Source organism: Mytilus edulis, chromosome 8 (genome assembly GCF_963676685.1).
Source record: "Mytilus edulis chromosome 8, xbMytEdul2.2, whole genome shotgun sequence".
Taxonomy (NCBI): Eukaryota; Metazoa; Mollusca; class Bivalvia; order Mytilida; family Mytilidae; genus Mytilus; species Mytilus edulis.
In genome coordinates, this window is record NC_092351.1 from 2,628,847 (window position 1) to 2,700,935 (window position 72,089).

General features: G+C 32.5%; 1 protein-coding gene across 2 annotated transcripts; it reads right to left on the reverse strand.

Annotated features, from left to right (window-relative positions):
• Positions 1-15,391: 15,391 nt before the first annotated feature.
• LOC139484603 (histamine H3 receptor-like) lies at positions 15,392-54,615 on the reverse strand. 2 transcript variants are annotated; one of them, XM_071268388.1, is made up of 3 exons: positions 54,480-54,615; positions 20,972-21,057; positions 15,392-16,794 (listed from the first exon to the last, which is right to left on the reverse strand). In XM_071268388.1, exon 3 carries the CDS (start codon positions 16,782-16,784, stop codon positions 15,684-15,686), a length of 1,101 nt encoding a protein of 366 aa, XP_071124489.1. In that variant the 5' UTR covers positions 16,785-16,794; positions 20,972-21,057; positions 54,480-54,615; the 3' UTR covers positions 15,392-15,683. The 2 variants fall into 2 exon arrangements, with proteins under 2 accessions (XP_071124489.1, XP_071124490.1); XM_071268389.1 differs by lacking the exon at positions 54,480-54,615 and adding an exon at positions 26,698-26,772.
• Positions 54,616-72,089: the final 17,474 nt, after the last annotated feature.

A 72,089-nucleotide genomic window follows, 5' to 3' on the forward strand; every position in this document is an offset into this window, starting at 1 on the left:
TACTGTCTTTAATTTTCAGCATATCATCCGTTTCATCTGTTACACTTCCGTTAGGTGTATGTTTTATACGGTACTCGTCTGTTGATTGTACGTTCGACGTCCGTTATGTCCGGTACGTTACCTTTCTTGTACGTTGCATAACCTGTATGTCCGTTAGCCATTCGTTAACGCGTCAGTTTTATTTGGTCAGTACCAAAACGGATACAAATTTTGTCAATGGAAATCTCTTTTTTTTATCCGTTCAGCGTCTGTTCGAGCTATCCGGTAAGATGTAAACATGTTTTTCGTTGACAAAATTACAGATCAAGCTGAAATTTTGTACCGCTATATTGACTTTTGTAGAGTAAGGGATTTCAGACTTAATTATTGGTGAAAATCACAGTTACATGGACTTTTTGTCTAAACGACCTTAGCGTTTGCGCTTATTTTTTTATATTTGAGTCTACATATTGATCAAGGAAATTGTTCTTCAAACTAGTATTGGTCTTTATATCTATCACACTTGAATTGGTCTTGAGTGCTAGCCTCAAACTATACTAATTATATAAGTATTTGTCTTGAAGGCTGACCTCAGACCAGACTAAGTATTGGTCTTGAGGGCTGGCCTCAATCTATACTAATTATATAAGTATTTGTCTTGAGAGCTGGATACTATCTTAGTATATATGCAAGTACAATGTATAATTCAACATATGTTGTTGAAATTTCAGATTTTCAACTTTTTGAGAGGTCCAATACATCTAGCTTTGTAAATATTTAGATTCTAAATAGTTATTTGTATTCATTACAAAAAAGAAAAAGAGAATGCAGAGAATTTAATAGCATTTCTTAAGTATCTAAACCTTTTAGACAACTGAATGGTTGCACATGCGCAAGCTGCAAAACATGATTTGTGTTGCAAACTAGTGCGTGTCACTATGAAGTTAGAGTACGAATTTCTAATGGTAATTATAAGAGGGAAATATAACCAGCAACCACATCTCAAATTCAAAAATATATTAAATTCGATCTCCTTAACCAACGATTAATTCTTGCATTGTAAAACACACAATATGGTTGTGACTTTAAAAATAAAAAAGTCTTACAATTGTTTACTCTTATAAATTGTTACTTGGATGGAGAGTTGTCTCATTGACACTCATACCACATCTTCTTATATCTATAAACACCATACACATCATATAAACACCATAAGAGGTCAATTTATAATGTAACTCAGCGGAGCTGGAATCAAGTTGCCCAACTTTACAGCACATAAAATGTCACATTGCCACTGCGTAATCAAATTAAGAATGGCAAGATGCCACAAGATAGATGCCACAAGGTACATGTAGTTGCCACAAGATAGTTGTGATAGACTTGCTATGTATTGCATCAATGTTAAGCAAAATTTCCTTATTAAGAGAAAAACACTACGAAGAATTAAAACTTACAAGAAATTGTTAAATGTTTTCTTACAATCATTAGCAAATAATATTTTTGAATCAAATAGATTTGTTTTTAAACATATTAATCAAAAGATACATTTACCTTAGCATTATATATGTAGATTGAATTCCACAACAAGGTATACGATGAAGCAATGATCTGGTAAATGACAGGATTAGTTCATCAATACTTTGCCCTGGATTTCATAATAAACCTTTTACTTTCAATCCTCTTCACAGGATGCGATGGTATTTAATGTTATCCAAATGTAAACCTTCTCTGACAATCAGCCATTATTGTAAACTGCTAATTGAAAACTGAACTGCGAATCTATTCCACAACAATGATCCTTTGGATCTTTAATAGCATGCATATCGGGATCATCTTAGATAAAATGTAAACTAAGCATGATATAATTATATACAAGGTATTTTTTCACACAAAAAAGGGTCAACAGAATGGAAACTTAGTACCAATAGTTCATCGTTTCAGACCATTTGTAGCTGGAATAAATATACAGTAACTATAGGTATTACATAATTATATTCGGAATTAATGATCTGTTACATACTTATTTCTTCGTCGGATTTTGTTAAAACTAGTTATTGTCCTTTTCAAGAAAAGACACATCGCTTTAGATAGTGCAAAACAAAACAAAAAACACATAGGATTCATGTTTTGCTAAACCTAGCACCTAAAACTATATAAAAAAAGTACCAACTATTTACAAAATCATAATTTAGAAATATAATCAAATGTTCGATGTTGTTCCTTTAAAACAGTCACATGTCTGTTACATTATATTTCTCCTATATTCCAAGCCCTAATATTTGTCTCCTAAATTACATGCACGATTATGTTGGGCAGGGGTGTCTTCCTTTTTTACTGCCTAGTATATATACCTTTACATAGAAGGAGATCCCGTAATTATATACTTGTTTAAATCTAAGAATATATGTATTGCAGCTACAAATGTATATCAACTCTCAAAAGTTTTTTTCTGTTATATATTTTCTTTCAGCATAGTAAATACTTGTAACCACATACAGACTCTCATAAATGATTTTATACATTTTGTATTCACACATCTTCGTAACGAAAAAGAACCTTTTGGCGTGATTTTATTCAAAAGCTCAATATACCATTATACTGGTAGAATTACTTGCATATTATTGTTTCGATCCTGACAACACAAAACGTGTCATATTAATCTAGCAGTGAAGTTTTAAATTGAAATATAATTAAAACTTGATAGGATCATTGAACAGAGAACTAAAGTGTCAAATATAATCAAATAAAAATAATAATGAAACAGATTTTTTACATAAAAGTCAACAAACTGCACGTTGGTTTATTAAACAATATTAGTTGAAAGCAGTTTATGATTAATTTGTTGAAGCATATAACTTTATTAAACATTTCGTTTCTATAGTTTTGTTTTAGTACAGATTTGAATAAGTTTCAATAACATTTGACACCAGCTGAAGTTTTTTTTCAAGTAATAATAGAAACAAGTTTGTGTAACTGTGTGAATAATTTGGTTGAAGAGCATGAGGGTACTGAAGTAAAGAGGGGCAAAAGATACTAAAGGGACAGTCACACTCATTGATCGAAAATAAACTGACAACGCCAGGGCTAAAAATGAAAAAGACAAACAGACAAATGATAATACACAAGACACAACACAAAAAAACTAAAGACTAATCAACATGAATCCCACCAAAAACTGAGGGTGTCTGATCTTAGATGCTTCGGAACGGTAAGCAGATCCTGTTCCATATGTGACCCCCGTCGTGTTGCTTAGGTAGCACTCCACAGTTAGAAAATAAAATTAAAAATGAGCCACAAAATGTTTTATCATCTCCTATTCCTGGATTTCTAGTACATTAACCTAACTGTTTGTGTTGTACATGTGCATACGTATGTAATCAGTATATTCCATAGATTTGATTTTCAAAAGTTAAAAGAGTGAAAATTAATTCCTTTTATGTGTATCCATGGCAACATTCTGCATTTATTTACCATAAAATATTGCAAAAAGGGGGGTGGACATGTCACATATCCCCCCAAAATTTGGATCAAACTAGAATTTCAATGCCTTTGAGTGATACCTTTTTAGAAACTGCTTTCATAAATCTTCCTAATGATCAAATCAAAAATGGGTGTCTTTCGCCTCATTTTTTCGTAAAATCCAATCAAAAGTTCGTGCGATAAAAAGTTGAAAAAAAACATTACAATAATTGCCGGACCAATGTATGGTAGGGACATGCAAATACGGACTGTCATACAGAAAACAGCCTATATTACATACATTACATAATCTTGATGTTCATATAAACCCAATACAAAGGCTATTTTAATACTCAGCTATCCAAAAATGAATTTTATTGCACACTAGCTCTCATATTTTAAAAATCCACAGGGACCAAAATGCGAAACTACACACCTAACTGTGGAGTGCTACCTTATGTTATTACAAATCCGGTAAGTAAGTATAAGTAAGGGTGAGGGTAGGGTTGACGCCTTCAGACGAGTTAAACTCCGCCACATTCTGTCCCAAGTCATGATCCTGTAAGTCAGTGGTTTTCGTTTGTGGCTGTACATGTGTGAGTGACATATTTGTTTACCGTTTACCGTTGTTCATTATTGTGTCATTTTGGTCACTTCTGGAGAGTTGTCTCATGGCAATTACACCATATCTCCTTTTTTATTATACAGTTAGTAACGGGTTGCCCGGACGATAGATTTATTATGTCACAATTAAATGGTTATTTATCTCCAAATAGGTTTGTTTATATGATGAAGAAATGCCAATTCATGAAATACTATCTTCACACACAATCTTTAGATAACAAAACAATGATTGCAGGGAGTTGCTATTAAATTGGCTGTAGAATTTATTAATTACAACAGGCCATCCGATCTAAAACTGTAAACATACGTCTGATCAATATGATAAGCCTTATATCCTCTGGATCCTGGTACCGTCTTTGACAATCTTGACGATTCTAAAAGAACGTTAAAGTATACAATTTCTAGTTTGTGTTCAGGTAAATCTGTTGCTGTTAATAAACTTTCTGACATGTATGCCGAGCTTTATCAATTGTGACCATGCTAATAAAGCTTAGAATGAAAACAGAGAATGTGTCAAAGAGACAAAAACCCGACCAAACAGCCCAATATACCACCAATGGGTCTTCAAAGCCCGTGGAAATGCCGCACCCTGAGGTGGGCTTTGTGTCACTGCACACGGTACGTTGTAGGCGAATTTAAATATGTAGGAAGACAATAATTCAAAAACAGGATATTTTGATGGTACACTCCACTAATTTGTTTATGTAAGAGATGTAATCGTTAATATTGGCATTAAAAGAATATGGTCAACGTTTCTGAATTTGAGGAATTAATGAATTAATTTAAATATAAGGCTCCGTTTATAGACTTTGACCTTTAATTGTTAAACTTTTAATATACATTGTATATCGTGACTTGGATGAAGAGTTGTCTCATTCGAAGTTATGCCTCATCTTATTAACACAGTTCTACCAAAAGTTCTCTGTAACTGAAGATTATTTTGGTTGCAACATAATTGTTATATTTAATTCTAAATTAGTTTTTTTTTTATTAAGACAAAATCGTCGTTATAATTTTACATGGCTGTGTGATTTATCTCTCCGTCCTTTTCTTTTATTCTTATACAAATATATACATTATACTAGTTACCTTGTAGGTAGTAGATAGAAAGTTTAATTTATTATTAAGATGATGACACAATATTGACTGTTGTACCCCTATTTTTGACATTTTTACTCTTTGAGTATGTTTGTTTTGTTCATGCATCGTTGACAATGTAATGGAATTTGATGCGACTGTCATACAAGTGAGCGGTTTAGCTAGCTATAAAACCAGGTGCAATCAACCATTTTCTACATTAGAAAATGCCTGTACCAAGTCAGGAATATGACAGTTGTTATCCATTCGTTTGATGTGTTTGGACTTTTGATTTTGCCTTTTGATTTTTGATTTTCCTTTTTGAATTTTCCTCGGAGTTCAGTATTTTTGTGTTTTTACTTTTTAATAATTTTAGGTTCACATGTACGACTTCAAAAATAATGTCCTCTTATTGAACACGTCAGCGGTTGGGATTTTTTTGCCTGTTGGCGTGATTAAAAATTTAACACCGACTTATATTGAACATAAAACTGAGAATAGAAATTGGGAATGTGTCAAAGAGACAACAACCCGACCAAAGAACAGACAACATCCGAAGGCCACCAATGTATACATGTATTACGACGCTATTTTTTTTTTAAACAACAGCGCTCATGTGTGTTATGAACTGCCAGTTCAAGCTCCTGTTACTTTGAATTTTTCCGTACAAGATGATTTTTTAATACTCATAAGCCTAAAATGAACCATAGTTTATATAAATAGTTGTAGACCTAGTAAGGCATACTTGTTTATCTCGGCTTTTACTAAACGTTTTATAACAATTATGAATACTTTAATTGTCAAAATGTATAAGGTTCACAAAGATAAAAATGTGTCGTAGTTGTCCCTCTTAGTATACGATATTATTCATATAATGACGGTTTGTACTTGATAATATTTCTTGTAGTTCCATTTAATGCCTACGCTTAAAATATTTGTAACTTTTTGTTTGACAGAAAGGCTGACCCCGATGTGACCTGAATAGTTTATTGTGTATTGTTATGAAAGTCAGAAGTCAAAAGTCAAGTAATGATTTATTTCCAAACAAAGAGGATGACATTCTTGCCAGAATAACAACATTGTCAAGGTACGGAGAGGTTTCAGCGCTCAAAAAAGTGCCCGCTCCATTCGTTATGTGTCTGTCCAAAGTGCGAAGCATGTAGTTTAGAGGTTGTCGTTAGTTCTTGTCTGTCATATTCGTGTTTCTTTATGAAATATTATTTTTTAGAGAGAAAAGTTTACTTTGCAATGTGCGCTCGACGGACCTCTCAAATAGAGAAGAGTACTTAACCATTCTTCTTCTTCTCCTTTCATGTTGTTGCGTTTGCGTGATTGACAATAATCTATACAAATTCATAAAAATATTTATAATAATTTAAGTGTTTGTAAATACAGATTGTGATTAAAAATTTGCATTTAATGTACATGTTGAATTTGTTTATTTGAAGCTCGAGAGAACAACTGGTGTTAACCTACATTGTATCTCTAAAGCTGTCAACAGTGGTGATTTCAATAACAGTTTGTGGTAGTAATGTCCATTGGATGATTGTTCACGGGAATTATGACCATTTGAATGTGTCCTTGGAAGTTCGGATGTATCTGTATGTCTGAGTATGGTTTTGTCTTGTTCTGCTATCTGTTTGTTCAATAATATGCGATGGAAACTCAATGGCTACAATATAACTGTACATGTATTCCTTATAAAATTAAAATAAGTCTGATTTTTAAGGGTCTCTCAGCTATTGATTGCCGTTTCAACCGATTTAGCATGTTTGTGCGTGTATTATAATATTGGCATATTGCATTGGAAAAGAAGTTTAAATTTGTCTTGCAACAGGCAATTCAGGCTACGGATCTTTCAAGTATTCGTACGTTGCACGCGTTCTTTGTTAAGAGTGTTGAAATCTACATACATTGATCGGGCGTTTGATTTTGCATCGACCTAGGAACTGGACGTGACTCCCGTTATTATGCATCCAACAAAAACAATACGACGATCTTCTTATTTCTATGAGTGTTTTTTAATCTTAAAATGACTTTAGCTTTATGTACATTGAGCTCTGACTTTATAAACCTACATACTTTATCTATTAGATATAAGAAGATTTTGTATGAGTGCCAATGATACAACTCTCCATCCAAGTCACAAATTGTAAAACAAAATAATTGTAGGTCAAAATATGGTCTACAACACGGACCCTCGGCTCACATCGAACAGCAAGCTACGTATTAATAAAGGGCCCCTACAATTACTAGTGTAACCAAGCGACAACCATATGTTCATGCACGTTATTAGGTCAGTGTCGGAACAATATCAACCTTTATATATATGAACCTTACAGGGTTTACCAAGCACTTCAATACTTTCATGTCGAATACAACAATAAGTTGTTATTATTCTGGCAATTACCGGTTTTATATAATGCAGCTTAAAATTGTTACAATTATAATTATAGAAATAGAACTTATTATCCACTTCTGAACGAACAACAGATTATTAAGAAAAGTGATGAGACACGAAATCGACTTGTACGAAACCTTTCTTTGTTTCTATATTTGGTAGTTCCAGACAGCAGGGAGTGTTCTAGCTGAAGTATACATCCAATTATAACACACGCACCTGTCAACAATCTTATACAGCTAATATTAATCTAGGGTAAAATGACTGTGAATGTGACATACAATGCAGTGCTCTGCTCTATCACAAGTTACTGAAGAATAGACTTCTAAGAAATAAGATATAACATAAAATTGTATAATAAGGTGGATGCAGATATACAGTCGAGATAATCCTTCAACAAAAGGAAAATTCCATTAAATTAATTGATCGATTGTGTGGTACTAGTTGTGTATTAGAGTTCTTTGGTGTGCAAGTTAAGTTAAGAAAAATTCCTCGTTTCTGTTATAGTACGGCGGCTTTGTGAAAAATTGTGCACATCCTGCTACAAGCATGAAATTTGGCATAGACCTTCCTCAACTATTTTTCTTTCATTTCAGATAGGGAAGCATTTGAAAAAAATGTCTCACTTCCGGTAAAATCCAAAATGGCGGACATCATACTTAAATTAGCCCTATATCGAAGGCTAGGATGTGAAAAGGTATTATTAACATGCTTCTATCATAATATTTAGTACACACCTTTGTTTTGTACTACTTTTGGATATATGATATAGATAAGATGTCTTCAAAACACCTACTTCCGGAAAAATCCAACATGGCGGATATAGTACTAGAATAAGCTTATTTTTAGGGAGGGTAATTGAAATGTGTTTTAAAGTATTGCTACTATCATTATATTGTGCAGGAACCTTTCTTTGGTGTTTCTCATGGATACAATGTATAAGACATATGTCTTTGAAACACTTAATTCCGGTGATATCAAATATGACAGACATAGAAATATTGATAATTTTTCATTTTCATTTTTTTTTTTAGTCATTTTTCAAAATGTAAATAAAATGGTTTTTTTTTTAGCTGGTCATTAAACATTTGGCTTTACTTCATCCTCAAAACCACTAATTCTTTACAGCTATATATGTTTAAATACAAAATTAACACTTCCGTTAAAAACCAATATGGCGTAAATTACAAAGATGAGTCCTCAATCCATATCTTCGATGTAGAGTTTTGGATATATTGATTAAAACAAAATAAAATCACTAAAGTTCTTAAACATCTTTAGAATGACTTATTTATGGCCGTAAATACATGTTTATTCAAAATGGGAGAGCTCATTTTCCAAATTTACAAAGATTGTGGTATTGTTTCTTACATCTAAAATGTACAAGCTCCTGATAAGATGAAGAGGCCTCACAAAGAGTTGTCCAAAAGGGTTCCCATGGATCATATTTTCCCCTTCGCCATTCATAAGCGATGGACTAGTTAGCATAGTAACCAATACCAAGCTTGTTACTCATTCGTACCCGCCATGGTATATTGCACGTTTTACTTGCTGAAAAAGACTAGACCGAGACTCAATAAGTATTTCCTCTTCCAAAAACACATTTTTTCTTGCTTCGTTAACCCCATCTGATAAGTTTGTTCGATTTACAACAAAACCACGTATCGTTCTATCAATGACATTGTCAAATCCATATCTGGTGATGTTGGCTGATCAATCATCGTTCTAAATGATAGAGTCACATCTTTAAACACCATCCATGTCACTAACGCAGTTCCTTTTCCAGGAAACGTGTAATCTCTCAATGCCTAGTGTATTTTGAAGGTCATGGATAGATATATATCTGAAGCTTTTCCCAATTTTAAATGCAAGCCAAAGTTTGTCTGCCCTTATGTCACTGAAAAGCGAAACAGCAATGACAGCAACATCAGTATCGACTGTTCGAGTCATGACTCAGTTAAGTCTGTGTTTCATTGCATCAGACACATGCATCTTGATTCAAGTGTCAGCCTCTTCATGTGCACATATTGCTAAGCTTGAAACATCACCATGTGGTGGATAACACAGAACACCCTGAGCAAATGTTGATACAACTACCCATTCCTCAAAATCTATTGAGCAAGCTGTTCCGAATGAAAACTTAAAAGTTCTTTCTTATTGTCGTAATCTTGTTTTGACTCGTGTATTCCCTTTTCCCCTAAATGTAGCTGTTGCTTCTTATAACAAATGCTCAAGATATTCTATCTCATCTACCTCGAGATGTATTTCAAGTTTATCACCATGTTCACATTAAGGGGCTGACAGTAGAATCATGGTGCATGTGTCTGATGCAATGACACACGAACTAAAACGAGTCATGATTCGAATAGTCGTTACTGTTTCACTATTCCTTGACAGGGGTAGACGAACTATGGATTGTGTTTGGGAGGGCAAAAAGCTTTGGATAAATGATATATCAATGACCTTTCAAATTCACCTACAATGAGTGATTACACATACTTATTGTGATCCATGGCTTTACCAGTTGTGATATGATTCTCTGATTGCTTGAAAAGGAAAAAGACTGCGTGGTAGACATTGGTGGCATTTGAAGATGTGATTTTGACATAAAGAATGATGATTGATAAGCCTAAATCACCGAGGTTTAACTGTAAGATCCCACAAGCTTATCAGATGGGGTTAACATGGTTAGCGAATCAAGAAAATAACTATTTGCGCAAAAGGGAAGACTAATGGAGGGTATTCTTTCAACTTGGTCTAGTTTTTTCCAGCATGTAAAACGTGCAATATACTAAGGCAGGTGCGAAGGGACAAAGAGGATAACTTTTAAATTACTCTTTCTAATGCCTCATCATTTTGTCAGAAGCTTGTACATTGTGGATGTACTGGGGAATGCGGTTCAATGCCAAAAAAATGCTACATCCTAAGCATCAGAAAAAAAGCCATAAAATCTACAGTTTAAATTGACACATACTACAACAAGTCAAATATAACCCGTACATAGGCCTACAAATTTCGGAAGACCTCAAATGGACCACCCACATATTAAAGTGGCAAAGAAAGCAAATTCAACACTAGGCTTTCAAAGAAGAAACTTGAAATACTGCCCACAAGATTGCAAAAAGCAGCTTACATCTCGCTCGTTGATCAAAGATGGAATATGGATCCATAGTATGGGACCCCTACACGGTTACAAACATAAATAAGCTAGAAAGGATACAACGACAAGCGGCAAGATTTATCACCATAGATAACAAGTCAAGAGAGGACGGATGTGTCTCCAATATGCTTGCCCAACTGGAACTACAAGACCTCAAAACAATTGCAAGACGAACAAGCTAGAAGTTGATATTTATGTACAAAGTGGTTTAGGTGCTCATTCCCGCTATTGAACCAGAAGAATTTCTCAAAAAGGACGTCCTATGAGAAACATAACTGCCAAGAAGTTCAAAGAATACCACGCAACAAATATTGTGGAAAAGCAAGTAAAGAATCACTCTAAGTGTTTTGACATTCCACTCAGCAAAACACCACAATACTCAAACTCATTCTTTGTAAAGACAGAAATCGCGTCGAATCAGCTAGACGATACTGTAGTGCGTGCATCAAGCGTAGAGAACGTCAAATCTGCTCTAACGCTTCGTCAATAAATCGGTGGCGCTCTCTCACACCGTTATATTAAAGTCAGAATTGGCATAGACAACGTATGCATACATATACAGATACAGAGGATGTCGCGGTCGTTGTTAATGTGGAAAATCGGGTCTCCCGTGCACTGCTGTGTTTGCATGTGGTGGTGACTGTGAATAAACATATATTTTTAGCCAAATAGTAGTAATTTAGTAGTAATTTTAGTACTTCAGTAATTTCATTTTGTTTTAACCAATCTATCTCAGACTCATCTTTGAAATTTACACCATATTGGTTTTTTTACCGGAAGTGTGATTTAACAATTTACAATTGAATAAAATTAGGGGTTTTGAGGAGCTTAAAACCAATAGTTTAATGACAAGCAAAAAAAAACCCAACAAAAACATTTTCTTTACATTTTGAAAAATGTTGTATTTAAAATAGAAAATTGATAGGTCTATGTCCGCCATTTTGGATATTACCGGAAATGAGGTTTTTAAAGAGATGTCTTATACATTGTATCCACGAGAAGCACAAAAGAAAGGTTCCTGCCCAATGTAATGATAGTAGCAATACATTAAAACACATTTCAATTACCCTCCCTAAAAATAAGCTTATTCTAGTACTATATCCGCCATGTTGGATTTTACCGGAAGTAGGGTTTTTGAAGACATGCATCTTATCTATTTTATATATCCAACAGTAGTATATAAAAAAGGTTGGTACCAAATATTATGTTAGTAGCATGATAATAACACCTTTGTACATACTAGCCTTCGATATAGGGCTGATTTAAGTATGATGTCCGCCATTTTGGATTTTACCGGAAGTGTGACATTTTTTTCAAATGCCTCCCTATCTGAAATAAAAGAGTAATAGTTGCAGAAGGTCTATGCCAAATTTCATGCTTGTAGCAGGATGTGCACAATTCGTCTGAAATATGCTTGTAGCCGCCGGACTATTATGTCTAAACGGGAATTAAAGAAAACATTATTGAAATGACAAACTATTTAATAACTATATGTCTAAATTAGATAGAACTACTTCTCGAAATATCTTATGTTAAATTATTGATCAATGGTATTATTTCTAGAGGGTTGTTTAAACACAGCCTTCTGTATAGACTTAATTGTTTAACTAAGCTTTATAAATCTCAATAATTGACAAGACATATTGAACACAAATACTTAACTCCAAGGTAAATAGAATGGTGAGTTAAAACTGGTTTTATAGTTTTTAAAGTTGATTTTGTCAGTTTTTTTGTTTATATTATGTATTCTTATATGCTTCCTCGATAAAGTGCAAATTAAGAAAAATAAGTTTCAAGGGTAAACAAAATGAAAACAATACTTCAAAATTGTACCTTTGGACCAAACTGCATCAAGAATGCCAAAACCCAACACCCGATGTAGCAGGATGCACAAATACACTGTCACGTCTAAAATCATACTACTATAGGGAACATTATATCAAGAAGATAAAAAATGTGAAAAAGTGAACACATGTGTAGCACCTAGAATCTGTCACTCAAAACTATCCTGTATTGTTTGTGAAGAATTCACTGAGTATATATCTATTAAGCAACGGACCTTTCAGATGCTTTTTCTTTCGAAACAACAAGAGACGTTCTTTGGCAAACCAAGGTTCATTTATTTTATCCAGGCAATAAGAGGTTTACAAATTCCGAGAAGCAGCTGCAAACTCTTGAATATCTTATAAGTTGTGAAATAAACGTGTACTCCATACTCGAATGAAATTGGAGTATTGTTACTAATTACTAGTAGGCAAATCTATAATTTTGAAATTAAAATCTTCTAGTTTAAACAAGACGAGTGCCACATTGGAGCAGGATCTGCCCTTCATGAGCACATTAGATCACTCCTAGTTTTTGGTTGTATTCGTGTTGCTTAGTCTTTAGATTTCTATGTTGTGTCTAATGTACTATTATTTGTCTTGTGTGTCTTTTTCTTTTAGAGCCATTACGTTGTCAGTTTACTTTCGATCTATGCGCTTGACTGTCCCTCTGGTATCTTTCGCCACCCTTTTGTACCAGATTCTGGTACTGAGATTACTGCTGTTGTCAAATTCGAGGTAAATGTCTCAACATGAGGCGATGGTTTATTTAATAATATGTGTATATATGTTTACATACTTCTGAGAGTGGTTGGTGTGGCTGTTAAAACTATTTTCCTTTAGTTTAGTACTTGATAAAAATGTAACACTTGAAAAAAAAATCATTTTCAAATGGAATGATAGAAAACATTTTAATTTGATGACTAAAATATGACTTTTTTGTGTTTTCTTTTACTTAATACACCAAAGAGAATGAATGCAACCAAGTGATGCAAACCATACAAGATTAGTACATGATCTTCAACAGCAAAGTCGTATCAAGCTACATGGCCAGGAACATTTTCAATAATGTGCATGTCTCCATAATATATTGCTGTAAATTACTTAGGAGCTTTCTGTCCATATACAACAAATTGTGTGTTCCATGTGGAATTCATATCGCTGTTGCATTTTTTATGTGCAGTTTAACAATATGCAGTTCTTTTGTTTATATGACTTGTATATATGTTGAATGTTATAATATATTGAAATAATTAATCATAAAAAGAAATAAAGAAAAGAAACGGTGATGATGTCAAAGAGACGCCAACCTGACAAAAAAAACATCCAAAGGCCACTTATATGTCTTCAGAGCATCGAGAAAATCCCGAACCCGGAGGCAGACTTTACTTGTTTAAACATAACAGCTTGAAGTAAATCAAACATTTCCTATAAATAATGTGTGAGGTAAGTGCCATTGATATGCAATGTAGTAAAGCAACCATATGAATTTTAAAGTTATTTATGTTGTGTCGTTTTAACTTTCTTTGTATTTATGTCATTTTTATTTTTTATCACGATTTTTCAGTTTTATTGTCTTAGAACTGTAGGTTTAAATATTTTTTGATACATTCCGTCTCTCATTTAATCTATAAATGCTAAGAAAAAATATACTTGAAACATTCCTAACGTCTTCGCTTTATAATTGTCGTAAATAGCTGGATAGAAAACTCCACTTATGGTTTAATTCGTCAAGCGTAATCATGCTTTTCTTTTATCATGTTCATCTGGCAATATAACCGATGTTGTCAAGTTTAAGGATCATGACATTGTTTTGCCATGACAAATTCTCAATAACCTTCGACATTGACTTAAATGCGCAAGATAGATTAATAGACGGAATTTTATTTTATTTTTATTTTGTTGATTTCCCCGAGCTCTTGTGCATTACATAGAGAATAATACATGGCAAAATCCGTATCATATGTCGTATCATCCCGAGACACCAATATCAGCCCAAGGGCCTTTAGGCCCGAGGGATGATATTGGTCGAGGGTGATACGGCATGTGATACGAATTTTGCCATGCATTATATGCTTTATCATATATTTCAACAGGAGAGTATTATATTATATGAACTGTTTTCTGATCCATAGCACTGGGTTACCTTCAGTTCTACTTTTGTCTTGCTTCAAAGGCCTATGATTAATTACTGTAGCGTGGAAATCAATAAAATCCATCTGGTGTTAACTTCAGAGCCTGCTTAGTCATAAAAAAAAATCTCAATTTAAAATATACATTTCCCTGTAGAAATGTGTAGTATTCTTCATGTGAAATATTACGTAGAGGCCAAGCTCTATCCTCACCAGGAAGTACTATCTACTGATGAATTGTCATTTATTAGTTACCGGTGTTTTGGCTGTGATAGGGGTGTGATAAAGGGTATGCGATAAAGGGTAGGGGTGGTGATAAAGGGTATGCGATAAAGGGTGCGCATCAAAGTTGCGCGATATGGATTGAACAGCAGGCTATTTATCAAATATGCAAAACTACTGTATTTACTACTAAACATATGATAATTCTTTTTATTATGCATACGAATAAGAATAAAAGTTATTTTGTCTTTTTTTAATTGCACTTTTTAAAACAATAAAATCGGCAAAGGGTCTGCAAATAGGTTCCAATACATGTAGATTTACGTTGGAAGTATATTGTAACAGCCATTATTATGTATATCTTTGAGTCTGTGCTAAGTATATTGTATCGAGAATTTTATCACAGTGTTGTTAACAAAGCTAAAGAAGCTCGTCATATTAGAATACGAAATATTTTGAATTTGGTGGAATACTATGGTATCAGTAACTTTAATATTGAAAGATGACGTTTTACCTTGTTTATGCCTTAGTCTTTAATTGAAATACATGTAAATATTTTTTAAAAGGTTGTCATAAACTCTTTTTTAAAGAAATTTGTGTCCCAGAGTGTAAAATTATTTCTTTGGGTGATCAAAATTAATGATACATCTTCCTCGTGCAGATGTGCGTATTCGTTGATCCTCCGTTATGGCGAATATTTTATACAACACAACAAGTTTGTTGACGACAGTTAAACGATTAACTTCCTGTTTTATTCGTTTTAAAATGTTTGAGGTCATTTATACAAGTTTTATTACACCTATCATTTACAATTCGCTCTTCCTAAAAATGGGAAGTGATTTGAAACAGCAAAGGAAAAACTTAAAGTTCCGTCTATATCGTTTACTGTTGAAGGCATACAACAACGGATTCACAGCCGACTTCAGCCAAAGAAACCACGTTAAAGCTTCATAACTCAGCAATTCGATGTCTCCTTTCCGTACAGATTTGATAATTGTATAAATGGTATAAGGAGCCCACGTGACAAAAAACACTGCCATCAATAAACCTAACGATTTCATAGCTTTCTTCTCTCTACGCTTTCTATAATCAGTTTGACATTTCTTATCTTTCCTTTTGGAGTCTTTGCTTTTTACAGAATCCACCTTAGATTCACTGATTGATATCAAAGAAGATTTAGATTTCGTTGATTCGGATTTTGACTTGCTGCTACGTCTGAAACTCTTTCTAAATATTGATGTGATACGAAATTTTGTTCGTTTTCGTAGCTCAGTTATAATGGAAATATCAACAACCGAGAGTAGAATTAAAGGAATGAAAAATTCTAAGAATGCTGTTGTTGTTGTAAAAACAGAATGGTGTGCGAATTGTACATCGCACATTCCTGGTACATTAATGTCGTCCTTATCCTGCCAAATGTCCCAAAATATTATAGATGGTCCATAAACCAGAAAGGCTAATACCCACGATAACCCTATCACTATTGAACATTTTCTTTTTGTCTCGATCTGATTATACGACATACCACATCTTAGAAGCATCAGACGATCGTAACTTATAATAATCATCATGAACACGCCTTCTACACATACTGTAAAATCTATGACATAAAACGCTTTGCAGAGGTAGTAATCCAAAAAGAAAGAACTTGGTCCGATCTCGTAGACCATATAAATCGGTAGTACCACGAATCCAAGAATAAAATCTGCTACAGCTAAGTTTAATATATACGTGTTATACACTGAATGTAGTTTGTTGTCTCTTATGTAGGATAACACCGTTAAGAGGTTTCCAAGCACTGTGAACACTGTTATCAGACCGCCGACTGTACCAAATACGATATACACATAAATAGGAAAGGTCGGAAGGTTATCGTCGTCATCCGTACCAACAGTGGAATTATTCATGTTTACTGATCTGAAATATAATAATATGGGTTTTCAATGACTTTATATAAAATGTATATTGCTTGTACAATTTAAAAAGGGGGAAATCATCCTGCTGGTGATCTTTTAATATATTTTGTGTCTAACATGTAGTCATTGTCTTGATGTCTCATTGACACAGCACCGAAGTCTCCTTTGACTTACTGAACTACATTGTCAATCTGTTAAATATAAGCAGCGAAGCCGGTTTACAAATGTTGATCACAGTTATTTGTCTACGTTAATGTGTCACTGAAAGTGAGATTACTGTTTTATAAGCGTAAGTGTCATGTGTATTGCTATTAATCCAAAAATAGTTATTTGTTTGTGTATGTACATGCACTGTTGGATTGTTGTTATCTGATTATATATTGTTCTTTTAAAAAAGAGTTCACTTGTCTGTCTGATTTCGAGCGATGGTGTTTGATTGACCGAGTAGCTTTCTCCTTAATTTTTACGTTTACTTAAACCATCTTTTACTTGTCTGCTAACTATAAATGTATACATACATATCTTGTTTTCCTCTCCTTCTTCACACTAAGCATCCCTTAAATACGCCTTAACATAATTGTGTAAGCTAGCAATGAAAAAGTACGTTTATGTATGTTTGATATATATTTGTCAAGGTGATGTATTTTTCATGTTATACCCAGACTTGTTCATCCACTTTCCATTTAGAATGTAAAATTTAACGATTAGATTTATAATTTACGAGTTAACTTATATCTTTTGACAATCTACACCAGGTTTCCATTAAAATAACAGGAACTATGTCTGTCTGAATGAGATTATAAATGTATGTTTTGCGTAAGCATAAAGGAAGACGTTGCCACTAAACAGATTGTCACAGCGTTTACATGGAAGAAAGCTAGGATAGAAATTTATAATTTCGGAATTTATCGCAAATCTGATTCTAACTTTACGAAAGCTGCCTTAACCATGCATGCATCATGCTTTACAATAACCAATGGTCAATTGCATGAACACCCCTTTCATCACCTTAATTTTTGGAAGCTATGTTTCAGCTTTGACAATAATACATTTGTGTAAATTAGATAAACCCATTTTGGCTTATGCCGTCATGGTGTATTAATACAAATAAAATAATGTATGTGGTATATATATCGAAGAGACAAGAACCCAACGACCAAGAGAAAGCAAAACAGTTAGGTAACACATACAAGAGGCGGATTGTTTATGTCTTTTACAGACATTTTCACGAAAAAATGAGGACAAAAATACTTGTTTTTAAAAAAAGAGGTTTTATTTTAACATTAGACTTGTGTTTAATCGTTGTATATCTTTCATCAGCAGGAAAGAAAAAAAACTGTAATCAATAGAAGGAAATGTGGGGGTTTACTCCTTATTGTTGAGAGCCGTATGGGGATCTGTAGGTGCCAACGTCCTCGTCCTTTGGACTCAGACAACATTGCTTTATCTTTTATTCAATAAAAGAAGAAATATCAAGGGTTAGGAAACTATGTGAATAAATAATATAAATGGTATCAAAGATATATATATAAACAACACTACGATATCTTAAACCCCAGTCCCACTAGACCACGATCGCACCACGCTCGCCGCGATCTTAAATAAATTCGGATCGTGGTGAGGTTGTGGTATGAGCGGCATGCAAATGTAAATTTTCGTTGCTTTCACGATGCTACTACGCCCTCATTACGCTTCTACAATGATCCCGCTACGATTATACCATGTTCTCACAGCGCTTATTCTGCGACCTCACTACGCTTATCAATATCTTTCTACGCTCATCACGTTCTTACTACGACCAAACCACGAGTTATCCGACTGCAACACGATCTTGCCACGCTTCTACTGCGATTACATCACGTTCTTACCACGATTATATCAGATTATTACATGGCATTTTTCATATCGCATGTATTATCAGCCCTAGGTTCAATATCAGCCCAAGAGCCGCATGGCTCGAGGGCTGATATTGACCGAGGGCTGATAATACATGCGATATGAAAAATGACATGTTATGATCTTTTTATCATATGCTTCAACAATGGAGAAAAATAACAAATTCATATATTGATCCTTTTACGTGGTTCCCAAATAGAAGTTCAAAGATTGAAAAGTTCAAGGACGTCGGACCCAAATTTAGTACATTCGATATCAAATCTTTCTACCATATGCCTCAGCAGAGCAGAACACATTTTTAATATGGACGACTCGACCCCAAAAAAAACCAACAATATACATAATGAACACTGTTTGAAAAAGTCAACCTTTTCAAAGTAACTTTCTAAATTATGTTTGAAATTTATAAAGAATGCATTTATTTAATAATTTGGTTGTTTTTTTATTTTTATTAATTTACACAATATACTTTTCAGTATCAGACTTAGTAAATAATTGCTTTGTACACTATTTCGTAATGTTTTTCACTGAAAACGTAGCATTTGGGTGTATTTTCCGGAATTTGCCGAGTATCACCGGAATGCCATGTGATAACGTTACGGGAAGGCATGTGATAACAATCGAAGCATGTGATAAACTTTTCATATCAGCCCGCTAAGCACCAATTCGAAAAATATGGAATTTACGTTAATTTAATGCTATTATCATACAGTAAAAATCATATTTTATTTAGTCTAAGTATATGATAATACTACGTTCATACCGCAATCTTACTACGTTCTAATCAATAACGTCAACATCGTGTTCCATATCAATACAGTTCCATTCCTTCTATTTCTGATTAATACATAGATTCTCTGAAACAATACAGTCATGCCACCAGAATCTACTAGAACACGTGGGCGTAGTGGTAGGGGCTGATGCAGAGGCAGAGGGAGCTCTGATAGTAACGAATCCTGGTCAAGCATGTCGGACCGACCAATCCAACCTAAATAACAATCTATTGCCGGTCCATAAAGCTCAAATGACGATTTTAAGTGAACGATAGCAGAAATGACACAGAGGTGTCATAGATATAGGAAGATGTGGTATGAGTGCTAATGAAACAACTCTCCATCCTAGTAACACTTTATAAAAGTAAACCATTATAGGCCAAGGTACGGCCTTCAACACAGAGCCTTAGCTCACATTGAACAACAAGCACAAGCTATAAATGGCCGCCAAAATTACTAGTGTTAAACCATTCAAACGGGGAAACCAACGGTATAATCTATATAAAACGAGAAGCATGGTTGAGCCGCTAGGGAAAATGGACAAGAAATCCTAATTACATACAGACTAACAAAACCTGAAGAGATTTAATATCTTTTAAATGAAAATGTCAATGACAATGATGGTCGTAGTATGAACGTAGTCAGGTCGTAAGAAGAGCGTGATGAGGACGACAAGGGCGTGCTAGAATCGTACTATGGTAGTGAACAGCGTGGTATAGTCGTAGTGGGAGCGTAGTTGGGTCGTGGTGAGAACGTGATGGTCGTAGTGAGGTCGTACAGATCTGTAATAACGTCGCTGTGAGATCGTAGCGCAGTCTCTCCAAATAGAATCACGCTTTCGCTACGCTCTCGCTACGATGGAACAGCGACCTTTGCGATCTTACTACGATCTAAGTGCGCTCTCACTCACTTCTACTACGACCTGATTTCGCCACGACCGCACCACGATTGTTTTGAACATGTTCAAAGTTGGCCACGCTCATCACGATCTTGAAGACCTCACCATGACCGTGATACGACCTTCCTGCGATCTACACGATCGTACTACGATCATCAAAATTTGCATTTTTTCACAGATCGTAGTGCGATCGTGGCCTAGTGGGACTGCGGTATAAAGGACAGCTAAAACGAGTAACGAGTGTACCAACTTGAAGATAGTCAATATGCAGAGATACATTTCTATGATTGTTTAATATAAAATGGAAATACACAATATATGGTGATTGATTGATTTGTTATCTTTATTTCATACATTCATATGAAGATTTTGAAATTTAAATTATACGAAAATAAACAGATTTAAAATCCACCGGAACAGATTACTGTTTATTAACTTTAAAGTCTTCCAGATGCATAACTGTTGAAGGTAAAACATTCGACTAATTAGATAAACTCTACGTTCAGTGTCTGGTTTGTAAAGGCGAAGAACCGATTATTGCAACCAGAATTTTTTAACTTTAGATTATTTCTTTTAAAAAAATGTAAACATGATAACATAATCATACTTACAACTAAAAATCTCTTACTGTATCAATCCATAGAACGTCTCTGTGACTTCGCTGTTGTCTGACAGTAAATGTAGTTCTTCATATTTCCTAGAAAGAATTCAAATAAACATAATCATACGATGTTGGTAGTAAACACTTACATACTTTATATCAAAAGAATTGTTACCTTTTATTCCCAACCTTTAAACAAACATAAGTTGGACACCAATTAAGTTCTCTAGTATCTTGTATTATGGTATCTAATTAAAAACTATGAAACCCAATATTGTTATAGAAATATTTCAATAACAATGTTGACTACAAAAATAGAATACATTAAGCTATTCTATGGAGTCGGAAATATCTCAGACCATCTGGGACAAATATTATTGAAGACTTTAAAAGGATTATAATTTGCATAGAATATTTATTCTATTTTTCGTTTGCAATACATGTTTAATTTTCATTACGTGACTCGAAGTACATGTATTAAAGCCGCAATGTATATTAAGAACTTTATTGCAAATGCATGTGTATACGTACATGAATCAAATCTCGTCGCTTACATTGTATGTGATACCCATCATCGAATAACAGGAATCACAACGCATTTTCATTACATGTTTCCGGTATCGTCAGCATACTAGACTGTTCATCGCTACTTACATAGCACTTACACAAATTATAACAAAATATTCAAATATTGTTCATCATAAATTTAGACATTATAAAAAAACAACTTTCGAGTTCGATGCATTTCCGTCAAAAACTCTGGTTTTAGTGAACATCATTCGTGCATTAAGGGGCATGTTCACTCCCTTTCCAATGTTGAGCATGTGGTCGGAAAACTACATTGCTATATTGCACGAATTTTTCGGCAAATTAAATTCTCATAATTGACAGTCAGCACTGCTGTCAAGAGGGGATTGTGATTAAGTACTTACAAAACAAACCTTATTTCTAGTTTATGTTGTACAATGACGATCACTAAGACGCTTGATGAATGGTAATAGTGCAGGGATACAGGCGATCCCCTCTATCTGGTAAATGACGTAATAAAGGCGTGCATAATTGATGAGTTTTTTCCGGTGACGGATGAACTCGAAAGTGGTCTATACCATTACATTTCCGCGCATCTTTTGATTACATGTGTGCGTATTCTTTTAAAGGTAGACGCGGAATAATATCCGAGTGCTTCGTAAATTAGAAATAATAACAAAAATATAAACAATCGGTTACTGATAAAATTGAGATACATGTACTACAATGTAGTTCAGTGATAATGAACGCCATACTAATTTCCAAATTGTACACAAGAAACTAAAATTAAAATAATACAAGACTAACAAAGGCCAGAGGCTCCTGACTTGGGACAGGCGCAAAAATGCGGCGGGGTTAAACATGTTTGTGAGATCTCAATCCTCCCCCTACCTCTAGCCAATGTAGAAAAGTAAACGCATAACAATACGCACATTAAAATTCAGTTCAAGAGAAGTCCGAGTCTGATGTCAGAAGATGTAATATACACAAAGAAATGGTGTTACATATTTTCGGTTCGCTTTTTTATCCAAGTCTAAGTATACCATACATTTGTATTTTGTTACGTTCCACCTCAGATTTTGCTACTGTTACACTTGTCGATATTTAAACCATCGGAGACAATTACATCCCCTTTCCAGAATCCGGATCCGTCCCTGATAACTGCATTGCATTTTCATTAACATTAATTCAAGTAGCTTGTTAAGAATGAAGTTATTTGAGATCTCCTACTCTGTTTGTGAGTAATAAGATTGAAGTAATTTATGAATTGCATTGTCTGAATATTTAAAATGTAATTGAATAACAGAATCATTGATATATTACTACCAAGTTAACCTATTAGTCCATCAGCTGGTAGGGCAAAAATTCAGTTCTGTGTTACACCCCAGGGTACCGCATTTTTTTGGTATAAATTTAAAGAGTAATATCTGAAGAATATTTTAAGAGGTGTTAGACTTTTGAAAAAGTGTCCAAAAGGGGTTAAAAGGGGACTTATTTAAGGGTATATCAAACAATTTGCTTTGCAGGGTACAGAAAAATGTAAAAATAATCAAGTATTCAGTACTATACTGTTTATTAAATGGAACATATCATATCTTATTAAAACGCAGGCTAATTTTTAATTAATTTTTAAATCGTAGAGGACCAAGAATAAAAGGGGGAGGGTAATTTCAAAAAGTCAAGTTTTTGAATGAAAAGTGCCATACGTACTAATTTTCTTGACAAAATGGTATATGTTTTCACATTGAAACATAGAGCATAAAGTATATAAAGGCTGTTGAAAAAAAATTTAAAGGTAAGAAACACAAACATAAGCAACCAGAAATGCACGATTCTGTCACAAATTTATACATCATATTCATGAAATAAATCACATATTAAAACACACAAAACTGTCAGGGTTTCTAGATTTCTATTTTTTTTTAATTTAACAATCGAATCACCATATTTTAAGGTCACACAGAAGGTCAATCCATAGAATCATCATCAGTTTGGTCACATGCATCTACCGAATTATCATTATCATCATTTCCATCATCTTCGTCGTCATCGTTAGCAATTTAATTTTGATAATGCTTATATCTACAAGCTTTCGACCATAAACGTACAGCTATCTGTTCAGGATAAACCTTGTTGAACACATGCACATCTTTTTTTGCACAACCAGCTTTACATGAACAGCACATCAGAATTATCAAAGCATCTAACGCTGGTTGGTCTCGCAAATTGATACTGATCAAAGTGCTCTAAACAATCCAACCATATAGTTGTTTGGCAACAGACCAGTGTTGTGTTTAAGAGCAAATTTCCAAATCTTCGTCTGAAAGTTGGCTTGTTTAATGTGCTTTAACATTGCATCTTTTGCATTTCAAAACGTTCTGATCTTTATTCATCAATACTTTTAATTTCTTAGCCATATATAGACCAACCTATTCAAAGGTTTCAACAAGATGGAATATACCTTCTGAAAACTTCACATAACGTGTCAAAAAGCCGAATGCTTTGCTTTTTTTCTTGACCAGACAAAACACTTACTGAATCACAACCTGTATTGGCGTGAAATCCTGGCAGTTTTCTACAAACATTCTCACCAAATTTCGCACACATTGATTGCACATTTAATAATCTGCATTTGGAAGAGGTATCTGTCAAACTTACAATGTTAGAATTGATATGCAACTGTGAAAATAGTTAGCCAATACTTCTACATCAGTGTCAGAAGGTTTTTTTGACAAGGGAGTCGTAACCTTTGTCAGCTGCATGTTTTTGCATTAAGAAACATTTTTTTATCGGCTTCTTCCTGTTCGATTATAAGCTAAAACAATTCTACGCTATTTCATTTTCAACATATATTTTGTGGCACATACTTCCATGTGATACAAATAAATCAATACATTCAAGTGTAAATTATAAGATTGTTTACTCTTTGCAAAACCAAAGAATTCAACAAAAGCAACTTTGTTTCCCCCAACTAACAAACATTTCTTCCATTCCCAAGAACACGATTGTGATGGTTTAGAACTTATCAAAATGATGTGCCCTCCCAAGGACCTGCCGTTCTAATTTCTTTATGAATATTGTGGGATAATAATCAGTGACAAAAGCAATGCGGGACCACTTTTCGAAACTAAAAGGATGGTTTTTAAAATAATAATTGCCAAATCGAACAAAAGTGCTTGGTATCCTAGTAATGGTTTGAATAACTGCCAAGTCATCAAATATCCACATGCTTTCCTAAGGAATGAGCCTTTTCTAAAAGACCACACAGGACATATTTTAATTTTTCATTACATGTGTACCATCAAAGTTTGCAAGAGACATTGAAAGAGAACCTAATTCAAACTGGAGAACCTATCGCATAACCAACTATCTTGTCTGGGCTATGACAAGCAGTCGACATTTTTTTTATCTGTTCTCAATGTTTTGTTGTTCTTATCAGCCAATAACTGCTTGCCTTTTATTTTCTTTTTTTAAAATGTAAGCAATGATTTTAATTTCTTTTGAGTGTTTTGAAGATATCGGTTGACTTTTGAATAAGCCGTTCCGTAATGAAAATTTCTGAAGCAAATTTCCCCTTTTCATAGGCGTTTAGAAGAAGCAACATAACCCGTGAACAAGCCATATAACTACTCAGATGTTATAATGGTCGGAATTGGCCAGCTTTGCAGTGTCTGAAACAATTTCAACACATCAGTTTCGTCTCGCTTTATTCGAGTTTTTCTGAGTTCTTTCTGGGTGGATGTTTCAAGGTTAACCATCCCTACCAAATGTCGACATTTAAAGGATATTGAAGCTCTTTCATGTGCATAATTTTAGCAACCAACGTTTATCAGAATCTTTATTTAAACTGAAACCAACAAAACCATTTCTTTTTGTATCTCTAAGAAACCTAAGAAAGTAAAAAGTATTGCCAAATACCACAACTGACTATTTGACGTTCGTTCAAAGCGATGTTTGTCGATTGAATGACTTAACAATCTTAAGTCAATCACTACATAGCTAAAACACAAAATGTTATCAAGCACACCTTTATTGAGTTCGATAGAGTGCACATTTTCTGAACGCAAAAAAAAAAACCTTAATTTGTAATTTTTTCATAAATATTTCGTTACACATTCACTCTATAAAATAATTTGTCTCACAAAAACATCATAAACCGACAATTAAATGTTTGTTTTCAGTTGCAAATTGATAATGCTTATGAGTGAATACATTGTACATGTTGTATACTGAATCAAAGACGGTAATTTGATGATTTCCGGTATTTCACGAGTATTTGCACGTACATCTATTTTATTAAATAATTCATATTTTAAACGATATGTAAATACTGCAAATGATTTAAACATTGCATAATGATTAATTCTCAAGTTTAATTAACTAAAACGTGTAATTGTATAACGAATTTCTTTATGAAAGGAGAAAATATGCCTTAATTTGAACCCAAAAAATCGGATTGTTTGTAATGTAAAAACACATTTTTTTAAACAAAAAATCTTCCGAGTTACATTTAATATGATAGTTTTGTATCTGTTTTAGTTGTTTAAACCTATACTTTATTTTTTTTAATCGCTTTATATTAAAAATTTTAATTAAAAATTACTTAGTCGTGATTGCTAAATGAGGGGACCATTGGAAGGGACGTTTTTAATCCTCTTTTGGACACTTTTTTTTTTAGTCTAACACCTTGTATTTTATCAATAAGAAAGTAAAGTTGAATTCTATTCAAAAAAATCGCGGTACCCTGGGGTGTAACACAAACTCCTTAACTAGCGCGCTTTTGAGAACTAGCTGATGGACTATATTGATTCAGAAGTCACAATTCTCTAATATAATAAGCCTTATTGTCAACATGCTATGTAGATAAACCCATATGCTCCGATTACCTCATAATTTATTCTCAGGCTTAGTGATGAATTGAACGATTTTGAATTGAGCTAAGGTTTTACAACTTTTGTATTTCCTTGAAAATTGCAGATAACGTACTACAATGCGTTTGTTAACGTTTCAATGTGTTCTGTCGTTTGCACAAAACAGTTGCTGTTTTACATCTCTTTACCAGAAACACATTGATAATTTTTTTTTTAAATATTTCTTTGAAAATGTTAACCCTGTTTATGCTAGCCATCATTTTAGCATTATTTTACAGAAGCATGTGTTAAATTTAAAAGGAATATAAAAACGTTGCTAATAACTAGTTATACTCACAAGTTTGTTTCATACTAATTACTCTTCCCAATTAACATGACTTATTCTCTATTTCAACAATGTTAACCTTAAATCCTATAAATATTTAAAACAATTAACCATCCATGTCAGTAGCAAGGTTTGATCAGCTATGCAATAAGTTAATACACAATCATCCAGTGTTTACACATGGCCTCAGGTGCGTGATATCATTCCACTAGAATTAATACTTGAAAATCCAATATAAATCAAATCAGCTGGAATCAATGATAAATTGAGAAAACCATTGGACAAGTTAAAGGAATTATGTTTTAACTTTATATTTGATGTTTGAGAGAGGGTTAGAGCTATCAGTCTGTGGTAAATAAATCTACAGTATCACTGAAACAAGGTATTACCATGATAGCTGTCAGTGCTTTAACTGATTAGTACAAATAAAAAATATCAGAGCGACACCCAGTTTTGATTGTGAGAGTTTTTAAAAAGAGAAAATTGACGACTCGAATGAGATAAGGATTCAGTCATAGAGTTGTTTAAAACTTTAAAACCCAACACTGAAATAGAAGCTGCTACATGTTAATATTGTAGCCGACATCTCTTTGTGGTTGTTTGTTAAAAAATTCGTTTTCTATTTTTTTTGTTTTTTGTTTTACATTTATTCATAAGTTGTAATATCAATCTGGAATGTAATTGCTTTGATTTAACATGGGTTTTGGTTTCGGTTCGACCTTCACAGAAATTATTGAAAAATATGAAAGTGTGAGGGAGAAAACCAACGATCATTTTTGTTAATACCCTTTGATGCACCTTAACTCGCTATCATGTATCTGTTATATTTTAATGATTAGAAGACCTCATACAGATCACCACTTTGACGAACTTCCGGTTTGTCCAGAAGGATACTTAACAGATTGTAATTTTTCAGTATCTCGTTTGATCTCACATTTAATCAATATGATTTTATCAACTTTCCCCGACAATGTATACAACGTTTAACTATTAATACTGAGTACTATTTTAAGTTAATCAAAATATTATGTTACATACTTTAGTACTTTTTTAACTGATTTCCCGAAATGTCCCTGTAATGGCATACACAAAATCAGTTTAAATTAAGTATTTTTGAATTGTGAAATTCTGCTTTTTTAAACAAATTCGATCTTTACCGATTGGATACACAATACTATAAAAAAGTAGAATAAATTTGATGCATAAAAGTGTTCGGGAAAATATTTTACTCTATATAAAACTTTCTAATTATTATTTTTTTTCAATGGTGTTGTCTTTTGTCTGTTTTCTGCTTTTTTCACTATTACCTATGGTTTTCGAATGACCTTTTTTTATCTTTTTTTCTCTATATGAAACGTTTCAACAAGGAAGAAAAATTATCGGAGTATTATGAATTAAATGAAGGTATGAAAAGAAAACTCTTACAATATTTTCAAAACAGTATCTTTCCAACCACGAAACTGGTTGTGAGCATTGAGATCCTTTATTGAGTAAGACTTTTATATAACAGTGTTGTAATCGTATGTATCCAATGGTATTCAATATTATATACATTGTACCAAGTCTAATGCGGTATGGGCTTTACTCAGTGTTGAAGGCCATACGGTTACCTATGGTTGGTAATTTCTGTGTCATTTTTGTCTCTTGTGGAGAGTTGTCGCATTGGCAATCATACACATTTTCTTTTTTTATATAAACCTAACAAAATCCTTTAGTGATTCCTTGCCTAAGTGACTATTCCCATCTGACGAAGGAATTATTTCAAAACCAATAAATAACATATATTGTTAAATGTGTAAACATCATATTGTGAGAACACGTGGAAGACATATTTTGGAAGGAATACCTAACTATCAACATATACACTCTATCTAAACATTTACTTTATCCTGGTTACGTTTGTGATATCTCAGGTGTCTCGCGATTTGATATATCTGTGTTTCGAAATGAAAAGCTAACAAATAAAAAAAATAAAAAGCTAACAGAAAAATTACCAATGAAACGATTAAAGAAAAAAACCAAATGAAACGATTCAGAAATAAGAATCACATAAATAAAAGCTGACAACACCTGCACATTGGGAAAACATAAAAAAAAAAAAAAAACAGATGAGAAAACAGATCGAGGACCACGAATCGTCATAATTAAAGGCAACAGTAGTGTACCGCTATTCGGAATTCATCAATCGATTGAGAAAACAAATACGGGTGACAAAATTAAACTGAGGGAAACATCAAATATAAGAGAACGCAACACAATAGAAACACAACTCTAAAATGCAATACACACAGAAACGAACTATGATATAACAATGGCCATTTGCCTGACTTGGTACAGGACATTTAAAAAAAATGGTGGGTTTAAACTGATTTCGTAGCTATCCAAACCTCCCGCTTTAATGGCAAAGTGAAATATAACATTAAAAAGACAACATGTCATGTCAGGACTACAAACCAAATAAATATGAGTACATACAGGACAGAGACACACAAACATAATAGCCGGAGGATAAACACGTGTACTCCGGATGAATCCTGCTCGCTTAGTGTCTGTCATTCATTCTCTTACCATGTCCAATATCGCACATTCAAATTGAAAAAACAAAATTTTACAAGACACAGGATCTAACTGTAGAACCATCGCAGAAATGTAAGATCACCGGAATCTCATTTTGGCTTTTTATTATTGATTCTCGGAGCTAAGACAACATGTAACTTTTACAAAATGACAAAATATTAATCTGGTTAAAATTGTTTCATAAATTTCATAAAAATCCAAATTTAAATATTGTACCATTTCAGTAAGCTGCATATCTAAACTATATTCTTTTTAATGCGTATCCAAACTTAATTGTCTTAAGTTATTTATGCTTTACATAAAAAATATTATTGAATTAGAGTCACTAAATAATCAAACTCAAAACAAAGTAATTCTGAAAACATTTGAAGTCACTATTAAACCTCATACTATTTATTAATACTAAGAACTTTTAAATATTTGACCTTAAGTCGAAATTCCCAAATGTGGTCAGATATTTTTAAATTAGCCATCAATACAATTGACAAATAAATAATATCTTTATCAAATGTATATATTTTACCATTTGTTCTAGTGACAATGGACACTATTAGTAATTAGGCCTGTTATCATTAGAACTATTGGGGAAAATAAAACTAATTAGGGGAAAACGTGATCCACTAAACGAGACAATTAAGCGATAAATACTGTATCTGTAATCAATGCAATTTCAAGGAGATTTAAAAAAAACTTCAAATACAGCAGTAAAATACCAATACAGTTTTTGTGGTTTTGATATCGTACAGAAAGAGTTTCGTTTTTAAATACCAGCGTTAGCCTTCATGCCTTTCTAGTCTTCTGCAATAGAATTTACATAGCAAGAGTTTGACTTTGATCTTGACACTGTTTAAGATTCGTTGGTATTTAACAACTGTATTTCAATGTTTAGAAATAGACGTGAAAGTGAACGCAACATTCTTATTATCACAATTTGACGATTTCTAAGGTCCAGTTATTGAACTTTAACAGAGGTCATATCGTAAAAAAGCACACAAGTGTATTTTACTATACCGAACTCCAAGGTAAATTCGTATAGAAGGCGTCCATACAAACTAACAAAATAAACGTTAGACTATATCGACTACTAAAACACACGAAACCCAACTGTCATATTACTGACTCGGTACAGAAACTTGATGAGGAAAATGATTTTGTAACTAGCTAATTCATATTATGTTGATATCATTGAATCTAAATGTACAGAATGATACCTCTGTCTAATGGTAATAAACTGCTATAGGTTGTTTTATGGTTAAAATACATGCTAAACAATGGTGTCCAATGTTTTGGTGTCCAATGTTTTTCTATATCAGATTTGTATAGGAAAATATATGAACTTCAATTTGTTTAACAGATGACGAAAAGACATAAACAGTTTATGACATTTGTTTTGAAATATTTTTTGAAAATATTCATTTGTGAAGTGTTTAGTCAAACAAATAAACTTGTGATTACACATGTTTGATTAATGTATCATATTTGTTCTTTTTCAATCATTGTTTTGTACACGCATCAGGCTGTTTGTTTACTCGTATGAATATTGTTTTACATTTGTCTTTTCGGTGCTGTCTATGGTTGACTGTGTGGTATGGGTTTTGCTAATTGTTTATATACTTATATTACTTCTATAATTGTAAATTGTTTCTTGTGAGAAACGGCCAGTTAACATTTTGAAAATCACATTGACATTTTAAACCTTTACATTAAGTACAAAGAGTATTCAAGTTCATTTTGAGTCGGTACATATACCAACAAGTTAACTAACGCTCAAAATGGGACATCACGAAATAAATTATTGTATTATCAGCGCTATCTGCATCAAATTTAATCTACAATGAGAAAACTTATGTTATATTTGTTATTCTCATCGGATTGTGTCTAATTCTCAGTCCATTTCTGTGTGTGTGTTACATTTTGATGTTGTGTCGTTGTTCTCCTCTTATATTTAATGCGTTTCGCTCAGTTTTAGTTTGTTACGCATCGTTGACAATTCAATGAAATTTGATACGACTGTCATACAAATGAGAGGTTTAGCTAGCTATAAAACCAGGTTCAATCCACCATTTTCTACATACGAAAATGCCTGTACCAAGTCAGGAATATGACAGTTGTTATCCATTCGTTTGATGTGTTTGAACTTTTGAATTTGCCATTTGATTTGGGACTTTCCTTTTTGAATTTTTCTCGGAGTTCAGTACTTTTGTGTTTTTACTTTTTACCCCTATTTTGTTTTTTGTCCATAAATTTACGAGTTTTAAACAGCGGTATACTACTGTTGTCTTTATTTGACAGATCTCATTTGCATGTAATTATAAAACGACAGTTTTAACAAAATTAAGTTTTGATATAAATATTTACCAGATTCGAATTATACATTTTTCTGTTGTATAGTATAGGAGAAGGATATATAAAATTTTACTATTACAGAAAATTGTTTTCACTTGGTTCTTATATTACGAATAAACGTGTATTTCGGGACAGAGTACGATATATTACATGTATGTAGACCTCTGTCTGTATGTTGTCGTAAACTACTTGTATAATTATGTCTTTTGTGTTAGTTATTTAGGTGCGTTGCATTTTCATTTAAGCTGTTGCTCCCTCATCTCCTTTGGCCCTATATCGTTTGTTTTCCTATTAACGAAAAATATCTTAGGCTTGTAATATTTATTTGATTTCATTTGAAAAACATATTGGTGTTAGTATAATACACGCCTCATGGTTTCTTCAATTTCTATATGTTTTAAAACTAAAAAGACAAATGAAGACTCCCTGGATTACAATTTTTCTTACACTACTTTCCATATCAACTGGGGATGGATACAACAAGGCTGTCTGCTTTTTCCACAGAATAATGTATTAATGCCTTGCTGACAATACGTTTTTTTTATGTAACTCTTTCATGAAAATAAGAAAATGTGATATTAATGCCAATGAAACAATAATCCACTAGTTTGTGGATTTTTAAGTTATATAGACAACTATGGTGAATAATACATTAATAAACAAGAGATTTTGAGAACACATGAATGAGATTGTAAAATCTATAATTATCAAATTTCATTAAGACATTCAGGTCAATATATTACGGTTATGAATCCTGATTAAAAAAACAGAATACACAAAATGACAACTCAAAAATTAACGACTCAGGACTTATGTTGCAGTTTATGTTGGACTTATCTTATGAAAAGTGCATGACAAAAGTGAACGTCAAACACCATAGCTCTAAGGGAAATCTAAACATTGCAAAGAAAATAAGAATCTTGTGCTATTGTATGCATATAAAGCGGACAACCCTCATAAATAAATTGAACTATATATGGACTTTATCCGTCAATGCCTAAATGGAAGTAGGAGTTTTATGTTTATAGCAATTGTAAAGTATAGAATGAAAACAGGAAATGTTTCAAACAAAAAAAAAAACAATCCGACCATAAGGCGGAAAATTACACAAAGCCAACAAAGGGTCTTCAACACAGCGATATAATTCAGCACCCACGTCCGATGTTTGAATAGTAAATACAATATTATATATTTTTTAATTAGATGCACATTATATATTATGTACATAATTCAGAACTCAACCTGATTTGTCCCATTTGGAAGTTCCCTTAGACATGGTGAATCTACCAGACAATCAACAGGTAACAGCTGACTTAGACAAATGACAGGACGTATTTGATAATACATATCGTGCGTTGGTTATGCAAATGCATATTCCTTTGGAAAAATATTATGACTTTCCCATATTTATCCATTTCAAAAAAGTTTGAAATAAGGGGCGACATCAAAAGTTCAATGAAGGATAAAAAACTTAATTCATATAGTTTTTTCTCTGACCCCCCCCCCCCCCTAACCACCTCTCTTAACTTAATTTGGGTAAAAAGGATTGACCAATAAGGATAAATATAAAATTGATGTCAATTAAAAAAAACTTGCAGCAATTTTGACTCCCCACCCCCAAACTACTTGAATTAAGTTTTTTATCCTTCATTGATTTTTTGATGTCGTCCCTAACTCTCTGAATATATTACTAAACCTCCCCTGTGTTAGAAATCTTACCTTTTGCAGCTTTTTCAATCATCCGTTAACGTAAACCTCTCATCGTGTAAATCTCAAATAGGAAATAGATCTAATTTTCACTTATAGAGTTCACCAATTGATCTTCAAAAAGCGTAGATCATCATCAAACCATTCATAAATCCAATTACTGGACATTTGATAGACCAACAAATAAATAGGTTAATGAATATATTTACGTGTATTAATAAACAATGTTTTTAAGGCTGCCGATAAATTATAATTTAATAATTAGATCTTCGTTATATATAAAAAGAAGAAAACCCTGGCCATGTGCTACTTTTATGTAATTTCAAAACTGGTTGTGAAACAACATTGTCTAATTAAATCTACATTTTTGTCAGTTATCAAATTACTTCACTGATGATGATTCTCTCGTCATATCTTAAACACTATGTACACATACTGGTATTCGATTGTATGGAGTTTAACTTTGAACTTGTTTAGTGATATTCACAAACTTTTAAAGGTTGTCTTATTACACCAGAACTAACACTTGCGTCTGGAATGTAGTAAATGTTTTAACTTCTTTTATGATACAGGTTGTACATGCAACTTGAGCTATAATCTATATGTTAGAAATACTTCGATAGTTTCTTAAATCTATTTCTCTACTATTTGGAGAATCTGAAATCCTTTGCTTTCACTATAGTATGTCGCAAACAATTTTGTTTTCAAAATAGAAGATATCAATTTATATATGACAGTGTAAAAGAGGGACGAAAGATACCAAAGGGACAGTCAAACTCATAAATCTAAAACAAACTGACAACGCCATGGCTAAAAATGAAAAAGACAAACAGAAAAACAATAGTGCACATGACACAACATAGAAAACTAAAGAATAAACAACACGAACCCCACCAAAAACTAGGGGTGATCTCAGGTGCTCCGGAAGGGTAAGCAGATCCTGCTAAGAGTGAAAAAGACCACGATGAGTTTTGTTAATATCCTATGATGGACCTTTTATCGTCATCTTTTATCTGTTATATATTCCTGATTAGAAGTCCTCATACAGATTATCCTTTGCCGAAATTCCGGTTTATACAGCATGATACTTCAAAGATTGTAATTCATCAGTATTTCGTTTGATCTAACATTTAATCAATATCGACTTTCGTCAACACTGATTTAAATTGAGTATATTTGATAGTGAAATTCTGTTTTTAAAACTAATTTCATCTTAACCGATTTGATACTACAGAATACGATAAAAAAATGTTTGATGCATACAATTTTTCGGGAAAATAGTTTACTATTGATGTAACTTTCTAATTGATTGTTGTTCATCAATTGTTTTGTTTTGCTTTTGTTGTTGTCTGGTATTTTTTTTGTACTTTGTACTTACAGTTTTCGGATGGCCTTTTTTTTCTCTCTTAATTAAACGGTTCAACAAGGAAGAAATTATAAGAATATAATGAAAAAGTTGGATACGAAAAATAAAATTTAACAATATTGTCAAACAGTATTTTACCAACACGAAACTGGTTATGAGTATTGACGTACTTTAAAGTGGGATCTTTTAGTATAATAGTGTTGTAATCGTATAAGGCAATGGTATTCAATATTATAGAACATACCAAGACTTAACGTACCAAAATCCTAAAAGTATGCCTCGATTGAATGACTATTCCTATCTGACGAAGGAATTATTTCAACACCAATATATAACATATATTGTTAAATGAGTAAACATCACATTGTGAGAACACGTGGGAGACATACCTAATCATTAATAATACACTACATCTAAACATTTACATTATATGGTTAAGTTTGGTAACTTAGGTGTCACACAATTTGAATTATCTGTATCTCGTAATGAAAAACTAACAAATGAAAAGACGAAGAAAAAAACACGCATCCCATAAATAAAAACTGACAACACATTGGCAAAAAGAAAAAAAGACGAGAACATTACAAAAAAAGTTGATACAAATTCACAGATAAGATTCAGAAACACACGCCTTACCAAAACATTGAGATAAACACGTGTGTACCAGATATATTCGCTCTATTTGTGTCTCCCGACCTTGACTCATTTATTATGCGCCGGTGAGTTATATCTAGTGATATACGTCAATTAATAGTGGATCATTATATGGGCGTTTTTCAATAAAACTGTGAATTTTAGACCCCAAATAAAATGGAAAATCAACTTGTCTAAAATTTTATTTAAAGAGTTATTTTGAATGCCTCTTTTATAGACCTGTTTGTAAATAAAAAGTGCAATCTTAAATACTCTTTAGAATGATATTATTTTCATAATTTATGTACTGTTTCGTAGGCGACATTTGTCCACTACGAAACTGCTTCTAAACGCACATCTAATGGCATTTTTCTATTGACATTCCAGTTTGTTTTACTTAATATACTAGAAAGATCTATTTTTTCCCTGAATTGAGGAATTTTTTTTATCGATAAAGAATTGGACAGTTCTTTACATATGAAGGTACAACTCATGTTACGTAGTGGACATTTTGATGAGTTTCGTAGTTGACAATCCCGTTTTGTAGTGGACATAAAGTTTCGTAGTTAACATCAACCTTATTCTTTGTTGATAAGAAACATACTGAAAAGTACATGAAACTAACCATAGATATATTTTTTTGCACGAATATAATTGACAAAAGAGTATAAAACGACGGCATGGTAGTTGTATTGTCCACTAAGAAACGTTTTTTCTCCCATACTTGTTCCGTAGTTGACCGTTACGTAGTGGACAAATTCAGATGTTTTATAATTTTCCACAATCTCTATATTGCAATAGTAACGGTGATATTTTTTTCATAATTTTAAAACCAGATACTGAAGGAGTTCGATCCGTTTCGTAGGGGACATTAAAAAATACGGTATCACTCTACGTGAAAACGGACACTAAAAGTCATTAGGCCTGTTATCAATAAAACTATTGGATATAATAGAATTATTCAGCGGGAGATTTGATCCTCAAAACGAGATAAAAGTGCGATAGATATCTGTAATCAATTAGATTGTCATAATTACCCACCCATCAATTAAACATGGTATAATGTCCACGTATATGGAGTTATCACAAAGTTTACGATACAGTTGTAAAATACCAATACATTTTCTGTGGAACGTGTGTACTTTCTATGGAGCCCCTTCGATCTCATTCAGAAAGAGCTGTGTTATTTTTTAAGTGGAGTGGTCAATTTTAAATCGCTAGTAGATGGTTTAAGGCTTCAGCACTAGACAGAAACTAAACAATCAAAAAAGACTCACGAGACCATATCACTGTGTTTAAATCTAAACCCGTGTCTATACAGTATGCTAACCTCTTATTCGTTCTGTGTCAACTTATAACTGGCAATAACATTATACGAAACATTGTATCATACAAAACAATTCTTTGATATTTCAGAGGATAAAAATGCTCCTTAGGATTATTACTTAAGACTGCGAGTAAGAATGCACTCGTTATATACCGGGGTACTTAATTACTGCTATGTAACTGTAGCTTTAAAACTTTTACGGTTAATAATGTGTTCATTAATGTAGATAATGCTCTCGTCACAATAGACCACATTCGAGTTTGTCTGTCACCGGAAAAAGTCGTCAATTATGCACGCCCTTATTATGTTATTTACCAGATAGAGGGGATCCCCTGTTTCTTTGCACTATAAATGTTTATCAAACGACTTAGTGGTCGTCATTGTGCAGGATAAACTAGAAATAATATTTCTTCCGTAGGTACCTAATCACAACTCCCTTATGTCAGCAGTGCTGAATATCAATTATAAGAATTAAATTTGCTTAACAATTCGTGCAATATAGCATTATCATTTTTTTCACCCATCGCTAATCAAAGGAATGGAAGTGACGTCGCCCCGAAACGCACGAATGATATTCACAAATGCTAAAGGTTTTTGACGGATTTGCAACGAACTTGAAAGTTATTTATTAGCACAAATACAAGGCAGGTTATTGATTGAGACATTTTGACGATCAAATTCACAAATTACTTACAAATTAAGCACAATTTAAAAGAGCATTCAAGATAAGTTTATAGGTCGGTTTATATAACAACAAGCTAACTAACGCTAAGCAGAGCAATTAACCAGCACTTTCCCGCTTCCCAAATTGAAAAAAAAATGTATGAAGATTAATATCACAGCTTCAATAGTTATCAAAGGTACCAGGATTATAATTTAGTACGCCAGACGAGCGTTTCGTCTACATAAGACTCATTAGTGACGCTCATATCAAAATATTTATAAAGCCAAACTAGTACAAATTTGAGAGCATTGAGTATCCAAACTTCAAAAAAGTTGTGCCAAATACGGCTAAGGTAATCTATGCCTGCGATAAGAAAATCCTTAGTTTTCGAAAATTCAAAGTTCAAAATAGACATTTTCAACTTACCAATATAATGTATGAAGTAGTTATCCACTCATCGTATAAAACCAGTTCCAATTAAATCAGATTTGAAGAAAGTATCCTTTAGAATAACACTCAGTTATAAACAAATAATTTTTAACAATTATTCTTTTAAACTTAAACTTAAGAGTGTACACATATCGTTTTGCAGATTAGAAAAGCATTGGCGTACTATGTTAAAACATTTCAATATATATCTCATTACGCTAGTCTCATCCTTCGCCTTCCGTTAATTATGTATACTTATGTAAAGAGATGATAGTTTCAATGCAATGTCAATTGTTGATTTCTATAGATCAGCATGCAATCATAATAATTAGCCTTTTTGACATGACATGATGACATTTCTATCATTTATTGGATAGCTGGACGGTTTGTATAAATTTACTTCACGTTTAGTTGTTCATTTATCGGATATATAAGATGTTTAAGTTCAATTATAAAAAAGAAGATGTAGTATGATTTCCAATGAGACAGCTATCCACAAGAGACCGATGACACCGAAATGTACAGCTTTAGGTTACCATACAAGTCTATTCTCTCGATGTTTAAGGGTTTCTCAACATTTCATTCTTATGATTAGGTCAATACTTTTAAAAAATATTTTTATCACCACTGACTTCCACTACTGGAATCTGTTTTTTTAATATATTTCCCTTTTTGACAGTTTTCAGAATTAGCTTTTGTATTCCTCCTGCAACCTGTTGGTTTATTAAATTTTACATAATGATCTAAACAAAGTTCCAAATTGTCTCATCTTTGCTGATGTACTGACTATGATTATTTATATTTGTTTTTTTCCAAAAAAACAAATTACACAAAAACCCAAAGTAACAAGTTTTCAACTTATTAATACAAAAAAAATTAAAATAAAAGTTTAAGTATTTTAAGTCTCATTATATCTCAATTCTAATTATCAGACTTGTCTGAAGATGGTAAAATAACTGATTTCAAATAAAAAAGAATCATTTTTAATAAAAAGAAGAATAATTTCGGTTATTTTAAACAATGCGAAGAAAATTTCAGTATGATTTCTCTGACGTTCTTTTAATTTTATGAAAAAAAAACTATTCTAAACTATAAAAAGTACAAAAATACAACGGCGGTCAATAATTTTCAGTAAAATGAAGAAATATTTGCATTTTAGGCAACACGTACAAAACTTTAATATCTTTTTCCTTAAAGTAAGCATGTTTTATGAAAAACAGCCAATCCTGATGTACAAAAAGTACTGAAATCATATGACGGTTAATAATTTGTATCAAAATAAATCAATAACTGCATTCTTATTCCACAAAAATAAAAGTTTAAATATTTTAATTCTCATTATATCTCAATTTTTAATGAGAAGACTTGTCTCAAGAATGCAAGATGGTAGAAATAACTGATCTCAAATAAAATAGTATCATTTTTAATAAAAAGAAGAATAATTTTGGTTATTTTTAACAATGCGAATAAAATTTCAGTATGATTTCTCTAAAATTCTTTTAATTTTATGAAAAAACCTATTCTAAACTATAAATAGTACAAACATCCAATGGCAGTCAATAATTTTCAGTAAAATGAAGAAATGTTTGCATTTTAGGCAACGTGTACAAAAAATAATATCTTTATCCTTAAAGTAAGATTAATTTATGAAGAACAGCCAATCATGATGTACAAAAAGTACTAAATTCATATGACGGTTAATAATTTGTATCAAAATAAATCAATAGCTGCATTCTTCTTCCACAAAAATATAAGTTTAAGTATTTTAATTCTCATTATATCTCAATTCTGATTAGAAGACTTGTCTCAAGATGGTAAAAATAACTGATTTCAAATAAAATAGTTTCATTTTTGATAAAAAGAAGAATAATTTTGGTTATTCTAAACAATGCGAAGAAAATTTTAGTATGATTTTTCTGACATTCTTTTAATTTTATGAAAAAAAACTATACTGAACTATAAAAAGTACAAAAATCAAATGGCCGTCAAAAATTTTCAGTAAAATGAAGATATATTTGCATTTTAGGCAACGCATGCAAAAATTTGATATCTTTTTTCTTAAAGTAAGCATATTTTATGTAGAACAGCCAATCTTGATGTACAAAAAGTACTGAAATCATATGACGGTTAATAATTTGTATCAAAATAAATCAATAACTGCATTCTTATTCCACAAAAATAAAAGTTTAAGTATTTTAATTCTCAGTATATCTCAATTCTGATTAGAAGACTTGTCTCAAGATGGTAAAAATAATTGATTTCAAATAAAATAGTATCATTTTTGATAAAAAGAAGACAAATTTTGGTTATTTTAAACAATGCGAATAAAATGTTAGTATCATTTCTCTGACATCCTTTTACACATGTTTTAATTCTATGAAAAACAACCTATATTCTGAACTATTTACAGTACAAAAATCAAATGGTGGTCAATAATTTCCATTCAAAATGAAGAAAATGAACGATTGCATTCTGGTTTAATAAAATCAAATGTAAACACATACTTATCCTTCAATTATTAACATTTTATTCAAACTTAGTAAAAAAAAAAAGGCATTGATAACAACTGATTGCAATTAAAGTTACAAAACTTTCCAATATGAGAAGAAACATTTGCATTTTAGGCAGCGCACACAAAAATTCAATATCTTTTTACTTAAAGAAAACATATTTTATGAAGAAAAACCATCCTGATGAACAAAAAGTACTAAAATCATATGGTGGTTAATAATTTGTATCAAAATAAAGCAATAACTGCATTCTTATTCCACAAAAATGAAAGTTTAAGTATTTTAATTCTCATTGTATCTCAATTCTAATTGCAGACTTTTTTCAAGATGGTAAAAATAACTGATTTCAAATAAAATAGTATAATGTTTGATAAAAAGAAGATTTATTTTGGTAATTCTAAACAATGCGAACAATATTTTAATATTATTTCTTTGACATTCTTTGAATTTCATGAAAAAACAACCTATTCGAAATTATAAAAAGTTCAAAAATCCAATGATGGTCAATAATAACCATTTTCGTAGGAATAAGTTTATGTTAACAGCATCTTATTCTGTTATACTATTTTCAATTTTTTATTGCAACTAATTTTATTACAAATTAACGTGTAAATTAAGGTGTCTTCGTAGAGGTCCGCGTTCATGGATTGTAGACACTGTCGAGTTCGGTTAACATAAGAATTTTAAATATATACGTATCCGTCCGATCCGTGCATGAATTTAATTTACTGATCGATCGGGGACAGTTGTCAGGGTAACTCTCACATAGGTTATTTGACTTATCTGACGGATCCTATGGGTTACCTATCACTCATCAATCAGTCAAACATCCGTCACCGATCAGTCAAGTTCATATCAAACAGTAACGCCTAAGGTTGCAAGTACTGTATTAATGCTAAGTATATAAATGATTACAGCAAGAATTATACCTCTGTATTTATATAATGGTAATATACTTGAAATACGTTGCATACTGTTTTATGGGGGAAATACATGTTAAACAATTTTATCCCTTGTTTTTTTTCTATATCAGATTTGTATGGGAAAATATATGAACTTTAATTTTTTTTAACAGATGACGAAAAGACATAATCAGTATATGACATTTGTTTTTAAATATCATTTTACATTTGTGAAGTGGTTAGCCGAACTTAAGTTGTGATGATAACATGTTACTCATGTTTGATTAATGTATCATATTTATTTTTCATTCATTGCTTTGTACATGCATCAGGTCGTTAGTTTGATCGTATGCATATTGTTTTACGTTTGTCTTTTCGTTGCTCTTTATATTTGATTGTGTGGTATGGGTTTTGCTCAATGTTGAAGGCCGTCCGTTGACATATATAACTGTACGTTGTTTAGTGTAGAAACGGCTTGTTGACATTTTTAAAACCATATTGCCATTCTAAATCTTGAGATTAAGCACACAGATTATTTAAGGATGTTCGCTACTCTGTTAAAAAATAACAAGCTTTTTAAAAGACTATTATGAATTGATAGTATATAAATAAAGGAACTAAAAAAGTAGAAAAAAATGGAGGGTCCGTGTGCTCGTTTTCAAGATATAAGCCATTGAAAATTTGGCGGGAATTTATTCTCTCTAGTTTTTTCATATATTCAACATTGGCACCTTATTTGTTTCAAAAACTATGAAAAAATAACAAGAATTTTATAAAATTTTAAAATATGGCTTTTTAAACTTTATGTAATAAAATTATGAAAAGAAAAGTAGGGGTTAGTGGGCAAATTTTTTTAATGACAATACATGGATAAAACCAGAGAATTCCGAAAATCTGGCAAAAAATCAAAATGTGGAGGAGCAAACATCCTTAAGTTTAATTTTGAGTTGATACATATAACAACAATCCAACTAACATTGTGCAGAGTAATAAACCAACACTTACCCCTTTCCCAATATGATAAAATAGATGTATTAGATGCCATGAAAACAAAAATATCTATTATCAAATTACCCATAATGCAGTAGTCAACGAAATCGTTTTAAACACTTCTCCAATTAAATCAGATTTGAAGAAAATATTATTCAGAGTAATATTCAGTTACAAACAAAACAATGCTCTCAATGTAAAAGTATTTTCCGGCTTGTATTCGATATGACCGTATTGAACAAACCTTAACATTGGGTCAATTCTTTAAAGACATCTTTTGTTCTTTGTTCTTGTTAAACTGTTGTCAACTTTGTTGTATTAATCTCATTTTTAGAAAATTATTAGGATTTGATTTCGTATTCCTCTTTCAATGCGTTTGTTTGTAAAATTCTACATAATGTTATAAATAAAGTATTATTGATCCAAATTTCTCGGTTTGTTATTCACCAACCATATAAATTCTTTAAATCGTACAATAATAAACAAAATATGAGGTGTAAAAGAATGACAAATAAATAACACCGATTTCATACGATAAAAATAAAGAAACAATACGAAAGAGCAGAATGCAGTTTTCCAGCAATTTAAAGAAAATTGTTAGATTTAACTAAGACTCTCATTGAATAACACCTTCTTGTGATAAGATTTGGCACAAACCAAAATGTAACATCACGAAATGAATAATTCTATTGTCAGCGCTATATTTTTCAAGTTTAATCTACTCTGAAAAACTGTTTTTGACAGATCTAATTTGTATGTAATTGTATAAACGACAGCTTTAACGAAATTAAATTTTGATATGAATACTTAATATTTATCAGACTTGAATTCTACATTTTTCTGTTGATATTGTAATCATATTTTTAAAAATATGGTATTGGAGACTGATTTATGAAACTTTTGCTATTGCAGAAGATTTCTTCAACTTGGATCTTATATTACAATTGCGAGAGAACGCGTATGTTCTACTAGTATAATTATGTCTTTTTTGTTATTTATTTTGATGCGTTGCTGTCTCATTTAAGCTTTTTGCTGTGAATGTATTGATTTTGTTGACAAGGATGGATACCCCATATCTTTTGTTTTCCTATTATAGAAATATATCTCTTATTCTGTTAACGTTTACTTGATTTAAACGGTAGATACATATTGGTGTTAGTATAATAGTCGTCTCTTTGTTTCTACAATTTCTATATGTTATAATGCTAAAACGACAAATGAAGACTCCCTTGATTACAATATTTCTTACACTATTTTTCATCTTTACTTGAGATAGATACATTGAGATCTTGCATGTAACTTGAGGCATCAAAATATCTGATTTGTCTAAAGTAACAATATCTTGCATTTCACCTCAAGCATTAAGCTGTCAGCTTTATCCACATAATTATGTTTTAATGCCTTGTGCTGACAGTCTTAAGTAAGGATTGCTTCGAATTTTAATTGCATTTTGTGAAACTAAATGCTAATATTTCAACTTGATTCTGAAAATTCAATCAAACGGGCTAAAGATGCCACTTCATTTTAAACAAGTCTTTAACAGAGGCTATAGAATTAGAAGGATAGCGACAAAAGTGTAAATAATAACAGTTATGGCATTTAATAGTACACATTTATATTTATATTATGTAACTCTTCCATGAAATAAGGAATATGTATTAGAAAAATACATTAATAAAAATGAAAATGTTGAGAACACGTGAGTGAGATTGTAAAATCTATAATGGTCAAATCGCATAAATATATTCAGAGGTCAATATATTACGGTCATAAATCATATATAAAAAAAAAACAAATTAGACAATGTGATAATTATTAAAATTAACAACACAGGACGTATGGTGCAGTTTATGTTAGACTCATCTAAGAAAACGTGCAAGATAACAGTGAACGTCAAACACCAAACTCTTAGAGAAATCAAAACATTGCAAATATTATACGAATTTTATGCTATGGTATGCATACAAAGCGGACAACCCTTATAAATGAATTCAGCTATATTTATAATGCCTAAATGACAATAGGGGTTTAATGGTTTATAACGCTATTGTTAAGTTTAGAATGAAAACAGGAAAAGTTTCAACGAAAAATCAACCCGACCAAAGAAAAGAAAATAACACAAGGCCATCAAAGGATCTACAACATAATGAGATAATTCAGCACCCGCGTCTGATGTTTAAATTGTAAATGCAAGAGTATTTCGTTTTAAATTAGATGTTCAACTATATATATTATGTACAAAGTCCATAAACGTCCGTAGCTATTTTACCTGTGTATATTATGTACATAGTGTAATAATTCAACCTAATTTGTCCCATTTGGAAGTGCCTTTAAAAATGGTGAATCAACCAGACAATCAACAGCTAACTTAAACAAAAGACAAGACGTAGTTGACAAGACGTATTTGATAATACTTATCATGCGGTTGTTATGCAAATGAATATCGTTGGAAAAATTATGTGACCTTCTCATATTTATCCATATCAAAAAGGTTTGAAATAGGTGGTTAGTGCTCTGAACTACCTACAGTTGAGATTAATTCTAGCTTAACTTATAATCTGTTAGAAACTGCCAAAACACAATGTTCTCTTGACAATCGTAGAACTTTTACAGTTTAACTTTTAATTAGGATATTTTTTACTTATACACCCTACCAAGTTCATGACATAACAGAAAACTTCGCCTTATTAAATAATCATAATGAAAATCATAATGAAAAAGTTAAACAACATGTAGATGGAGATATTTTTACAGTTGTTTACATTGTATTTGTAAATAAGATATAATAACAATAAAGAAGTTGAAGTTCGAAAGGTACACTCGTCAAAAATTTATCAAAACACACCTGATGCTTTTAGATGTTTTAAATAGGGATAAATCCTAAGTATTTTAATTGAATATATAATGCCAATAACACTACCTACAGATACATTACATTTGAAGTGTTATAGTTTCTCAGTCAACTGAAATGTTTGAAGAATATAAATAAAGCAGCAAAACTGTTTGCTTTCAATTATCCGTTATATATACCTTTGATCGTTTCAATCGCAGACAGTTAATTTATCTCAATTTCACTTTCAGAGTTTACCAATTATTCTTTGAAAAAGCGAAGAACCACATCAACCCATTCATAAATTTAATTACTGGACATTGGATTGACGAACACATAAATAGGCTAATGAGTATATATACGTTAAGAAATAAACGATGTTTTAGGGCTGCCAGTAAGTTATAATTTAATAATTAAATCTTCGTGTTGTATAAAGAAAAATAGTTAACTGGCCATGTGTTACTTTTATGTAAATTCAAAACTAGTTGTAAAACAACATTGTCTAATTAAATGTACATTTTTGACAATTATCAAATTACTTGACTGATGATGATTCTTTCGTCATATCTTAAACACTGCGTATACATAACGGTAATCGATTGTCTGGGGCATACCTTTGAACTTGTATACATATACCCACACACTTTTAAAGATTTTGAGTTGTTGAACGTCGGTTGTCTGACAACATTTGGACTTATAAATTATGACTCGAATGTAGTACATGTTTTAAATACTTTTAAAATACAGTTTGTACATGCTACTTGAGCTACTTTCTATCATATCTGTTTAAAAAACGTCGATTGTTTCATAATTTTATTCATCTCTTTTCTGCATATTCTGAAATCATTCGTGTTCACTAAAAGATGTCAAAAACAATAAAATATGTTTTTCTTTCAAAATAAAAGACAACAATTTATATTTCCTTTGCTGAAGTAAGTTGACATCCTGTTTAAATCTGTACTGTGCTGGATTTGTATCTTGTGTTTAATTATTTCACACATAGTCAAAATATTGGGGATGTTTATTGGTAAATTAAGCCTTTGTTGTGTATTTTCGAATATAGGTATGTAGTTATATATAGTGTTAATAGTTGCTCGCTTTGGATTATTTATCTTTTTGGGGACTCTAATATTGGTGCTCTATTAAGTCTATTGATATGCGCGTTATTTTTTTTATTGATGATTCCGGTTTCCCTAAATATGCATGAACATTTTAAACCTGTGGTATTTTAAGTGGTCTAAATCTTAAAAATGATAACAAGAAACTGCTAGTCGAAACAAATCTAAATATTATGAACATGAATATCAAAATAAAGATAGAATGTTTTAGTTGTTTATTTGAAAATTATTTTAAACGATAAGAACGTTTACTATATTTCAAAAATTTACTATCGTAAGAAATCCATTTAAATCACATCAAAATACCTGATGATTTAAGCTGCTTAACTAAAAGTATTTTGATTAATTTAAGAATGCAACCTCGATACCTGTGCCATATATTACTTTTGTATTCTTCTTGATATTGATTAATTGAAGAATATCAATTCCGTAATAAATGTCTTAATTTTTGTAGTAAATCAATTAAATGTTGGAATAAATATCATTGATTCTTGCCACTTCAAAACGATAATTGAACGATAATAATCAAGGGATCTAGAAAAAGTAAAATTAATCATCAAGATATACATAAATCTAGCTCACTGGACACCTAATTGACCAATAAATAAATAAATAGGTTAACACATAGAAAAATTAAATAGGTTAAGACGCCTACTTAACTATGATGGCAAAAATAACTCTACACTTTACTTCAGAAAAAAAAACTAACAGGCCATGTGTTACGTTTATGTAACTTTTTTAAAGCAACATTAGGATCTCATTGCTACAATATGTACGGTTTTTCAATTATAGGATTAGTTTGCTAATGGTACCTCGAACTTTTGATGTTAAACACTGCATCGATTGTTTCGAATTCTATTTGAACTTGTAGATGAATGTTCAGTTGTTCAAACAGAAGCCATTTGAACAACATTATCATAGCTTATGAAGTGATTTCATATTGTGATTGATTTGAACATAATAGCGATTATTACTTCAATGTTAATACAACTACAAAAAATAACAATAACCCCAACCCTGTCTGGTTTTCATCGATTTTGACATTACTTTATGTGACTCAACACCGGATTTAACGTGCACGAACAACACAACGGGTACCACATTAGAAGCTGGAGCATCTTATCGAAACCAATAAGATCACTCACGGTGTTGGTTGGGTTATTGGTACCTTATGTTTTGTTTAAACGTGACATCTGTTTTGTGCTCATGTGAGTTTCGGCTCATGTGGTTTAGACGATTGAAACATATCCGTCGTCATCTGTGACACTGATATATCTTTGTTTGTAAGAACGGCTTTTGAAAATATTTCATAAAAAGCAGATAGACGTTAGATCCAGTATTTTATCTTTGATTCAAATTTAAAAGGAATTGGTTGAGCAATGACTTTCATCGTCTGCTTTATCTAGAGCTCAAACACAGTTATGTTTCTTCTTAATTCGATAATGAAGATGATGACCTGACGTTGTTTCGAAATTTGTCCTTCCTATTATCATCACCATGTATTAAATGATCTATTAAACAATTAATTCACAGATCTTCTCTTTCATTGAATGAAAATAACAATCTAGTGATCCCAAAAAGAAAAAAAATCACGAACAAACAAAAGCATATATTAGTGTAAAAATGTTAGTTAATGTGTTTCCCTCGGTTTTGTTTTATGACCCGGATTTGTTTTTGTCTATCGATTTATGAGTTTTGAACATCGGTATACTACTGTTGCCTTTATTTAATGAATTAACGAAAAGAAGGCATTTCAGAGGCTGTTTATTGTATGATTAATTATGAATAGCACTGTATATTATTTAAGAAAATCATATAAATAACAACACCGTTCCTTAAGGTAACCCCAAAACGGGAAAACGAATTGACAAATTCCAACGTTTAACTTGTAGTAAATCAACCAACAGAACGAATGGATCGGCCTAATACCCTCAGTTTTAACGTTTATACAGAAAATAACTCTTATACAATGCTTTGAAAAGGACAATAACACTTTATCGATATCTCAAAAATACTGAACTCCGATTAGAATTTTTGTTAAAAGTCCCTTATAAAATGACAGAATCAAATGCTAAAACACATTCAAAAGAATGGATAACAACTGTCACACTCCTCACTTGATACATGCATTATCTCGAGTAAAACAGTATGGGATTAAACCTGGTTTATAGCTAGCTTGACCTCTCACTTGTATCACGGTAAAACATACAAATATGATACCAAGAGCAAACACAAGAATGTTGTTAAAATCTTATGTTTTAATTATCTTTTTACAGCAATGTTGGCTACTGAAAGCTATCGTGTTTTAATCATCAGATTAGGTTGCTGATGGTACTGCTTGATGCTTTTGGTCTTTATAAACATCGTATATAGATTTGTGTGAGATATGCATTTACAATCTGAAAGGAAGTTCAGTTGTTTAGAGCATTACAGTAATTTCAAAGGAAAACTTTTGAGAAAATTGTTTTGCAAGTATTATCAGATTGTAATATATTAAAAAACGAAAACATCCATGACCAATTTTAAAGACATAATGTTTGATTTGAATTTGTTGATAATGTCCTTTTTTCATTATTTGTTTAACGTATAAATGACATATAAAAAAGAAGATGTGGTATGATTGCCAATGAGACAACTATCCACAAAAGACCAAAATGACACAGACATTAACAACTTTAGGTCACCGTACGGCCTTCAACAATAAGCAAAGCCCATACCGCAGAGTCAGCTATAAAAGGCCCCGATAAGACAATGTAAAACAATTCAAACGAGAAAACTAACGGCCTTATTTATGTAAAAAAATGAACAAAAAACAAATATGTAACACATAAACAAACGACAACCACTGAATATACAGGCTCCTGACTTGGGATAGGCACATACATAAATAATGTGGCGGGGTTAAACATGTTAGCGGGATCCCAACCCTCCCCCGAACCTGGGACAGTGGTATAACAGTACAACATAAGAACGAACTATAAAAATCAGTTGAAAAAGGCTTAACTCATCAGATGGACAAAAATATAAGTGGAGGTGGCCGGGTATTTATACATCCCGACACAAAACGACACAATGAACAGATCTGAGAGTAGTTATCTTACAGCTAGTTCAAAGCCACTAACTACTAATAAAAAAATCATGCATCCAAGACTAAACTATCAATCCGTACACATCCAACATTCAATGGATTTAGTGTAAAGACATCATAAACAACCAGAGAAAAACATGACCTTGTGCAATGTCAAGTTACAGGTATCGACAGATTGTTGATCCATGAATATGTATATATATAACATGCTAGTAAAATTAAGTTAGTTTTTAATCTACTGATAACAAAATCAATATTTATTCCAATAAAAACAATATTCAATGATCTTATTACAGTTTTAAATGGTAACCTTTTAGAATAAGTTTTTTTTAAAGGAGCGACAAGTTTACATGGATCATTTCTAAATTTCCGGGCACGGTTAACAATATTTCCGTAAAAATGAGGATGTGCTATCCCGTTTGAAATAAGTTTTCTACAGGTACATCCAAACTTCAAAACCAAATCTTTATATCTATGGAAAAATTCAGTAAAGGTTTTCAGTAATTTATGGTAACGATATCCCTGGTTTAATAATTTACCAGTAATACATAGGATGCGTTCGTTAAAATCAAAAACGTCACAACAGACACTGGCATAGCGAACAAGTTGTGAAATATAAACACCGTAAGATGGTGCCAAAGGAACATCACCATCTAAAAATGGAAAATTAACAATAGGGAACGAAAAATCGTCTCTTTTGTCGTAAATTTTAGTGTGGAGTTTCCCATTTAAAACCGAAATATCTAAATCCAGGAAAGGACAGTTATTACCGAAAAAATTGATTTATTTAAACTAAGTTCCTTGGGGTAAATTTCAGCAGTATATTGAGAAAATTCTTGATTATTTAACGAAAAAATATCATCAAGATAACGGTAAGTGTTGTTGAATTTATCAATTAAATGCAATTTTGACGGGTCTTTACTGAGTTTAATCATAAACTGTGATTCGTAACAGTACAAAAACAAGTCTGCTATTAAAGGGGCACAATAAGTGCCCATGGGGATACCTACAACCTGTCAATAAACTTTGTTGCCGAAACGTACAAACATATTATCAAGGAGAAAATTAACAGCTTCAATCATCTCATCACACCTCAGTAAGTATAGCTAGCATATTTATCTTTCTCATTAGAGAAGAAGGCTTTAAATAAGTCGCAGCAAATATATCTACATTCAGCTTTACCAAACGACCATTTAATTAAATAGGAAAACTTTTGTTTAATAAGATATTGTGGAAGTGTAGTATAAAGAGTAGAAAAATCAAAACCATTAACAGAATCAAAAGGACCATCAAAAGCCCGTAATTTATCTAAAACATCCAAAGAATGTTTTACACTCCAAAAATGCCTATGCACCGATCATCATTCAAAATCATCAGCTTTTTTCAAATTCATATGATATATTTGCATCACAAATGAAAAAAACCGAATGACATGTGATCCTATCATATAAGTAGCATGTATGGATAAGTTTAAAAACTGATATGTTTATCATGGATTATGTTGTAGAAGTTCTAATCCTGTTTTAAAAAAGGTCTCATTATTTCTATCAGCAGGAGTCCTTTTAAAATCAATGATTAATCTATGACATGAATCATGTTACATAATACAAATCTGGGTTCTAATCAAATGGAACATCGTCCATCATGGGATGAGACCGAGTTAAAAGTAATCTCTTGAGATCATGAAATCTATAAATCTTTCCCATATAATACAGGAATTTAGCTAACCTTTATTAACGTTCTAATATTATGCAATTTATTGTTGAAACAATTGATCAATTAATTGATTGGTGTTTTATGCCACATTCATCATTACTGTGCTATATTGCGACGGTCAGTTTGTATTTGTGGCGGACACAGGAATGTCCCAAGAGAAACTGCGAACTTCGGTAAGACAATTGATATTTCTAGTCAATTAAGATTCGAGTCAAGCTAATCATAGGATTCAAACTAACAACTTCGATTTTGACAGAGTAGTGAAACAGTAGACTACTTAGACCACCCGATCACCTAGAACACCCGATCACATAGACCCCTTTACTTAGACCACCCGATCACCTAGACCATCCGATCACCTAGACCATCCGATCACATATACCCCTTTACTAAGACCACCCGATCACCTAGACCACCCGATCACCTAGACCCAGTAGACTACTTAGACCACCCGATCACCTAGACACTACTTAGACCACCCGATCACCTAGACACTACTTAGACCACCCGATTACCTAGACACTAGTTAGACCACCCGATTACCTAGACACTACTTAGACTACCCGATCACCTAGACACTACTTAGACTACCCGATCACCTAGACACTACTTAGACTACCCGATCACCTAGACACTACTTAGACTACCCGATCACCTAGACACTACTTTGACCACCCGATCACCTAGACACTACTTAGACCACCCGATCACCTAGACACTACTTAGACTACCCGATCACCTAGACACTACTTAGATCACCCGATCACCTAGACACTACTTTGACCACCCGATCACCTAGACACTACTTAGACCACCCGATCACCTAGACACTACTTAGACTACCCGATCAACTAGACACTACTTAGACCACCCGATCACCTAGACACTACTTAGACCACCTGATCACCTAGACCCAGTAAACTACTTAGACCACCAGATCACCTAGACACTACTTAGACCACCAGATCACCTAGACACTACTTAGACCACCCGATCACCTAGACCCACTAGACTACTTACACCACCCGATCACCAAGACACTACTTAGACCACCCGATCACCTAGACCCAGTAAACTACTTAGACCACCAGATAACCTAGACCCAGTAAACTACTTAGACCAACAGATCACCTAGACACTACTTAGACCACCCGATCACCTAGACACTACTTAGACAACCCGATCACCTAGACACTACTTAGACCATCCGATCACCTAGACACTACTTAGTCTACCCGATCACCTAGACCACCCGATCACCTAGACCCAGTAGACTACTTAGACCACCCGATCACCTAGACCCAGTAGACTACTTATACCACCCGATCACCTAGACACTACTTAGACCATCCGATCACCTAGACCATCCGATCACATATACCCCTTTACTTAGACCACCCGATCACCTAGACCACCCGATCACCTAGACCCAGTAGACTACTTAGACCACCCGATCACCTAGACACTACTTAGACCACCCGATCACCTAGACACTACTTAGACCACCCGATCACCTAGACACTAGTTAGACCACCCGATCACCTAGACACTACTTAGACTACCCGATCACCTAGACACTACTTAGACTACCCGATCACCTAGACACTACTTAGACTACCCGATCACCTAGACACTACTTTGACCACCCGATCACCTAGACACTACTTAGACCACCCGATCACCTAGACACTACTTAGACTACATGATCACCTAGACACTACTTAGACCACCCGATCACCTAGACACTACTTTGACCACCCGATCACCTAGACACTACTTAGACCACCCGATCACCTAGACACTACTTAGACCACCCGATCAACTAGACACTACTTAGACCACCCGATCACCTAGACACTACTTAGACCACCTGATCACCTAGACCCAGTAAACTACTTAGACCACCAGATCACCTAGACACTACTTAGACCACCAGATCACCTAGACACTACTTAGACCACCCGATCACCTAGACCCACTAGACTACTTAGACCACCCGATCACCTAGACACTACTTAGACCACCCGATCACCTAGACCCAGTAAACTACTTAGACCACCAGATCACCTAGACCCAGTAAACTACTTAGACCAACAGATCACCTAGACACTACTTAGACCACCCGATCACCTAGACACTACTTAGACAACCCGATCACCTAGACACTACTTAGACCATCCGATCACCTAGACACTACTTAGTCTACCCGATCACCTAGACCACCCGATCACCTAGACCCAGTAGACTACTTAGACCACCCGATCACCTAGACCCAGTAGACTACTTATACCACCCGATCACCTAGACACTACTTAGACCACCTGATCACCTAGACACTACTTAGACCACCCGATCACCTAGACACTACTTAGACCACCCGATCACCTAGACACTACTTAGACCACCCGATCACTAGACCCAGTAGACTACTTAGACCACCCGATCACCTAGACCCAGTAGACTACTTAGACCACCCGATCACCTAGACCCAGTAGACTACTTAGACCACCCGATCACCTAGACCCAGTAGACTACTTAGTCCACCCGATCACCTAGACACTACTTAGACCACCCGATCACTTAGACACTAGTTAGACCACCCGATCACCTAGACACTACTTGGACCACCTGATCACCTAAACCCAGTAGACTACTTAGACCACCCGATCACCTAGACCCAGTAGACTACTTAGACCAACAGATCACCTAGACCCAGTAGACTACTTAGACCACCCGATCACCTAGACCCAGTAGACTACTTAGACCACCCGATCACCTAGACCCAGTAGACTACTTAGTCCACCCGATCACCTAGACACTACTTAGACCACCCGATCACTTAGACACTAGTTAGACCACCCGATCACCTAGACACTACTTGGACCACCTGATCACCTAAACCCAGTAGACTACTTAGACCACCCGATCACCTAGACCCAGTAGACTACTTAGACCAACAGATCACCTAGACCCAGTAGACTACTTAGACCACCCGATCACCTAGACACTACTTAGACCACCCGATCACCTAGACACTACTTAGACGACCCGATCACCTAGACACTACTTAGACCACCCAATCACCTAGACACTACCTAGACCCCTTCACAACTTCGAATAGCATTTGCTCTTGATTCTCACGTGAGGCAAAACCTGAAGTATGAGCTGCGTAGTATCTTAACATGAAGATCATTGGTTTATCGCTTAGATGATATGTTGATAATAACATTATATTTATTACTATTCAACAACGATATCAGGTAAAAGAGGAGGTAACTATATCTTAATTGACAAAAAAAATCTTACCTCACTCGTAGAAAAGAGAATCTTTATATTGAATATCTCATTCTAGGTATCAAATTATAATTTTATGAAAGAGAATTTTGAGAGAGACAAAAAAAACATTGCAATATTCATGACTTCAAAAGTTAGCATATATATTTTCTTTTAAAGAAGGTTTTCTTATTACTTGCTGCTGAAACTATCAGTGATATAAAACGATTTATTTATCAAAACAGAATCACGTTTGAAAAGATTAAAAAAGTAAATGTATCTGTACAGCAGCAATTTATCTAAAATAATGCAACCTACCTTTCATGAAATCCAGTAATGATTTACTAATTTCCCTGTTTCTAATCCGTTATATGCTGAATCTGTGTGAAGCATTTAGTTGCATTAAATACATTTTATAATTACGACTTCTAAGGTTTCCGTGACTGCTTTTAAGAATACTTTATTTAACGCTTGATATGTAATATCTAAAACAAAGCGATGATTGGAAAACATTAACTTAATCATGTGATACCTATAACATATATAGGTCATTACAATTGATTACGTAATTTTTCAATAACTGCATGCATATATTCATAAAATCAAATACATTATTACTATTTTGAATTAGTACTTCTGATTTCGTTAGCATTTTTCACCTGTCCGAAGCCTCTGGCTTTTTTCAGTATTGAATGCTTTTTAATTTTAGTTCATGTATATGTTTAAGAGTTAAGTATGTCGTCCATTATCACTGTACTAGTACACATTTTTGTTTAGGGGTCAGCTGAAGCACCTCTTCCGGTGCGGGATTATAACGATGTGTTTAAGACCCATAGGTGGCTTTCGGCCGTTTTCTTTCTGCTCTTTAGTTTAAACATAATTATTCATCATCAATACAAATATATAATCATACAAAATACACAATAATAATAGGATTCGGAAACAAGCAATATATAGCTTATATTAATCCGTTTCCTTGAAATACCAACTCCAGTTAACTATACATAAATATAGCATGCAATATAACAATGATATGGAACAAGAATAAATAATGGTAAGTAACTATATAACTGAAAAAGAGAGGAGAAAAAACACTTAATTTTAAAATAATGAAAATTAATACAACAAAAGAAGAAAAATAGTAAAAACAAAGAAAAAAGAAAACTACATTGAAATACTATACACATGTTTAGATGAAATGCAACTTGGTGAAAATAGAGAATAACAATTTATCTTGTAAATCTCTTGCACTTAAGTAAGAACTTTTGAACTTTTGCAAAAATATTTTTTTTTTTGTTTAAATTTAGAGCTTGTGATCCAAATAAAAGTAAATTCGTGTTAAATATGACTGGATAAATAATGTCATTACGCAATTCGTCATATTTTTTACAATGCAATACGAAATGAGCTGTAGACTCGATCAAACTTCACAAGCAGTTTGAAGATTCTACTAGATTTCGTTTGAACAGATGTTCATTTAGAGCACTACTATTCATCCTTAACCTGGCATGTACATGTAATACTTGACCCATTCTTGTACCATTGTATTGAAAATTAGGGCATTTATTATTTGGGTGTTTTATACGACTTTTAAAAATGCTTAAAGACGTAGAATTTCTCGTTTGGTATGTAACTTATTCCACAATTTAATAGACGAAGGAAGGAAATAATCGGAGTATATATTAGTTCTTGTACGAATTTCCGAAGTATTTTGAGTCTGACGAGTGAAATGGTTATGTAAATTAACTATTTGATTTGGTACCAATTTTTTTAAATATTTCTGCTTTTTGGTTAGGTTGTTGTCTCTTTGACATATTCCCAGTTTCCATTCGCAATTTTATTACCTAATAACAGTTCTAGGATAATAAACTTATCTTAGATACAAGGTTTAACATTTTGTCCGTATAGTGGTTTATTAAACATAGCCATATAAGTGATAGGTTTAGCTAGCTATAAAACCAGGCTCAACCAACCATGTTTTCTGAAAATGTCCTGTACAAGTCAGTAATACGGCTGTTGTTATCAAATAGTTCATTGTATGTTGAAGGTCGTATTTTTTGCAGTTCAGCGTTTTTGTTGCAGTTCTGTGTTTCTGCTGTTCAGTTGTTATCCTCTTATTGTTAATGTGTAACCCTCGATTTCAGTTTATTACATTAAATGTTTAAGCATAAATCAAAAAGACGATTTTGTTAAAACATCCTATTTTGATATACAATTAATCAATTATTATACAAGTGAGATTTTTACAGCCAGGTTTAAACCACCATTGTTCACATAAGAAACGCTTGTACCAAGTCAGGAATATGACAGTTGTAATCCATTTAACATGAAGTGTGCCACTTGTGGAGCAGATAGGTGGCGTTTGCCTCATATGAAGCAGAGACCATCCTCCGTCTTTTTTTCACGAAGTTCCTTTTTTCATACGTATTTTCAATCCAGTGTTTAGTTATTTTCGTTTCTCTAGTTTTTTTGTGTGTTTTTTTTTTAATTTTGTCTTTTAACAAGATGTTTTAGCCCTGTTTTTGACACACATTAAATATTTGGACATTTGAATCTGTCATAGTTCAAAGTAATATGTAAACTACTTTCTATAATGAAATACAAAAGTGATAGTTAAAAATTGCAATAATTATATAAAATGACACAACGCTTAATTATTGTGTATTTTTTTTTTTATAATACAACAGTTTAGTAAAAAAATACGTAGATAATTGAATTGAAAATTTCTATTTATTCTAATATATGAAGATATTTTTCAAATCATGTTCAATTCACCATTTTCTACACAATTCAATTTAATGCAAGAACCAAGTCAGGGGTTTGACAGTGGTTTCCATTCGTTTTAGCCATTTGATATAGGTTTTTTTGTTTTGAATTTTCCTTGATTCTATATATTAGTTAATCTACTTTACTGTGTATGTAAATGACCTTTGGTTTTGTGAGTCTTTGTTTACTCCTTGGTTTCGATTGTTATTATCTTCTTCTTTATGAAAATAAATGATAAAATAAATGTCAGGATTATACAACACTTATAGCTATAGAAATCAGACGTTAATAAGAATCATTCTGTCAACCGACTGTAAACATTTCATGGCTTGGAATATTTTTATTTGGCTTTACACATCAACTAGTCAATAAAGACATACACTTTTGAATATAACCATGATAACAGTACGAAATCATTATTAAAGTGAAGATTGAAACAATAATATGTTTACTTCATCTTCAAGTATGGTTAAAATAAAGTGATTATTTGAGTAACTGTTCAAATGTTTTTTTTAATGTTTACATGTTGTTTCGAAATAACCACGTAGCTACTACTAAATCGAAATCTAGTGTGTCATGTGTGTTCCAGTCTTCCATTGTTAAACAATATTCCCCAAAATTAGCCACAGTAATGAGCCTAAAGAATAAATTACCGACACTTTCCATACTTTTTCACCAAGAGATATTAATATTAATGATTGAAGTGATTGGCATTTAGTTACTGACAATCCCTAACACTGCTAATCAAGTAGTAATAAATGAGTCTGTTTTACGAGACAAAAGGTCACATTTGTTTTCATTTAACTAATCATTGCGAATCAGTCGTTATAAGCGGATATTCCGGAGATACTTTTGTGAGTAGGTTGAAGGACTATTTGGTATCACAATATTTGTTTAGCATATAAAAAACTAATTGATATCAGATTCAGTTGTTATGCTGTTAAAACTGTAAGCTAATTTCAATTAGACATGCACGCATGCACACAAGGTATTAAATAAGCAATCATATAACAAAAACTTTGTTCTTAAACTTTCATCGTTATATATGTATTGTTTTACTTTGTTTTATCTATGGTAAACATATTGTGTCATAATAGTCAGTTTGAAAACAATACCAAATAATACTACAATGTATATACTGGGTTTGTAATAACTACGGGTGCAACATGTTGAGTAGTATCTGATTACCCTTCCGGAGCACCTTAGTTCACCCACAGTTTAAGGTGGGGTTCGTGTTGCTAAATCTTTAGCTTTCTTTGTTGTGTCCTGTGTACTATTATTTGTCTATTCGTCTTTTTCTTTTTTAGTCATGGCGTTGTGAGTTTTTTTTTATCTATGAGTTTGAATGTCCCATAGGTAATTTTCGACTCTTTTTTGTAAACAAGTTGACCATGACAAGCAAAAAAACAAAATCCGGCTCAAAATGTTTCAACCAACGTGCGTGCGACAAGACGCAATTAAGATGCTAATACTCACGATAATAAGGGTTATTGAGTGACTTGACATCATATTTTTAATAACGTTAAAAGTAAAAAGCCAGTGGCTGTATTCAAATATTGGTACGCCCCATGCTAGTTTCGTGTTCATAAGATTTATAAGATTTTTCGAATGAGCATGGTTGTCAATTTTAGAATTCTTGTTTACATGTATATGCAATAGTTTAAAAAAAAAGACGAAAGATACCAAAGGGACAGTCAAACTCATAAATCTAAAATAAACTGACAACGCCATGGCTAAAAATGAAAAAGACAAACAGACAAACAATAGTACACATGACACAACATAGAAAACTAAAACTTCACTGTAAATTGACTTTTATGATGTAAGTTTATGAAGACAGAAGTTTATCGATGTTAAACTTAAATTTGCTTCAAATATCGATGATTGGTTTTAGATTTCAATTTATATTTAACACTCATTGGTATTACAATGTCTGTGCAATGTCAATGTCATTAAATGAAGGCATTCCGATCTCCGGTACCGGCTCTACTACCCGTCATATTCGTGTTATTACCTCATATACAACCCAGAGCGGAAATTTTGAAATTAAACTCTTTATAATCTTCCCATAGAAAGCTGCCAATTCAGTTCATTTTAAACTTATTTGCAAACGAAACAATGAATCGATTGGACTTTTTGATGACAAAACACTATTAGATGTACTATAATAACGCATCTTTAAACTGTCTAGATTATCTAAAATCGGTTATATGCATGAGATATCTGCTGATATTGTAAACTAGATAACCTGTTACACGTCACCATGGCACGAAAACAGGAAGTTATTACTTTTTACAAATGATCGCTTTATGTGCAATGGAATTTTCGTTATAAAATAACATTTATAAAATGTGTGGTTGTTTGTTAAAGAGGCGAACTATACCAAAGGGATATTCAAAATCATAAGTAGAAAATAAACTGAAACGTCATTTCTAAAATAGAAAAAAGACCGACAGACAAACAGTAGTATACAAAACACATTATAGAAAGAAAAAAACCTAAGCAACAGGAGCATCATTGAAAACGGGTCTGATCTCAGGTGTATCGGACGGGTGAGTAGATCCTGCTCCACATGTGGCACCATTCGTGTTGCCCATGTTAATACAAATACAGGATATGAACTGATTTTCTATATGTTTTGCCTGGATCTATTTGGATGCATATATTAAAATGTTTTCTATACTAAACCTGTTGAATCGTTCGAAACATAGAAATTATATAAATCTCAAATAACTAACGCAAGTACAAATATACTAATAAAAAATACATTGAACTACAATTACGATATTAAAATTATGAAATATGTTTCTCTTATTTCAGGAAGAAGTAAGATCATAATATACAGAAAACGGAAGCAAACGATTCCATAAATAGTATGTACACAGACAAACTAATAGTCCAAGGTTGTTCTGACGACTGACTTACTCCACAGAAAATGAGTTCCTTATATCTTTTATTCAAAAAGAAAACTTGACAAAAGGAAGAAAAATTCATCCGGTTTTTCAATCATTTTAAGAAATATCATTCATTAAAATATAAATATTATGGCTTCTGTGTGACATCAACAGTAACTTTTTCGAACAAGTTTAAATGTCGTATAGTAGTCGACAATCCATATTATCTTTCACTTTATTTAAAATATCTTTTTTAATTCTTACATAACATTAAAAACAATGTATATGCATCAAATTTGCGACACTTAATCATAACTATTGTGTTGTAGCCAGTTAACTGACTAGATTCCAATCCTCACAAAATATTTTGTCATCTCTTCTTTTCTCTTATATATGTTATCAAGATATATATATATCATAGTTTCTATATAACACAGCCTAATATGAACTGCATGCAATCTAATTCATTGTTTCAACGTAACAGGAAGTAATTAGAATACTTGTCACAAGCCGTTATTAATTAATATCGAAAAAGCATTAAAGAGATGATTATTACTTTTTTTCGAGTACTAGTAGCAAGATTATTGTTTTAAAAACTTTTTTTTTTAATTTCTAATTGTAAATTAGCAATCAGGAAAAATGAATAAAATAACTGAAAATTGACTGTTTGCAAAAGTATAAATTATTCTAAATAATAAGGATGTTTTTATCCAAGGCAGAAAACCCTAGCCCTATTGGGCACAACTTTTTGAAACTTATGATCCTCAGTGCTCTTAAACTTTGTACTTGTTTTGGCTTTCAAACGTATTTTATCTGAGTGTCACTGGTTAGTCTGGTGTACACGAATCACACGTCTGGCGTAATAAATTTTAAACCTAATACATTTTGTTAGCTATTATTCATGTGTTTCTCTGTCCTATATGTTCTCCCATATGTTTGTTTTGTAGTCCTGTCATGTAGTGTTGTCATTTTAATGTTATATTTAACATTGCCATAAAAGCGGGAGGTTTGACATGCCAAAAAAAAACAGGTTCAACCCACCATTTTTTTTTCTCTTAAAATAACCAAGCCAGGAAAATGGCCATTGTTATATTATAATTCGTTTCTGTGTGTGTAACATTATGTTTTTTTTTTTGTTTCTGTTGTGTCGTTGTTCTTCACTTATATTTAATACGTTTCCCTCAGTTTTAGTTTGTAACCTGGATTTGTTTTGTTTTTTCTCATTCGATTCATGAGTTTCGAACAGCGGTATACTACTGTTGCCTTTATTTGAAAGTTTAGGTAAATACAGTTCATTGGTAAAGTAAAAAGATACAGAATTTAGATGATGACTATCTTATGTATTATAATAAAACTTTATTTTAGTACTTTTAGATGTAACCATTGATATCATTTTAAATCAAGGTCTTTGTTTATTATTTATTTTCTCTAGATAAAGCCAGTGGAATTCCATTAAATCGTTATTTACGATTTATAATCGGTATATCCAGATACTGTTTTCAACCAGTGAAACATGTAACAAGTCTATTAACTATTATGTAACTCAATTACAATAAATTAACATGGTGTTATTGGTTTAATATTGTGTGTATATGTCTACTGTTTGCAAATTAATAGTAATAAGCAGGAAAAAATCGGTTCCGTGAAGATTCACAAGAACATAAAGCTTTTATCGTTTTCTATAGTTAAAATGTTCAGTTTTTTTTATTTTTTTTTGTAACAGTACCCAACAAACATACCATATACAACTAGTTAGTTGTGAACTGTTCCGGAACGATAGCCAATTTTCACTTCATTTATGGTATCAGTCGTTAAAATGGTTAAGCTCGTTTAAACAATAAGTCCGGTAATAAGTCGTTAACATTGCTATAGAATTGGACTGCAGCCAAACCAAACATCTATGATACACATTAGTCAGTCATTCTTGTCCTGATGGAGTTCACTAAACGTCCGAAAGAGAGGCGGAATATAAGAAGAGGACTTCAAAACTCGGACATACACTGGTCAAGCCATGGCAATAAAAAAAAGAAACAAAACGTCCACAAATCAGTACATATAGGACGAAAAATGGACAATATGAAATCCACAAAATAACAAAACACCGATGATTTCACGTGCTCCGGAAGGTTAGCTGATCGACATATGGCACCATCATGAAATGACTTCCGATTTTTTATGTTGTTTTGGAGGCTTTCGAGTTCAAGTTAAGTATTTCAAATCAGTATTGTTATATGTCAAAATGTACTTCTGTCTATTACTATGATTGCACCATATATTGAGATTAATCTTTTCTATTACAATAATTGTTATTTGAGATGTAAAACCGGTCCGCAGAAGCTGCAAAAAGACACATGGTATCAATGGGCAAAACAAATTCATACAACGGTACATTTTTCATATTTCAAAAACCAATTATCGAAATTGACTAGTCAAGACCTCAAAATGCTTTCATAATGTATTTTTGTATTCAAGGCCATTACGGAAACCTTACTGGAAATATGAATCTTTGTAATCTGCAAGCAATACAGGAGGTTTCTGAGAACGTCATACAAAATACGTTGTTGTTGGCGTAATAAACACTGTTATAATGGGTTAAAGTTTTATTAAATGTTTGAAATAAAACCTCTTCAATGAAGTATGTATCAAATTATCGACAAATAGTCACGGTAAATTCAGTTATGCTATATTTTTCAAAACCTGAGACTTGATTGTTCAGTACTTATTCACCTATTAAAAAAATTAAACTAACATATGCACTTTGTTTTCTTACGAGTATAATAGACTGAACATTACATTTTATAGTTAAGTTAGTTTCCTAAATATGTGTTTTATATATTTCATCGTTTTCTATAGAAAGTTAGTGCGACATACATAATTATATTAGACAATGACACGGGTTAATGAATTAAGCTTAATCAATTTCCATCCGGCAGAAATCCGCATGAAACCAGTTGAATGTAGCTGTTCGACGTTTTCGTCCTACAAGTTGAGTTAGACTCAATAACTTTTTATTGACAGTACACGAATTATTATGGACGTATGTTTTTCTTTCTAAAAATCCTTTTAAAAAGACTTTAAATTGATTACTAGTACTCCCAATTGCAAATTATAACATGACGTTAAACTGATATTCTTGTAATACAGTTAATGGTATACCAATGCTTCTTATGCGACTTTGAACAATAAATATCTCTTTGGTTTCGCTCAAAGCCATTTAAAAATGCGAAATTTATTAACTTTGAGTTCATAAATAAAGGTCAATTCATTTGAAAGTAGATTTTTTTCTATTTTGTAATATTCATATTTTAGTGATCATTTGGGAAAAAACCTTTTCAAGGAAATAATCTAGTTATTTCATTGAATGCATGACAACGTTTTGACTTCTTTTTACTAACAAATTTGAATATGAACTGATGGTTTTAGTTTCAGAAGCATAATTCGATTTTGTGTAGTTTATGAATAGCGAGTACTTTCAGATCAGGACTTTGTATCTTATTTTCTTTTCTCCCGTGTTTAGTGCGTTGTAATCAACTCATGAATCAACACTTTTGCAACTTAATTTCATAAATTTGAAAAAAAAAGATTTTGTATATACTGATTTTCTGTTTTCACGGAAGACTGAATGCTCGTGTATATGTTTATTTGTTAATATTAAGCAGATATACACAATGACGTAATATTTCGAGTCAGGATGATAAGTGCTGAAAACTGGTATGACCATAGGGATAAAACCTGTTATATGGTCGCTCAATGTCATGATGAGAGATGACATCTGGTATGACCGTAGGGATAAAACCTATTATATGGACGCTCAATGTCATGCTGAGAGATGACATCTGGTATGACCGTAGGGATAAAACCTATTATATGGACGCTCAATGTCATGATAATGAGAGATGACATCTGGTATGACCATAGGGATAATACATGTTCTATAGTCGCTCAATGTCAAATTGTATTGTAGTTAGCATCAAATATCAGAGGAATTTCTGATAAACGGTTGATAGTTTCTGAACAGAACAGTTATTGCATTATAGAAATTAATTATTGTATAGAGTTGAAGGCGATATGAAAAACAGACAGATTATTATCAAATATAAACTACATTGATATTTGCATTTAGTATTGTTAACTAATACAGTTACTGAACCTCGAGTGACAATACAGTACAAGGAAGTCATTCGGTATATGGAGGACACCGGATTATGTTCTATATTTTTAATTCAATATGCTGCCAAACGGATAAAGTTTTAAATAATATTTACTCATAACGTATCAACAATTTGGAGACTCTTGAAATTATTGGTAATCAAATATAAATTGTGTTGAATAATGTCCAAATCAAAGAAGTGTAACCTGCATTACTAGAAAGAACTTTAGCTAACAATAAAATCAAATTTAACCCACAATTTTTCGATGGAAAAACCCTGAACCAAGTCTAAAATATGGCGGTTGGTTTCTTTTTTGCTTGATCCTTTGATTGCTACATGTATATATTTTCACTATTTAGTACGGTATTGGAGTCAGGTGTATGTTTTTAACTTTCTAATTGCATTTATACATCTATATATATTTGAATGCAAATAACAGAACTGAGGAAACAACAAACTGTATAGAATCAACAAAGAGGAATGTGAATTAACAAAGATTTAAGGTGTTTATCAATGAGACAGCAACGCTGATACACTGATTAATGCGAAGATAATAATAATGTTAAATCATGGATAGAAATATTAAAATCCACTTACCCGTTTTCAAACAATAAATTCTGGTAATACTTGATAATATTCAGGTTTCTCTAACTCTCCTTGAAAACGCATAAATCAATCAAAGGAATTCACATCTCGGTACTGTTTTTATGTAAACCAACTATCAAGACTAAAACAATACAATAAATTGACTAACTATTGCATGTTTAGATGGAATATGATATGATAAGCGAAGTCAAGTGTATACTGATTGTTATTGGAGAGTTTATACAGCTAATTAGTTAGCTATTTTCATTTGGCTTCAATTATATTGTCCAACAAGATTTATTTACATGCAATAGTTATGGGAATACACGCAGGTTAAAAATTATCACTTCTTCAAAACATGAATATCAAACCACTATTTGATTGATATGAGAAATAGAATACAGTCTACACATGAAATGAAACCGTTGTTGATAAACGAAACAACAGTAATTTAGAAAAAATGTGATTTTAAAGTTGTAATCAGGAGACAAGTATATACCTATACTTAGTTATGTAAATGTGTTAAGTTCACAATTGGAACTAAAAGTACTGTAACCAGGGGTCTTTATTTTTAAAAGTTGATGCATCGGAAAAACACACACCTTTTGCCTATCGATTGAAGGCAAAACATGTTTACAGTAAGAACATTTGGTCGTAAAAACAAAATTGATGTCACAGGCCAAACCCTAAATTTATCATAATTACAAACATGGCGATCAAAAGAAGCATAATCTGAGATTTCGTATAATGCTATAAAAATGATTTAATAACAATCATTTACTACAAGAAGGTCAAACTCCGATGAAAATTCAAATCGGAATGTGTCTAATCAAACGGCAAAATCAATTCCATTATGTTGGATTAAACCAGATATTATAGCTAGCTTAATTAGTTATCAAAGGTACCAGAATTTTAATTTAGTACGCCAGACGCGCGTTTCGTCTACATAAGACTCGTCAGTGACGCTCATATCAAAATATTTATAAAGCCAAACAAGTACAAAGTTGAAGAGCATTGAGGATTCAAAATTCCAAAACAAAATAGTGCCAAATACGGCTAAGGTAATCTATGCCTGGGATAACAAAATCCATAGTTTTTTTTCTCGAAAAATTCAAAGTTTTTTAAACAGGAAATTTATGTAAATGACCACATTATTGATATTCATGTCAACACTGAAGTGTTGACTACTGGGCTTGTGATACCCTCGGGGACGAAACGTCCACCAGCAGTGGCATCGACCCAATGGTATAAATAGTTATCAGAGGTACCAGGGTTATAATTTAGTACGCCAGACGCGCGTTTCGTCTTCATAAGACTCATCAGTGACGCTCATATCTTAACCTCTTAATTGTATGACAGTTGCATAAACAGCTGATATTGCAAATTAGCGCTTTTGATATATCTTCTGATTTTTTTCCATTTACATGAAGAGTATGTAGATGTGGCACTGTTCATTTTACATTCCTTAACTTTTGTATTGCTTGTCATTCTTCATTATAGCATATGCGAAATTTATATTCTTAACTGAAAATTACCAGTTTCTCAATAAATCAGTAAACTTTCTAGTTTTTAAAAAACCAAAACGCATACACCATGTTTTTTTTCAATTTCAGGAAGGATGTATCTTTGAAATTAGTATGTGGTGATGAATGAACAAATCCTGTGAACTTGCAAAGACAACATATAAGGTGTAACCCAAATAGAAACAAGGTCACGCAATGCTAATGCAAGGCGAATGCAAGGTTTGTAATATCATGTGCATGGTTTTTTCTATCTAGTGATTCAGTGCTAATATTATAAACCAAATAAATTATAATGCAAGTAACATTCTCGTTGGGAATTTTCCTGGTAAGAATTAGTAGTCTTATCAGTTTTTCAGAGAAGTGATTGATTATCAAGATAATTAGGTAATGTTGCATCTAAAAATAGGTTAATTTAATTTAAAAAAAAAGGAGATGTGGTATGATTGCCAACTCTCCACAAGAGACTAGAATGACACAGAAATTAATATCTATAGATAACCGTACGGCCTTCAACAATGATCAAAGCCCATACCGCATAGTCAGCTATGAAAGGCACCAAAAAGGCCTTATATAATATGTCTTTAACGAACATTTGAAACATTAACTCTAATCGGCTGGAAACATGGGTAAACAATCAAAAATGCTTCACACTTGGAACTTATATATAAGAATGTTAACTAAAGGTCAATTTCATTGTCATTGTTTAGGAATCTAATAAGCGTATTAGCACGCTTCCTATCCATGATACGGACGAAGACAGATTTACAGATACAGGGTAAATCTTGAAAGTAATTTTAGGAGAAAGGTGCCTTGAAAAAGGTTCGATTTTATACATTTTTGTCTTTCAAACAAGGTATAAAGGATTGGGGCTTGGAAAATGTGTAAAAGTACAATTACTTGTATAAAGCGACGTTTTCATGACAGTTTTGAACAAAAGATGATTTGTATTGGGCAGTTGTAATAGCATAGTATAATTTTGCATAGCTTGCATAACCCTAACTTTGTTCTGTTTATTGATTTTTTTTAAAAGTCTTCGGAGTTTCAAGGTGAGTGTTATTCTTGTCTTTTTTTCGAGGCGAGTTTTTCTAATAAAGATAAGGTCCTGATAGTAAAACACAAACAGAGACCATCAGAAAATCATACTTACATATGAGAATACAGAATCTGAATTGCGCTGAATCAATCAAAGCATAATTTAATAAATGTTAAACAAAAAATAAAACAAATAAAAACATTTTTATCTCAAACAAGTCAAATTCTCAAGAAAACAACTAAAACCTGTGTTGGTTTAGGAATTGGTGGGTGTATTTAATGAGAGTTGTAAATAGGAAAGTGGACTGAGGATCAAACTTGTGCTTCTATAAATAGAAATGAGCCACATCATGACAATTTGTTGTCCAGTGTATTTATACAACACGTCTAACGGTACCAGTCTTGTATTACATCTCCAGTTTCCGGTGCATGTCAAAACATGGAGGAAAACAAAATAGTCCATTTTTTTCTGAATATTTTTCGGGACTCATTTTTTTATGTTTGATTATAGGTTTATGCTGAATTAAAACATATATCATGTATATATAGATTGAAAAAAAATCTTGCATCTTTTTGGGGATATCAATACAGGAAACTGGAAGGATATCATGTTTACTGGAAGTGGTGCGGCCTAGTAAAAACAGCAAACAGAAAGTACAAAAAAAATGTTTTGACTTCAGGGTTACGTAACTCTTTATTCCTCGTGGCTTGACACACTATTTTCCGATTAAATCACTATTTCACATTAGTACATACATGAAATGAACATGAAATTCTGTTTCTTCGTAGCATTTTTGATTTTTTCATTTTCAAAGATTATCTGTTGTGCATGTAAGCCTATGGAGCAGTCAATTACAAGACTGCAACCTAACAGTATGTATCGACTCATTCTTATCAAATCTAATATCGAAGCAGATAAAATTGCAAACATTGTTCCGGATTTGACCGATGGCTTGTTTCTTGATGTCTTTCAAATGACCCGTTAGATGAATATACTGTCTTTAAAATAGATTTTTAATTGAACATTAATAATATTATCTGTTATCTATATGCTACATGTGCTATAAGTTCATTCAAAGGTCATTTAAAAACAATATAAACTACCAGTTCTCTTCTTTGACAATTTCTTATTGGCCATTGGCGTTTCTGCTTTTTGACTTGTTTTTTCTTCAATTTAGTTATATTTAGTCGGATATCTATCATTTCAAAAAGCATAATGCAAGTCGCTAAACACCTGATAAATAAGTTAAATAAATTTATTATATTCTAAATAGAATAAATTAAAAAGGTCTAAATATCAAATCAAAGACTTACAAATGATATTGGACAAACAGAATTCATAATTACAACACACATGCTGCATTCAATACTCACACGATTCTATTTTTTCCTTGTCATTAACATAACCGTTACTTACATTATATTCTTAGTCTAAAATATCCCCCAAATGCACGACAACATTAAGAAACAAAACACGTAACTATTGTTTATCATTTTTATTGCGAGTTTTAAGGTAATTGATTTTGCTTAATTTCACTTATGTGTGGCTTATAATTATTTATTGCTGTAGAAAAACGTTGGTATAGAGTTTTCAGTAGGAGTTAAATAGGATTTGCATAGAGGATGAGGAAGAGATCGGTGCTGCAATGTATACAAATGTAGTAAAACGGGCTGCACAGTCATAAGCACTAACATTGACTCCTTTCGAATATATATTAAGATTTTAGATTTGTTGTCAAGCTCTTCGAAGACCTCATGGGCTACGTTGGATTTATAAAATTTAAGACTTGTTACTCTTTCAATTTGATTTGTTACATGTAGTTTATAACTTGACGTTTTTTTAGCATGCTTTTTTATACAACAAGTTATGATACGATTCGGTCTAAAACTAATCTAGAAGCAAAAAGATCCGTAACCCATTTTCAAGAAATCACCGAATGCACATTTGTTAAAATGCCTGTTAAGTAAACCGTTCGATAAATGTAAGTAAAGCCAATATAGATACCAGAATATACGAGTGTTATATGTTATCAGTAACAGCGAAAGTTCAGTCAAAGTTAAATACAAATAACCGATAAGATGTCATAATCATACTTTGTAAAATATGACTTGATTCCATGTCTCAGAACATTTCACTCTGGGATATTTTCCTTTTTAGCTCACCTGGCCCACAGGGCCAAGTGAGCTTTTCTCATCACTTGGCGTCCGTCGTCCGTCGTCTGTCGCCCGTCGTCGTCTATCGTCGTCCGTCGTCTGTCGCCCGTTGTCGTCTAACGTCGTCCATTGTCGTTATATTTTACAAAAATCTTCTCCTTCTACTAAACTAGATTTAACCAAACTTGGCCACAATCATCATTGGGGTATCTAGTTTTCAAAATGTGTCCGGTGACCCTGCAAATCAACCATGATGGTCGCCGTGGCTAAAATAGAACATAGGGGTAAAATGTAAATTTTGGCTTATAACTCTGAAACCAAAGTATTTAGAGTAAAATGAATTAAAAATATTTATCAAGTCAGAATCTATCTGCCCTGAAATTTTCAGATGCATAGGACAACTGGTAGTTGGGTTGCTGCCCCTGAATTGGTATTTTAAGGAAATTTTGCCATCTTTGGTTATTATCTTGAATATTATTATAGATATAGATAAACTGTAAACATCAATAATGTTAAGCAAAATAAGATCTACAAATATGTCAACATAATCAAAATGGTCAGTTGACCGCTTAAGGAGTGATTGCCCTTTATAGTAATTTTTTACCATTTTTTCCTAATTTTTTGTAATCTTTTACAAATATCTTCTCCTCTCAAACTTCTGGGCCAAATTTAACCAAACTTAGCCAAAATTATTATTGGGGTATCAAGTTTTAAAAAAAATTGTGCGGTGACCCAGCCAACCAACCAACCAAGATGGCTGCCATGGCTAAAAATAGAACGTAGGGGAAAATGTAGATTTTGGCTTATAACTCTGAAACAAAAGCATTTAGAGCAATTATGTCTGAAGTTAAATTGTTTATCAAGTCAATATCTATCTGCTGTGAAATTTCAGATGAATTGGACAACTGGTTGTTAGGTTGCTGCCCCCAATTGGTATTTTTAAAAGAATTTTGCCGTTTTTTGGTTATTATCTTGAATACTATTATAGATAGAGATAAACTGTACACAGCAATAATGTTCCGCCAAGTAGGTTCAACAATAGGTCAATATTACAAAAATGGTCAACTGACTCCTTAAGGAGTTATTGCCCTTTATAGTCAATTTTAACAATTTTCATTGATTTGGTAAATTTCGGTAAATTTTTCAAAATATTTTCTTCTGTAACTAAAGGGCCAGGTTTATTATAGATAGAGAAAATTTTAAGAGGCAAGAATGTTCAATAAAATAAGATCTACAAACACATCACCATCATCAAAACACAATTTTGTCATGAATCCATCTGTGTCCTTTGTTTAATAAGCACGAAGACCAAGGTGAACGACACAGGCTCTTTTAAGAGCCTCTAGTTTATTAATATTTCGCTTACTGCTTTCTAATACTTATTTTTACCAATCTTGTTATTTTTTAAGTCATTTCATAATCAAAATATCAATCGATGTCTTAAGCTTTATGTGCACTTAGAAACAAAATGACTCAACTCTACTGAAGGATTATAGTAAAAGTTTATTTTTTTTAAATTTCATAAAATAAATCGTTCACTTTAATTAAAAATCTTATAAAAATCGTGAATACAACACTCGTCCGATTCTCTGTTTTCCTTTCATAATAATAATGTTTACTGAAAAAATTGAGACCAACATACCCTTCAAAGCAGCGTCATTCTAAGAAATACAAAACCCGATATTTTATTTAATATCTATCTTATCGCACCTCGGGTTAATCATCGACATTGCAATTGGCTAAAAGCTGTCACGTGGTAACCTCGATGGATTTGTACTGCGTCAGTATATTTATTTGGGTATCATGACGTCGCGTCTACTAATAGATAAATATAGTTTTGAATCATACGTGATATTTACATATAAATGAAAATCTTAATAAATGGTCCAACAGTATAAGAGTATATATCGTGAGTTGGCAATATTATGTGCCCGCAAATTTACAATAGTTCATTTTCCAATTACATAATTGATACTGTTATTACAAACTTTTGAAACAAATCACTTCCCTTTGTATATCATAGACTTGTTCTATACCCGACCTAAGGGAAACCACGAAAATCAGTTAGATCGTAAATTCTAATTTTGCAAAACATTCAGGTTACCAATAAAAATGACTATTGCGAGGGTTGGGAATATGATATTTCATCACTATCGTGGTCATTGTAAGTAAAATACTTTACCTTTTGTTGACCTTGCATACTGACGTCGGTTAGACAACGAACTAAGTCTGATTTTGGGGCGAATACTCCCCAAATATCGCATTTAAGGGTCTTTTCTCTGTAATTGATTGGTCATGCTTGAAAACTGAACCTGAATCTGTGTTTAACATAAATCTCATCTATCGTCTCTCTGAGTACTGACACCGTCACCACTATTGGTGGAATTGTTTTGCTTTTTTTGTATTTTCTTCTTTTTCTAATCAATCTAGTTGTGATAAAATATTATTTTCATGTGAAGACTTATATAGGCGTCTTTGCATCGGAACTAAACACATTTATTCAAAAACCAGTTGTTGGCATGACACGGGTTATGTTCTTCTCATATATGTTATGATGGTATGATACTAAACCCCTAACGGGAAGGATTGTGCCTGATGTTCATATGATGAAATCATAATCTTTCAGTCAGTTTAATTGAAGTCTGGAGCTGGCATGTCAGTTAACTGCTAGTAGTCTGTTGTTATTTATGTATTATTGTCATTTTGTTTATTTTCTTTGGTTACATCTTCTGACATCAGACTCGGACTCCTCTTGAACTGAATTTTAATGTGCGTATTGTTATGCGTTTACTTTTCTACATTGGCTAGAGGTATAGGGGGAGG

What these genes read in the sequence shown, in the direction of transcription:
- LOC139484603 (XM_071268388.1), bottom strand. Translation starts at nt 16,784, where the DNA reads ATGAATAATTCCACTGTTGGTACGGATGACGACGATAACCTTCCGACC.